Below are 72,089 nucleotides of genomic sequence, written 5' to 3'. Positions count from 1 at the left end.
CTTCCTGAAGTTTACAATGCAATGGCAAAACGGTTATACATCATCAAAGTCATTTCTCCCGCCTCCCCTAATTGGATGCTCCAATCGCATTAGTACACATTATTTATCTTGGCCAATTGCATTCTATCTCCCAGCAGAATTAGGAATTCATTGGTCTGTAGAACTCAGAAGTTCTTACCCACAGTTACTAAGCAAACATCACTTATGTAAATAAAAGCAAATTACTGTGGATGCTGGAATCTGAAACCAAAAGAGAGAACGCTGGAAAATCTCAGCAGGTCTGGCAGCATCTGTAAGGAGAGAAAAGAGCTGATGTTTCGAGTCCAGATGACCGTTTGTCAAAGCTAAAAGGCATAGAAAGTATACTGCAGGGTGAGGGAATGAAAGATGAGTCATAGCCTGAGAAACCAGGGGAAAAGACTGCTAATAGCTGTCCACAGAACGAATAAAGGGTGCGAATGGCCAAACGGCAGAGAAGCTGTAAGCTGTGACAGATCACTTGCGTAAATCTGTAAGGTTCAAAGGTTGCTTTCTCACCGTGAGCCACCGAGTTGGAAAGGTGACTTTCTCTCTCCCTTGCTCTGCCTTATTATCAGTAGAAATTGAATACTTTATATACTTTGTGAATACTTCTATTCATTTTCTAAAGTAGGAGAATTTGCACTTTCCATGACTTTCTTCTGATAACATAACTGTATTCTTATTGTTACCATAGAATGTGGCCTGTCCAGTTTAACACTCTTCCCATTATGCTCCAGGGCAGTTTGCATTTTGGCCAAGGTGCACAATGCATTCAAAAATACTTGTTTAAATCTAAAATACATGTTTAATTTCTATAACAGTAGTTATGTGTGTGTCTATGCAAGTAATACCTTTGTATAAAATAAGTATAAGGCACATTGTGGTCCTTTTTTCTAAATTTATTTCCGCTGTTTAGTAATCTTATTAGTTTTTAAATCCCAGGGTTTTCTGAACCCCTCTAACAGTGCCCTACACTGGAGGAAATAAAAGAAAAGGGAGTAACTTAAGGGAAAGTCATGGAGGGCAGCTCAGCCATGCGGAATGCTCTACTTGTGAAATGTGGGAAATCAGGGTCACTTCCACTGCAGGAAGTGTCTCCAGCTGCAGCTGCTTGAAATCAACATTTCGGAACCGGAGTTGCGACTGGAGTCTCTGTGGAGCATCCACAAGGATGAGAACTTCATGGGTAGCATGTATATGAGGTGGTCACGTTGCAGGTAAAGAGTGCACAGGCAGAAAGGGAATGGGTGACTGCTAGACACAGTAAAAACACTAGGCAGGTAGTGCAGGAGTCCCCTGGGTCCATCTACTCCTCGAACAGATTTTTTTGTTTTGGATACTGTCTGGATAGGGGGTTTCTCAGGGGAATGCAGACAGAGCCAGATCCATGCTCAGCTGCACGTGGCAGGTGGAGGGGAGGGGAGGGGAGGGGGGTGGGGGAAGAGGACACAGTCTGAGAGCAATAGTGTTAGGGAATTCTATTGTAAAGGGAATCGGATAGATGTTTTTGCGGCTGTAGACCTGACATCAGGATGGCATATTGCTCCCCTGGTGCCAGAGTCAAGGATGTTACTGAGGGGTTGCAGGACATTCTGAAGATGGGGGGTGAACAGCCAGAAGTTGTGGTCCATATTGGTGCCAGCAACGCAGGTAAGAAGAGGGATGAGGTCCTGAAATCCGAATATAAGGAACTAGGCAATACATTAAAAAGCAGAACCTCAAAGGTAGTAAAAGGATTACTCGCAATGCCATGTGCCAGTGAAAGCAGGAATAGGAGAATAGACTAGATGTATGCATGGCTGAAGAGATGATGTAGGAGGGAGAGATTTGGATTACTGAGGCATTGGGATCAATTCTGGAGAAGATGAGACTGTACAAGCTGAACAGGTTGCACTCCAACAGGACTGGGACCGACATTCTTGCAGGGGTATTCATTATTACTATTGGGGGAGGGTTTAAATTAGAGTGACAGGGGAATGGGAACCCGAGTGGGAAGACATAAGCGAGGGAAACAGAAATAAAAATGAAAGATACGAAAGTGGGAGGCAGACGAAACAAAGACTAACAGCAAATAGGACTATAGTACACAAAATGGGTAAAAATGTTAAAAAAAGAAGTGTAAAGGCACTGTATCTGAATGCAGGGAGTATTCATAATAAAGTAGATGAATAAACAGTGCAAGTAGATGTAAGCGGGTACGATATGATTGCAATTATGGAGATATGGCTGCAAGGTGACAAAGACTGGGCACTGAGTGTCCAAGATTACTTGATGCTTGGGAAGTACAGGCAAAAAAGGAAAAGGAGGTGGGATGGTGTTAGTTAAGGATGAAATCAGTTCAATAGTGAGAGAAGATATTGGATCAGAACATCTAAATGTAAGATCAATCTGGATAGAGCTAAAAAGCAATAAGAGGTGAAAATGTTTGTGGGAGTTGTCTATAGGCCTCCAAACAGTGGCAGTAATGTAGGGGATAGCATTAAAAGTTTGAGATGCATGCAGCAAGTGTGCCACAGTAACTTTGGGAGACTTTAATCTACAGACAGATTGGGCAAATAAGATTAAAAACAGTACTGTGGCAGATTAATTCTTAGTGTGTATAAGATTTGTTTTAGACCAGGATGCTGAGTAACCAACAGGAACATCCTATCCTAGATTTGATATTATGTGATAGCAAATGGTTAATTAATAATCTTGTTATACAGGGTCCTTTAGGGAAGAGTGACCATAACATGATATAATTCTTCGTTAGGATGGAAAGTGAAGAAGTCTGATCTGAAACTAAGTCTTAAATCTAATCAAAGAAAACTACAAGGTATGAGGCATGAGTTGGCTAAGACTGATTGGTCAATTTAATTAAAAGGCATGATGGTAGAAAGGCTATGGCTAATATTTAAGGAACAAATGCAACACATTGCAACAGTTATATATTCCTTTCTGGTGCAAATTCACAACAAGAAAAGTGGCCCAACAATGGCTTACAAAGAAAATAAGGAAAGTGTTAGATCCAAAGGGGAGTCATATAAAGTTGCTAGAAAATGTAGCAAGTCTGAGGATTGAGAGAAGTTGAGTATTCAGCTAAGGAGGACAAAGACATAGATTAAGAGTAGAAAAATAGAGTCGAAGAGTAAATTAGCAAGTAACATAAAACAGACTGTAAAAACTTCTATAAGTATATAAAAAGAAAAAAGATTAGTGAAGACAAATTTAGGTCCCTTACAGTCCAAAATGGGAGAGTTTATAATAGAGAACAAGGAAATGGCAGAGCAATTAAGCAATTACTTTAGTTCTGCCTTCCCAGAAATGCTAAGGAATCAAGGGACTAGTGAGAAGGAAGAATCTGAAGAAATTACTATTACTAGAAAAAATAGAGTTGAAGAAGTTAATGGGATTGAAATCTGATGAATCTCCAGGCCTGATAATGTACATCTAAAGGAGTAGCCATGGAAATAATGAATGTTGTTGGCTGTCATCTTCCAAAATTCTGTAATTTTCTATAAAATTCTGTAATCTAGATTCTGGAACAGTTCCGGCAGATTGGAGGGTGGCAAATATAACCCTGCTATTTAAAAATGGAGGAAGCCCTGATGACACTGTGGAAATCTGCATCCCGGAGATGCGGGGAGCCCGCTAAATAGTCTCGCTGATGTTTCCTCGCCCATTGCGCTGCTAGACCATGGTCGTTGAACAGGTTAGTAAGTGCTGCTTGATAAGACTGTTGACGACACACCTTCCACTTGGCTGATGATGGGAGTAGGCTGATGGATTGACCAAATTGGATTTGTCCCACTTTTTGTGGATGTCCCATATCTCCATTATTTTCCACATTGTTAGCTAGATACAGTAGCAGCAACCATGGGAAAGGATTGATGTTAGTTCCAGACAATATGGAGCACAAGTGGATGGAATCAGAAGGCTTGCAGTCTAGTTTGATCAGAATAATGCATTTTTCTAATTATATTGTCTCAATTAACATCAGGTATGAAGATACTTTGGTTCTGTGGTGTTATTTGCAATTAGGAACTAACTTCAATTGAATTATTTAACTTAGGATTTCTCTTTGAAATGAATCTAGAAATGAGAATTCAGGGGAAGAAATTCTTCCATGCTTCAGCTTAGGGCATACTTATAGCTAATTGGCCACTGATCTTTCGCTGTGGCAGTTTTTATCTTTCATCAACTCAAAAAATATTGTCAGGATATTTAATTATAAACCAAAGGCAGAAATTTACCATTCCCCACTCGCAGGTTTGTAGGTGGGGGTGGTTGTAAAATTTTTGAATGGCCTTCCCAATGGGCTCACGCCCCTGAGCTCACCATAATCCTAGGCCAGCCTACATGCCCAGTGAGGCCTTTAAGTGGCCAATAATTGACCATTCAATGGCTATTTCCTGCCCAGACTCAATTTTGAGGCTGGTGGGAGGAGTGCCAGGGGCAGGAAGGGAGAGGGACACCTCAGATCCTCCCTCCCCTCAGCCTCTCCTCCATTTGCTCACCCTGCTCTGCTGACCCCGCTGGGGCTTCCTTCGCCACCCACGCTGAGACCCTTCAAAAGATACCTGGTCCTGGACCCCTGTTACCTAGGCTATGGGGATCGCTGGTAGGCCCAGCCCTGCCCACTGCAGCTTCTGGTGTTGCAGACGATTGTCTGGCAACTCTCTTGAGGTGGGACTTCCTCCATGGTGAGGGACAGAGGCCCATCCCTAACCAACTAACAGTTGTTAAACTGTTAATGACTGCGGAGCAAACAGTATTGGCAGGGATGCGTTCTCTGTCGACTCTGAATGGTGGGAAGGGAGAACCTGTTATCCGAAAAATTCTGGCCCAGGTAAAAGTGACATTGAGAATCAATCACCTAAGAAGAGTTTGAATTACCGTTCTGTGAACTTCTGTGAAAAGAATATTAGGCAGAGTGAAAAATCAGTGATCAATTTGCTACGAGCTCACTTAGCACTGCTGCCATTGACCAATAATCATTGCCGCTCTGGACAGAATTGAATGCCCACCCTCACTGTGAGATTGATGTTGAGGGGGCTATTAATAATTTCAGAGACGACGAGTGCGGAACCCACCACATTTTCACCACTGCCCTGACTAAGTCCCACACCCCTGCAGTCAATTAAGACTCGTAAGTGGACCATTAATGCACACTTAAGGGCCTCATCCCATTACCACTGCTGTTCACTCAGTGGGAAGTGGGGAACCTGCTTTGGGGAAAACTGGAAAGCAAACCCAGTCGGAGTTGTTTGGGGGGTCTTTGGGTGGTGTGGGGGGGGGGGGGGGGGTGGAGAGAGTGGAGGGTATCCCTAGTTCAAGAAACCCCTCAAGCAAAGGGGATTGGGGCTGCTGAAAGCTACTCCTTACTTTGCTGCCCTTCTCTTCCTGCTGAACCCTATCCCTACTCCTCCCCTTTGACACCCACCTCATAACCCATCATTCATCAGTGCCCATGCCAATGGTGTACTGCTTCAGATGAGTGTAGCACAAGCAGCAGTCACCACCTCTCTGGTGCCATTGCTGATCAATGAAGCTTTGCTGGCTTATGTTTGGATGGCAGCTCGAGGCAGAAAGGATTTATTTTCCAGGGATCATTGATCCTGGGGAAGACCCAACACTGCTCAGTTAATGCAGCGGGCCTTCCCAAAAAGAAGCAACGCGGGGCTCTTGCTTGATCTCCATTTAATACTACCCAGTATTTTCTTCCAGTATTCACCCCCTGCTGTTATCACGTTATCACCATCTAGAATTTGTTTTAAAAGCCCTAGTGAGGATTTCATTAGAATTTTGTTGCTCTTTTTAGTGGAGTCAGAATAGCCACAAACATTTCAGCAGTTGATAAATTAACAAATATATCTGGCAGCTGAAATGATTTATTTGCCAAGCTTACTAGTTTTGTGAGGTTGATAACTAGGGGTGATTTGCAGCTTGAGAATGTGGTCAGTGATCTATTGGTTTACATGTCTCACGTGACCATTCAGCATACCACACATAATGACCAATAACATTCTAAAGAAAGATTTGCATTTATGTAGCACCATTTGTGATTATCCAAAGTGTTTTACAGTAATTAAAGTTCCTTTGAAGTCATTGTGTAGCAGACACGGCAGCCAATTTCTGCACAGGATACTCTCGCAAACATCAAGAAAATGTGAGAATAACTAGATGATCTCTATTTTGTAAAGTTGAATTAAGATTGGCTATTATATTATCAGCATCAATGGGCTTGATAACAAGACTAGTTGACCTTTAATTATCCGTTTAAATATGGCGGATGGACTGCCGATTTCGGTGCCTGTCTGCGCACCACCCCCCCCCCCATCCCCCATCCCCCAACTATCACAGAATCCCTACAGTGCAGAAGGAGGCCCATCGAGTCTGCACCAACCACAATCCCACCCAAAGCCCTATTCCCGGAGCCTCACATATTTACTCTGCTAATCCCCCTGACACTAGGGTCAATTTTAGCATGACCAATCAACCTAACCCACACACCTTTGGTCTGTGGGAGGAAACTGGAGCACCCGGAAGAAACCCACACGGACACGGGGAGAATGTGCAAACTCCATATAGACAGTGACCTGAGGCTGGAATTGAACCCGGGTCCCTGGCGCTGTGAGGCAGCAGTGCTAGCTACTGTGCTACGGGGGTGGGTGGGAAGGTGGTGGAATGAGCGCCCTCCCTATTTTACATGCATCCATAACACTCCCCCCATCACCCCCCCCCCTCCCTCCCCACATAACTGTGGGCAACAGGCCTGCCAGAGAGACACAAATTTAAACCCTTGGCGTGTGTTTGAGAAATTAGTGAGAAAGGAAATTATTTTCCTTTGAAATGTAATGAAATGAAAACATGAGGGAAGTTATAACCCACAACTCCATCCCCCAAAAAATGGCTGGGTTGTGTGAGATGCAAAAAGGTTAAAAATCTCATTCTTGACCCTAACCTGTCTCCAACTCCTTCATTCCCAGTTTGAATGAAGATCGGATGGGGTGGGTGGGGCAGTTCGTTGTTGATTTTGTCCTTCTACCCTTTACCCCATGATTGGAAATCTCCCCAAACCAAAATCTTCCATCAGATCAATTTGTCCCATCTCCCCTCACTCTATCCTTCCTCCTGCGATGCAGCCTCTAATCTACCCCAAACCTTCCTTGAAGGGGAGGCATTGACATAGTGGTATTATTGCTGGAATAGTAATCTAGAGAACCAGAGTCATGTTCTGGGAACCGGGGTTCAAATCCCACCATGGCAGATGGTGAAATTTAAATTCAATAAAAATTAAGAATTAAAAGTCTAATTTGGTTTGATTTATTATTAGGGCGGCATGGTGGCATAGTGGTTAGCATTGCTGCCTCGCAGCGCCAGGGACCCAGGTTCAATTCTGGCCTCAGGTGACTGTGTGTGGAGTTTGCACATTCTCCCCGTGTCTGTGTGGGTTTCCTTCGGGTGCTCCAGTTTCCTCCCACGGTCCAAAGATAAGCGGGTTAGGTTGATTGGCCATGCTAAATTGCCCCATATTAAAAACCCTATATTAGCAGGGTAAATAGGTGGGGTTATGGGAATAGGATCTGGGTGAGATTAAAAGCAGAAAATGCTGGAAAATTTCAGCAGGTTTGACAGCATCTGTGGAGTGTTGACAAAGGGTCACTCATATTCAAAATGTTGGCTCTATTCTTTCTCCACAGATGCTGTGGAGATTTTCCAGCATTTTCTGTTTCTGTTTCACAATCCAGCATCCGCAGTATTTTGCTTTTACTGGGTGGGATTGTTGTCAGTGCAGGCTTGATGGGCCGAATGGCCTCCTTCTGCGCTGTAGTGATTCTATTCTATGATTCTATTCCACTCCATCCTTCTGATCACCACCACCCACAGCCTTCACCTCACCTCCTCGACAGCTTAATTCTCCTTGCTGATCTCCGATTCCCCCCGCCCTCCCCCCTCTCTTTCCCCCCCCGCCCCCCCCCCCCCACTCCAGCTGCTTCAATTCCTCCTTCCTGGCTGCTGTCTGGTGCCAAAGATCAACCCAGTGTTTCAATCTGAATGGCAGGGCAATGGTAAATTTGGCAGGATCTGAGGAAATCCTCATTCTGGTCCCAATCCTTCCTCAGGACTCCCCCCTTCCCACCCCCCATCCCACATTCTCCTCTTCTCCAAATAAATGCTGATGTTGAACCCAATCTTTTTATAGAGCTGCATGAAATTCTACCTTGCATTCATTAATTGTTCCATGTGGGAATATTTGAATGCAAACCATCCAAAACAGAATTGGTGAAATTTAATGTAAACAGACCCGTCAGCAGGGAATCGGGTTGCAGGTTGAGAACACATTTATTCAATCAGCAAACTTTGCCCTGGATCTTCATCTCAGACACAGCAATGTCATCCTGCTTCCAGGTTTTCCCACCAGTCATAGTGGGTGGGGTGGGATGAGGCGATGGCCGAGTGGTTATCACTAAATGTTCATCCAGAAAACTCAGTTAATATTCTGGGGACGAGGATTCAAATCCCCCCACAGCATCTGATGGAATTTGAATTTAATAAAAAACATCTGGAATTAAAAATCTACTGAAGACCATGAAACCACTGTCGGAGAAACTCATCATCTGGTTCACTAATGTGCTTTAGGGAAGGAAATCTGCAGTTCTTACCTAGTCTAGCCTATATGTGACTCCAGAGCCACAGCAATGTGGTTGACCCTTAACTGCCCTCTGAAATGGGCAGTTAGGGATGGGCGATAAATGCTAGCCATCCCAGCGATGCCCATGTCCCACAAATGAATAAAACAAAAGGCATTGAGTCTGTCAAAGGAAGGATTTCTCGTAAAAGCAGCCTCAGTATGGGGGCCAGAATGGCTGAACTCTTCATTGATATAACAACCAAAGGAATGGGGTGGCAACCTGCGAAGAAGGCAAGGGCCGTGGATGTTGTCTATATGGATTTCAGTAAGGCATTTGACAAAGTCCCACATGGCAGGTTGGTTAAGAAGGTTAAGGCTCATGGGATACAAGGAGAAGTGGCTAGATGGGTGGAGAACTGGCTTGGCCATAGGAGACAGAGGGTAGTGGTCGAAGAGTCTTTTTCCGGCTGGAGGTCTGTGACCAGTGGTGTTCCGCAGGGCTCTGTACTGGGACCTCTGCTATTTGTGATATATATAAATGATTTGGAAGAAGGTGTAACTGGTGTAATCAGCAAGTTTGCGGATGACACGAAGATGGCTGGACTTGCGGATAGCGAAGAGCATTGTCGGGCAATACAGCAGGATATAAATAGGCTGGAAAATTGGGCGGAGAGGTGGCAGATGGAGTTTAATCCGGATAAATGCGAAGTGATGCATTTTGGAAGAAATAATGTAGGGAGGAGTTATATAATAAATGGCAGAGTCATCAGGAGTATAGAAACACAGAGGGACCTAGGTGTGCAAGTCCACAAATCCTTGAAGGTGGCAACACAGGTGGAGAAGGTGGTGAAGAAGGCATATGGTATGCTTGCCTTTATAGGACGGGGTATAGAGTATAAAAGCTGGAGTCTGATGATGCAGCTGTATAGAACGCTGGTTAGGCCACATTTGGAGTACTGCGTCCAGTTCTGGTCGCCGCACTACCAGAAGGACGTGGAGGCGTTAGAGAGAGTGCAGAGAAGGTTTACCAGGATGTTGCCTGGTATGGAGGGTCTTAGCTATGAGGAGAGATTGGGTAGACTGGGGTTGTTCTCCTTGGAAAGACGGAGAATGAGGGGAGATCTAATAGAGGTGTACAAGATTATGAAGGGTATAGATAGGGTGAACGGTGGGAAGCTTTTTCCCAGGTCGGAGGTGACGATCACGAGGGGTCACGGGCTCAAGCTGAGAGGGGCGAAGTATAACTCAGATATCAGAGGGACGTTTTTTACACAGAGGGTGGTGGGGGCCTGGAATGCGCTGCCAAGTAGGGTGGTGGAGGCAGGCACGCTGACACCGTTTAAGACTTACCTGGATAGTCACATGAGCAGCCTGGGAATGGAGGGATACAAACGATTGGTCTAGTTGGACCAAGGAGCGGCACAGGCTTGGAGGGCCGAAGGGCCTGTTTCCTGTGCTGTACTGTTCTTTGTTCTTTGTTCTTAACCCTCGCACCCAGGGCCTCGTGTACTGAAACACTCCCTTTCACTCTTGTCAAACTGTTTCAGTTATAATAATGATTTTGAAATTGAAACTAAACTGTATTTAGAGTTAACAATGCAAAAAAGTTACCAATGTTGTCGACTCTAACCGTGTGTTATTGTGTTAAAACGTTCTGTTGGAAAAGGTTTGATAGTTAAGTCGGTTCAGCTGGGTATACAAAACCTCCCAGAACTGAATGGTTAACCTCAGTAATTGAGGCTTTAGTGATGGTGGGTGTGGAAAGTAGAAATATCCGTACTGATGCATTTCCTTCCCTTGCATGCTGGATTCACATAAATAAGTAAATTTCTGTTTGGAATGTGTGAAATTATCTGTGTCTGAGTTTTTATGGTGAAGGTTGAGACATATATTTAAAAGCTGTGGTTGAAAATATCTTTCCAACAATACTTAAATACATTTGTTTAAATCAGGACGTTTTAACAAAAACCTCCCAGCAAGCTTAAATAATGGTGTAGTTATTCCATTTTTGTCATTATGAAACATTTTGTTTTCCTGGTTATTTTGAGTTCCAAGATTAGCATAAATAGAAGAAATATAGCTGGTATAATCACTTAGAACAAATTACTAAACGTGCAGGCTTCCCACTCACTGCTTTTCTCCTAGGCTTTTTTGTTTTCAGTTCCCTTGATGCATTTGAGGCCTCTCATTGTGGTAGGTACATTAGTAGATTGTATACATTGGTTTTGTTTCCAGATTTGTGTCTGAAAAAGTCTTTACGATTTAAAAGCAAGTATTTTACACAAACAAAACCAAATTCTGGTTATTTTCACACATCCTAATAATGGTTTACTTGGGAAGTTGGGTGATGTGGATGGGAGGGGATTGGTGCTTATTCCCAATACCTTTCTATGAATGGGGTTCTTGGTATGCATGATGACGTATTAATAACCAATTAGAAAAAAATGGATGTTGCTGGCACAAATGTCATAGAGAACCATTGCCTTCTACCTTATTGAATGTTTCTAGTGATAGATTTGGGGAGTGTTGGAACTCAAACATAAGCCTCTAACATAGGTACAAGCCTCCAATGGAAAACATTACAAAAGCATATCTAATGTTCCTGCACAGATAACTTGCATTATTTTCTTGATTATTTTTGTGTTTATTACATTAGAAACATTACTTTGCTAGTTTAGTACAGAACTAAGATAATAGACAATAAGAATTTTAATTAATACTTGCAACAATTTTCCTTCCACCTTTGTAACAAATAAATAAGTTGAAATCTTGACATTCCATAACAGTGGTGGGCAACCTGCGGCCCAGGGGCAACATGCAGCCCATCAGGGATCAGGGTCCTGAGTGCAGCTCACAAGACATTTTGTTGACTGCTGTCCATGTGCAGAATTGCCACATTCCTCTAGTTTCCATCTGCGTAGTTTTTTTCCCCACTGGTGTGACTGAAGCAATACACGCACAAAACGAAGACATGTGAAATGAGGTGCGTATTGATTGTGCACAACATTGACTGCGAGTGCTGTGCACTCCCTCTGCGTCCAATCAACCAAATTGTTTTTAACCACTTGTAGTTGGGATAATTTATTAATATGAACAATTGAGCATTTTCTATAACTCGTTATGAAATATTCAGCGTGTATTAAATGTATTAATCTTATTCAAAGGTCATAGTTAATGAGCAAGCCTGATTTCAATCTTGTGACCCACTGAGATTAAGGAGGACCACTCATGCTTCCCAATCACTAACCTAGGATGCCCATCACTGTTTCACAATCTGTTCCCTGCCTCAGCTTGTCCGCTGCTGGATCCTGATCTATGCTTTTGTTAACTTGGTTGTTCCAGTGTACTCCTTGATGATCTCTTAACTTCTACCCTCCATAAATGTGACCTCCTCTAAAGCTCTGCTGCCCATACCCTAACTCTCACCATATTCCGTTTAGCCATTACCCTTGTGTTTGCTGACCTACATTGGCTTCTGTTCCATTAACACCTCAATATTAAAACATTCATCTTCATTTACGGTAGCACAGTGGTTAGCACTGCTGCTTCACAGAGCCAGGGACCCAGGTTCGATTCCTGGCTTGTGTCACTGTCTGCGCGGAGTCTGCACGTTTTCCCCGTGTCTGTGTGGGGTTTCTCCGGGTGCTCCGATTTCTTCCCACATTCTGAAAGACATGCTGGTTAGGTGCATTGACCATGCTAAATTCTCCCTCAGTGTACCCGGCGCTGGACTGTGGCGACTAGGGGAATTTCACAGTAACTTCATTGCAGTGTTAATGTAAGCCTTACTTGTGACTATTTTTTCCACTCATTTACTTTATTTTTAAAACCTTCATTGCCTGCCCCCTCCCTATCTCTGTAATCACCTCCAGCCCTACAATCCTTTGATTTACGTGTGCTTCTCCACTTCTGGCCTCATGCGATCCCAATTTTAATTGCTCCACGATTGGCTGCCATGCCTTTAACTGCTTAAGTGCCAGGCTTCAGTGTTCTCTCCCTACATCTCTCTGCCTCTTTCCTCGTTCTAATAGTCTCCTGAAAATTTACCACTCCGATCAAGCTTTTAGTCACCTGTCTTAATGTCTCTTCGTGTGGTCTGGTGTCAACCTTCATTCAAGGCCTCGCTTTGGAGATTAAAGAGACGGAGGGGCCAGGCAATGGTGTGTTTTGAAAATGAAGATGTATATTTTAATATTGATGTGTTGACAGAAGCCAATGTGGGTCAGACAACTCACAACCTAAGATACAGAGTTCATGAACTTCAAATGTGAGGAATGTGACTATCAGTCATCTAATTAAGGACCCATAAATATAGGAGAACACAGGTGATGGCTGAACGGACATGTTTTAAGTTAGGATATGGAATGTTTTACTTTGTAAATAAAATTGTTGTCATTGTTTTACTGTTCCCATATATTTTTGGGTCCTTAATTAGATGATTGACGGTCACACTTCTCACTTTTGCTCTGTATCTTAGGTTGTGAGTTGTCTGTTTTTTTTAATTCATGAAATAATCAAACCAAGCATATCATAGGTTTGCGTGGGTTTTACAATGTGAGATATGATGTGCAATGGACAAATTGATTCAGCGATTAAATTATTTATACTTAAAAAAAACCAAGCCACCAAACTATATAGCAAAGTATAATTTAAAATGGGGACTGCATTAGTTAGTGTTCCTAACTGGCATTCACTGACTTGCAAAAAGAATTGAATTAGAAATCTAAATCTGCAGATGAACAAAAAATGATGTGCTGATTCTTTAGATAAAAAATAAGTTGGTGTTCTATGCACTTGACTAGATTGAAAATAATTTCAAACACTTTGTTTTCAGTAATTCATAATTGATGTTTATTTATGCGTCAAATTGAGGTTACATAGTCTGAGTGTATTCTGCCGCATATAATTCAAAAGAACTATTTTTTCCACACAGTAATCCAGAGGCTTCTATGAAATCCCAGGTTCGTTCATCTTCTTGTTAAACAGCTGCCAAGCCTTGCCCCCAAGAACAGTATTTCCAGGAATCCCCTTATCAGTACAGAAGGGATTCCTGGGAAAACTGGACCCTGAGGAGAAGGTCAGTGGAAGATCGGAAGCGATGGAATGTGGAGAGACAAAACGTTCTCAAGAGAAACATTCTGCTGCTTTATTTATACATTACTTACAGAATAGAAAATCTGACAGCATTCCCTCTGACAATTTATTTCGGAAATATGTAAACAAAACCATCAAAATGGATAAAGATCTGAACATTTAGTCACTTGATAGTCCAGAACTTGAGTATTTCTGTAAAAAGATAATATACATTTTGTCTCGCGCTCACCAGGACAGTTTGCAAGAATACTAATTGTAACGGGAACAACAATTTATATTGCACGAGAAGAGAGCACTGATTAGGTGGCGAGTGGACTCTAATTGATAGAGGCATTGCCATGGAGGATGCAACAAGAAACAGTTAACTGCCAAGTTTTTGTTCAAAATCAATCCAGGCAGGTTAACTCTGGTCAAGGCATTGCCTCGAGGAATAAACCTGGGAATGGCTGTCCTCAAGTTTTTGCTTAATTGATGAATCTTTTGTTTCTTTTTTTTCAAGATCTGAGTACTCCAATCAGGTAAAAACCATGCTGTATCTTTTGTGCAGAATATATCAGCAACTGTACGATTATTATTAAGAAAGCATTTATTTACAAATGGAAACACCCAAGATCTAATCAGAAATACACTCTGCAATGAAATCTCTACACTGATACACAGGGGAAGTTTTCTGAGGCTTCACTCCTAACAAATTTTCATTTGACGGAAATGTGGATCAGGGAATCCCTGGTGAAGGTGACTCCCTTCCTAAAATTGATACAGGCAGATTGGAATGTAGTGAATTATACATGTTGACCTTCATAGTCAGTTTCCTGTTGAATGAATCTCCTCCCAGGGAACGTTGCTTCACAAAACTTATCTTTATATCCCTAAAATAGATTGCAGAAATTGCAGAATAAGGCAAGTCAATCAACATTTTAAAGAGAAAGAGATGTACATGTTCTAGATTCTTATCAGTAGTTTCACCTAAAGATATTAACCAGTATTTCTCTTTCAGATGTTGACTAAGTTGCTTCACGCTTTCAACAATCTCTACCCTTATTCCAGATTTCCTGCATTTTTGCTTTTAATATCCTGGTTTAATTGTCAGCTTTGTAAAGATAAAAAAAATATATATATTTGATCCAAATAGTAACTTTGAAATTAAGTTTGTTTTGTAAAATCTGTTGTCATATATAATAAATTTGAGTTTCTTATTTTCCTTGGCACAAGTAGCAAAAACAATTACAAGATTTTTTAAAAAAAATCTTGTATGGTGGCGATTGAGTTTTAAGAGGAGTAAAGTAATTAATGTTTGTCATTATCAGACTTCAATTTTGTTACAGTCAAAGTGGCAATACTTCCAAGTTGTTCTAAAGCAGAATTTGTTTTTTTACAGTAGCGCACGGACAGTACTGCAAATATTCTTTTTCAGTGAGGGTGCTTTGGAATTGCACTGAGATTACTTTGAATTTTCAGTTTCCAGTTTGATTTATGGAATGCATGGAATAAGGCTAGGAAATGGATTGGGAATTGCCTCATTAGAAAGGTAACCCTTTCTACATGAGGACGTGATCCAAGTAACTCCACCTATCAGCTTCTTGACATCCCTCTTGTGATGCTTCTGATTGATTAAGAATCCTGTCACAATTCTCAAATTCTAAGGTATTGCAGCTGTGATGCCATTAATTAAAGTGGTGAAAGATGGACAATACAATGATACTGCGGGAAGAATAACATTCAGGATTGATTGCTACAGACTGCTCGTCTCCCATGACAATAGTGAATGACATCCTTTTCAAGTTGAGCAGACTGGCTGAATACAATCAGGGTGGCACAGTGGTCAGCACTGCTGCCTCACAGCACCAGAGACCCAGGTTTGATCTTGGTCTTGGATGACTGTGTGGAGTTTGCATGTTCTCCCTGTGTCTGCCTGGGTTTCCTCCAGATGCTCCAGTTTTCTCCCACAGTTGGTTAGGTGCTTTGGCCATGCTAAATTCTCCCTCAGTGTACTCAAACAGGTGCCGGAGTGTGGCGACTAGGGGATTTTCACAGTAACTTCATTGCAGTGTTAATGTAAGCCTACTTGTGACAGTAATAAATAAATAATAATCTCTCATAGAGGATAGCATTCACCTTTTTTCTACATTAACTACTGTGCCAGTAAAATATAGAGTGTATCCTTGTTCATGCAAATTTCTTCCTGCAGCAAATATTTTCTCTGGTTCTGAGCAGAAGCTCAATTATGGACAGGAAAAGAGATTGAGCAATGAGACGATGAGTCCCTGATAAGGAATACTTTTCCTCTTCCCATGGGTTTGTACTAATGAAGTCTGACTGTTTTAATGAGTTTGTACATGACAAAAAAGCCTCTTCCTGAGCATAAATAACACTTAAAATCTCTATCAGTGGACTTTTAGAAGCTTACAATAAAAAGAATACAATGCTCATTATCACCAAACAGTTTTTCTTTTTAAATACAATTTTCAAGTTATGCATGATGAAGCTGTTTGTTTTTAATTAAATGAAATTCGTTAGAAAATTCTTTCATGGGGTCGTAGCTTTATTTGGCTATTGAATAATAAATACATCATTAGTGACGCTTGTGTCAAAATCTTTGGCAAAAATGAAAAACCTGCCAACTATACCAAGCAAACTTTATAAATGCAGAAGTCTACACATTACCTTCATTCTATGTGGTGTTGTCCTGCTTTACGTTCCTGGCCATTGCTGCAGTGTTCATCCTCCAGAGCTACAGTGCTTCATCTCAGACTCACAACTGACCAGAGATGCAGCACTGCACCTCTGGCTGATTCACGTGTGAGGCCTCGTGCTCCATTGTTCATTCTAGAGGCTTACAATGGGGAAATTTAGTTCTTTAATCATTGAGTAAGATCACAATTGAATAAGGCTCAGATGACGGGAGGGGAATTATAAACAAAAATAAGCTGCTGTCAAAATGTGTGAGTAACATGTAACACTAGATATTATAAGCATAAACCAGTCTGCAAGTATCAAGAACTTGCACTATTGTTGAATAATTCTCATTTTGACATGCAAGTTTAATGGTTACAAACTTATCCCATTAAACATAAAGAAAGGGTGATTTAAATTTTGTAGCAGATCCAAGAACAAGAGGGTTATTTTTGTTCTGCCTGGAAACCAGGCAAGTGGACAGTTAAAATTGCCCAGTTCACTTACCAACTTTAGAGCTGGCAGGTCCTTTTTCAAATATGCATGATGATGCCGTCAGGGCCTGATTGTAAATTTTAACTAAGGGCTATGAGTAGGGGGCTACTTTGAAGAGGCCACAAAAAACTACATTTAAAAAAAAACTTTGCCTGTGGAAACATGAGAAGCAGGAGTGTTATTCCTCTGGGCCCCACGGGCTTCCACTGCCATGATTATTCAGGAAAATACAACTGCAAAACAGAGGGAAAATTCATCTTCAGATGTCGTCCATTCAGAACACATCTCTTTTTTGCTTATTTCTGGCACCAAATAATTTTATAGTTAAATGGGTGACTTATCGAAATACCAAAACACAGAATAACAACAGATATTAGCAAGTAAATTTCTGTACAATAAAGATTTGCTGAATGAGATGAACTAATTTGTTAATTTAAAGCACTGTCTGCACCAATCAGCTGAAATAGAATGACTTCTTTTTCAGTTGACATTAAAAGTGCTGGAGTACATTTTTTCATTTCTTCAGCACTGTGAATATTTGAAATGACGGCTGCATTTTGCCATTTGATAGTTAAAATCAGTACCTGTGAAGCTCAGTGTTTGATTAACTTACAGTGCAAATCTGCTATGTTATATCGTTTTTAAAAATCTGCTTCCTGTTCAAAAATAAACCGGAGCTTAGGGCTAAGGAGGTTGAAGGCAAATCATGGAAACATGAATGAGGTTAGCATCTAGTTGAATCCTTTTTTCCCAGAGTTTGAAAATTGATGACCTTTTGACCTGGTGATGTGCGTTGGCTGCCCTCTCAGTTAGTCCTGGCTCCTTGCCCATTAATGCAACAATCGTGGGTGGTCACACCTTCAAAAAATAAAGGGGGAAAAGGTTAAATTTCCACTCCGAATGAAAAAAGTTTACATTTGATTAGGGTTGTGCAAGGAAAATAATTAAGTTTGCTGTGCTTGGATTTAGCTTATTGAGCTGAACCCTCGTGCCAATACCGAGGTCGAATGTGCTACTTAAAACATCTGGGACTGAGTCCCGGAAAGTCAGTATTAAAGCCCATTATTACATTTTGTCCATGCGTTTGAAACAATGATACATAAAATTAAAGTGAGATTAAATACTGATTGCGGAAGAATTAAGCACAATTCTTTATTCAAACAATAGTACGGCAATATCAAATAGTTTGCATCTCAGATCAAACCAATATCCCAGACTAATCACTTCTATTTCTCAATTATTAACTGGTGTTCATGTATACAGAATCAAGTCAGGCAGTGTCAGTTACGCAATCCAGTTATGTACTCATTTTCAGTTACATATTTATCCCTTTCAATGACTACATAAATTCCAAGTCCTCTCCACTTACTGTCTTTTCCCTTCCATTCCCACACTCCTGTGGCAGTGTTTTTTAACTCACGGGGGCATGACATCAGTTTTCCCATGTGTGGGATTCAATATTTCTCCCAGGAGTTGCTAGCTTATGACCAGCTCTGAAGATAATTTAAGTTCTGTTGTTAACCCTTCAAAGCCAATGTTTTCCACATCCCCAGTTGAATAGAAATTAGAGTATTCTCATGACTGCTAGCTACAGAGCAGAAGCACATGTTTAATAGTTTAAGTTAGGTTTGGTTATTTGATTCCTGATTTGAAAATTGGTCCTGACCCAGATAATCTACGTCAATTGGTCTAGAGATAATATCCGGTCAGAGACGAATGCATACAATAAATATCATTAACTGGAAAGAGTGGTTTGATAGTTCACAGAAGAAGGCCATTCGGCCCAACGTATCTTTAAAAGAGCTACCCAGTTAATCCCAATCCTCTGCTCTATCCACATGGTAGTCATGATGTGGAGATGCCGGCGTTGGACTGGGGTAAACACAGTAAGAAGTTTAACAACACCAGGTTAAAGTCCAACAGGTTTATTTGGTAGCAAAAGCTTATAGATAGAATCATATAATCTACAGTGCAGAAGGAGGCCATTTGGCCCATCGAGCCCGCACTGACAATCCCACCCAGGTCCCATCCCCGTAACCCCACATGTTTGCCCTCCTAATCCCCTAAGGGGCAATTTTTCACGGCCAATCAACATAACCCACACATCTTTGGTTACCTTAATTCTGTGGGAATCTTTTAGAAGAAACAAGATACAGAATTGTCAAGTTTAATGTGTAAGAATTCAATGATTAGATTTTGCATTTAAATTCAGTATAAGGTACTATAGTGGAATTTGGAGAAGAGTATTGCTTATACACGTCGAGCATCATGTAAACTTGCGCAAAATTAACATTGGGCGCATGCCCTGATGTCATTGCGCACAATATTGAAGTTGGTGGGAGTCAGCGCAATGCCCACTGACAACAGAGGGCCAATTAAGGCCACTAAAAAGCCCATTGACTGAGATTTTACATTGCCCATGCGATTTTGCACTAATCGCATGGGCAAATAGTATGGGATAAAAGGCACAAGCACATTCATATTATTTGTGAATTTGCTGCTGAGTTTTGTCAGATTTCCTTTTGATTGCACTAACTTTCTAAACTGGTCCACCTACAAATCTGTGCCAAACTTCTCACAAAATAGGTCAGTCTGTACAAACCATGGGGAAAATCGACATTTACACAAGATATTGACCTTGAAAATCCATGGCTATTTGGCATATTGATGTGGAGATGCCGGCGTTGGACTGGGGTAAACACAGTAAGAAGTTTAACAACACCAGGTTAAAGTCCAACAGGTTTATTTGGTAGCAAAAGCCACAAGCTTTCGGAGCCTTAAGCCCCTTCTTCAGGTGAGTGGGAATTCTGTTCACAAACAGCCCTGTTTGTGAACAGAATTCCCACTCACCTGAAGAAGGGGCTTAAAGCTCCGAAAGCTTGTGGCTTTTGCTACCAAATAAACCTGTTGGACTTTAACCTGGTGTTGTTAAACTTCTTACTGTATTTGGCATATTGCCATTGTACCAGGGTGGGGGTTGAGCTGAGGGTAGGGACTCTTTGAACATCAGACTCCCAATGATCCAGGCCTTCATTATAACCCAGCATACGGATACTGTAGATTTGTTATTTGGGTTGGGGGGCGGGGGGGCGCAGCTGACCCAACAGTAGATGTATAAACATGACCAGATCCCTGCATAAATAAAACAAAGATTTCCCGACAAAAGAGAACAACCGTGCTTTGGTTGCATCCTCTTCCTCACTTCACCCCCCACCATGGCCACTAGCCTTAGCTACACCATCCCAGCCCTGGACAGTCCAGAGCTGCTGCAATATCAGGTAGACCAGATGCATCCTTGATGGCATGGGTGCCTACCATGTCGGAACATTCTACTCTCTGGAGTTCAGTAGGATTCAAGTCCCACTCCAGAGAGTTGAGCATGTGGCCTTACAGTCCCAACGCAGTCCTGAGAGAGCACTGCACTGTCTCCGGTGCCAGTGTCCAGTTGAGATGTTAATCTGAGATCATGTCTACCCTCTCTGATTGATGTAAAGGATCCAACATTGCTGTCTATGAGAGCTTGCTGTGAGCAAATTGGCTGACTGGCACATTCTTCACATTATAGCAATGACTGCACTTCAAAAAGCAGTGATGCATTCTGGGAGAACCTGAAGTCATGAAAGTTGCTGAAGGAATCCTTATTCATTATTTTTTTTTCTTCCTTCACTGATGTAAGTAAATGTTTAGATTCATTACTGAGCTACGTTGCCTAAAATTTTCATTTAAAACAGATCTTCAAATTTTATACGGCCCTGGTACTTATTTATTCAATACATTTTTAAAGTAAAGTAACCAAAATTAAGCTATTCACAATCATATAAAATATTGTTTCCATCCTTCTCTCAATAATCTTCTTATTTAAAAGCTTTCACCATTTACAAAAATGTGCAGAAGTATTTAAATGGTTGCAGCTGTTCCATTAGCAACATAAATATTTATAACCTTTAAAAGGTTTCTTATATCACAGTAAAGTTGACCATCCTTACAGATATATTTCAAAATAATTGCATGCTAAACAGTTCGTGTGTGGGCATATGGGACATCTTTACACACAAATCTTGACTGGCTAAATACCAAAGCATCTAAAATAACTTATTAAAAACAGAAGAGACTGGAAACACTCAGGATGTCTGTTAGCATCTGTGGAGAGAGAAACAGAGTTAACAGCTCAGGTCTTTCATCAGTTAACTGTTGATCATAGTATCCCTACAGTGCGGAAGGAGGCCATTCGGCCCATCGAGTTTGCACCGACTCTCCGACAGTGCATCTTACCCAGGCCTTCCCCCCACCGTATCCCTGTAACCCTGCAGATTGATCATGGCCAATCCACTGACTCTACACATCTTGGGACACTAAAGAGACAATTTAACAATACCACCTAACCTGTACATTTGTGGAGTGTGGGAGGAAAGGGGAGCACCCTGAGGAAACCCATGCGGACATGGGGCGAACGTGCAAACTCCACACAGTCAGCCAAAGCCAGAATCAAGTCCAGGTCCCTGGCACTGTGAGGCAGTAGTGCTGCCACCATGTCATTGTTTCTCTAATAAAAAAATTAGTACTTGGGGTAGAATCTTAACGAACCACAGAGAAGTGGCTCGAGGCAGGACCAGGAGGTTGGGCTATTGAGTCCACAGGCTGCCATTTCCCACTTGGGGGCTGATCTTGCAGGTGGCGTATAAGCAGTGGTGATTGGTCTATTAGCACCAATTAATTGGTCACTTGCAGCCCGATTGGGGAGGCTGCAACAGGTCCTATGCTGCGGGCAAAGCCTCCTTTATTTACTACACTCCACCCTGAAGCCACTTCTGTCACAGGGTGACAGCTGAGCTGCCTGCCATCCTGTGAGGTGACCATCCCCCCCCCCCACCTCCACAGTAATGGCCTGATCGCAATTAATTTTAACCATTTCATATATCTTCTGAGAGTCAGTCTCCTGCCTGCCTCATCAGCAGTGTCCACCGCTCCAGGACAATGCTGTAATCCCTCCCTTTGGCCAGTACATGCCAATCCTACCTACCACTCTTAATTGGATGGTGATCCCAGAGGTGGCCTCTTAATTGGCCCCCTCCAGTAAGATCTCACAGGTGGATGGCCAAGCATCACCAGCGGGGTTAGGGTCTGCTTTTGATCTTATTATCAGTAAATCTTCAAAGACTGTAAGATTGCACCCTCAGTGATCTAGGATTGCTCTCATGTACCAAGTGCGGGAAGTAGAAATAATTACCTTAAGTGGACGTAAAACTGGTGGTATGGTACCGATAGGCCAAAAAATGGCTTAAATATTTAGTTTACCCAAATATATCAATTACCGGAATATTGGATCAAATGGCAAAAGAATTATTGTTTTTTAATCAATGGGACAAAATAGAGAAATTAAACTGAGAATTAATGTTGATTAGAACCATTGTGAATGTGTGGAGGTTAGATTTGTTTTTGAATGTTTTTCCCAATATTCCCTAGACCAATAGCCACCAGAATCCCTATCCACAAACATGTGGCTTAGAAACAGCAATTTGCTTAATGACGTCCACCACTCGAATCGATGTTGACAGAACAATTATTCATGCTCATTTAAACAATTCAAGATCAGAGGACAGCTGAAAAAATGATTTTTCACGACAGCTCTTGATCAATTGGTTCTAAGAGGAAAGATAAACAAAACTTTGCAGCATTCTTAGTTCAGGAAATAGAAGATTTGACAATTCTGATGTTGGTGGTCGAAACTTATTTGAGATACCCGATTATTTTTCTATCCCCATTACAAAGCTGAGAGACTGTGAGAAACTGCAAGGAGACACACAAGCTAAAGTCAGATCCCTGGTTCTAACTCAACACAAATATATCACCCAGAAATAAGTTCACACCAATAACATCATGGCTCCAAGTATGTGATAACCAACATAAAGTAGAAATCAGAACCAAATTGTCCCTGACAACTCCTTGGCTTTTACTTGAGTAATAATTAGGTATTTGGTTCTCATGTGACAATATGTTACTTTTTCATCTGCATGTTCTCCTCAGACTGTTTACCCCTAATTAACAAACTAGCACCAATGAGAATTCTGCTTATCATTTGACTTTGTCTGTACATCATTATCTCATTCCTGCATGCTATCACTGCTGCACGCTGTCACAATGGTTTCAACAATTGCAGATCCAATTAGTTAATTGGGGAAAATGCATCTCGGGAGAAAAGGATTGTACAAATGTTGAACCACCAAGCAATGCACAAGACCATCTAGTAAACAATGTCAGAAAACTTGAGTATAAAAGTTGCCATCTCTGTGACTTTGTATGAAGTCTTATTAATGTAAGCAAGTTCTGAATGTTACATCTTCTACTTGCTGAGTGTTAGGAAGCTGCAGGGAAAATAGATAAGACATAAAGCATGAAGAAAGCAATACGCTGTGGCTGAAATAAAAACACTGTAAAGCAAATAATTGGAAAAATTCAAATGAAAGCAATAGTAGATTTAAAATTTTAAACAGGATAATGAATGAATTAAAAACAGGTGTATGAAACACAGAAGAAACAAGAAAGTTTGTAAGGAAAATGAATTTAAAGGAGAAGATTGAAATAAGGGCGATAAAGATAAAAAGAGGAAAAGCTCCAATAAAAGTGATCTGTTATATATTTTCTCAGAGATACTGGGCCAAACTTTGCTGTTCTGCTGAGTGGTAAACCTATGGCTGGCATGGAGGAGAACAGGAGAGGAACTGGAATTCTGAAATTGCCTCCCGATTTCCACCAGCCGCCACTTTGACTGACGTGGGAAATGTGACAGGGTGTGACACACATGCATGAAGACAGAACTTTGTGTCTTCCGTGTTTCTATATTTTCTGGAGTTTGAAATTTTGAGTGAGGTGGGTGGGTTCCTGAAACTTGTGGGAGCTATGTCTGACTGGTCAGAGGATTTGTAAACCATGGGGGTGCCTGTTCTGAATTCAGGAACGTTTTGACTGGCCAAATTAAAAGTTCTTGGCAGCATCACTTCTCATCGTTAGATGTTGTGTGATAATTTAAGTATGTTTTCAATGCACTGATTGATGACAGGACTTTGGTCTTACAAGATAAGTGACCACTCAGTTGATGGTGACATTTACAGATGCATTGGAGCACTTTATCCATTTTGTGAATTCAACAGTATTGAGATTCAGATCACATGGGGAGCAACCTTTTGGCTCTACAGGCTGGCGGGATGTTCTAGTCTCGCTGACGGCGCACCCCACTGTGTGTTTTCCAGTAGTGGGACCGATCAGAAATCCCACTGACAGTGGCGGGACCAGAAGATCCCTCTGCTGGCCAAAACACTGATAACCATTACATAATAAAGGAATCAGTATGTCTCATGAAGTATAGTAAAATCACAGTCATGTTGTTTTATGTATACTGTGCCACCTCCCACGACCGAGAAAAGGGAGGTCAGAAAATCCCAGCAAATGTGTCATTTAAACCCTGTGCTTTAACCTTTACATTGATTCTCATTCCAGTCATCTATTCAGCCTTTGAAACAGCTGATCGATATCCATCTGCTCAGGCTGTTTCAAAAGACTTTAATTCAGCCCATCTGTATAACAGGTGATAATCAGTTCCACTACTTAAGCAGGCTTTGAAGTATTCAGCTCTGCAAGCTTTGTTGATTCAGTTGTGCATTGGAATCCTATCATGAATGCTTGGCTGAGTTCCAAATTTCACTGCAGTTGAGCAAGGATGGTTGGCAAGCTGAAAAGGGGACTTTGAACTTTATTTTGATGGACAGTTTCATGAGCAACTTGGAAGAGTAATTTTTTTGAAGAGGTTATTGAATGACTCTTCATTTAATTTGACAGTATCATTTGCATCTCATGACTTCCCAATGTTACGAGAAGGCTGCAGAGTTATGTCTATAGTGCAGCCTGAGTGAATGAACCTGGAGGAGATGGCGAGGTATGGGGAATATGAATGGACATGGTATGGAAGAGAATGGAGGGGGCATGAGGTTGGCAGGTGGGAATGAGACCTGTGGGTAGGTAATGTCCCAGAAAATGGAGGTGGACTTTCAAACCTGCCCGCCTCATTGTCCGCCCAACTTTCTTTCCACCTCAGACCTACTGTGGGAAGCCGTAGCCTCGCTGACCTGTTTCTGCCACCCTGCCATGAAGATAGTGTGGTCAGGCCCGGCCACAGATGTCAGGAAATGTCCTGACTCTTGATTTCTAACTCAGAAGAGAAAAATTAAACCCATGTTTCAGATCAGTGACTTGCCATCAGAAATGGGAAAAAAGTTGGAGATGTGTAGCTTTTTAAGAAATATCAAGGCAAGAGATGGGGTGGGAGGAGGCAAGAAAAAAGGGGCAGGTTTGCGATGGGGAGGAAAACAGGGAAGGTTTAATGACAAAAAGGGCGAGGGACAGGAGCCCCACCTGCAGCCCATTAACACACCTTGAAGCATGAAATTGCTGCAGGGCCGACAGTGTCAGTGAGGATGAGTTCACCCCTGACTCTTCAGATGATGGGACAAGAAGCCCCGCCATCCTAAAAATCCTGGCCCCGAGATCGCAGCTAATTGTCAGTGGACAATATATACAAACAATTTAAAGGAGCTACAAAATAATTAACTTTGTTTAGAATGACAGCAAAACAGGACTCTGTATTAAACTATCCATAGCTTTGAACTTGCTCGTTTTGTACGCATTAAAGTTACAATTACTCAAAGGTTATATCTTGCACTTATTGAGAAGTTCAGTTGATTTACCCAGACTGTAGCTCTATAAAGTAAAACAGGCACATACTTGGGAGCAGAAAGAAACCATTTGAACCAACAAGCCCAGTTTTGATTAATCTGAAGCCCAACTACCAATTTATAACCAAATCCCTCAATTGTATGTGTCTCTCTCTCTCTCTCTCCAGGAACACATCTAGTTGTCTCTTGAAGACCTCTATTAATTCATTTTGAAATCCCATTAATTTATTTTCTTTTTCCTAACTTTATTTTTAATTTGCGTCTCTTGATATTTGAACCTTTAACTTTTAAAAGTTGGTCACACTGCTGGAAAAGCGACAATATGCTGTTGTATAAAATGCTCCATAAAATTCCAGATATACAAATCATTTTGCCATTATTAACCAATCAGGATGGTTAAGAGGCGAGAGGGTAATTGTTTTGTTACTAACAGCATTGTAAATTTATTTATTGAGGATAATTATTCTTCAAACCCATCGCTGTGAGAGCTGGTCACTATTATACCCTTTAACAACAGAATCTGATGTTACCAACTTCTTTAAGCCATTTCCTCTTCAATATTATAAATGATCTAATTTATTACCACAACTTCTCTATGTTAGATATTCTATTCTATGCCGAACAATTTTAACCTTTTATTTTATCTCCTTTTTTTAAAAACCACCTTTTTGCTTATGGCTGAATTGAAAAGCAATGTTCTTGATTCTTGAGATTCTTTTAATCTAGGATTTATATAATTTCCTGCTTTGGTTCTGTGAGATAGCATTTTACAGGAATAAAATAGTTGCCTATCTCACATAATCTCCCTGCTTAGATAAAATTGGGAATTTATCCGGCGTGCAATTCTGATGGCTTACCCAGGGTCAGACGTTAAATTTATGCCCACTTGAAAGTATCAGCAAGTGAAGCAAACGACCAGAATGAGGACATGATGGATGTCGTGTTTTTGTAAACAACTGTCAGGATGTTGTGGCAAATCAGACCTTTATATCACATGTCTGGTAAACGAACAACTTGATTATTCATCCCTGCGCTTTTCACATGCTATTACTTAATTGGCCTCTAAATGTCAATGTTCATTGTATAAACATATGATAAAAGACAACCATTATCATAAACTGTGTGTCTTGAAACTAGTTGTCTGGAATGACACAAATTACACTGTTTTATTGTATTGATGCATTGGTAATAGCATCGTAGTCATTTATTTTATTAATTCACCTAATCACCGGGTTCGATTCCTGGCTTGGGTCACTGTCTGTGTGGAGTTTGCATGTTCTGCCCGTGTCTGTGTGGGTTTCCTCCGGGTGCTTCCGTTTCCTCCCACATTCTGAAAGACGTGCTGGTTAGGTGCATTGACCCGAACAGGCACCAGACTGTGGCGACTAGGGGAATTTCACAGTAACTTCATTGCTGTGTTAATGTAAGCCTTACTTGTGACTAATAAATAAACTTTACTTTACTTACTTTTAATCAATGCCTCAAGTCTTATCATTCAGTTGCTTTGATGTTATGGCTAAAAAAATGTTCTGGAACATCTGATTAAAAGATTTAAAAATTTTCTTGTGCTTAAGGGTACCCAGCTGTCTTTTATTCAGACACAATTGAGACTGATTTTAGCTTCAATGAAAAGGTGGGATGCATAACAGGCGGTTAGTTCCCTATGATAGGGACAGTTAAAATTTTCCAAATAAATTTGTACACTTTTTAATCGTTTGCAAAAAGATTGGAGTTATGCACCCGAATTCTACCGCCTCGCCCACCACTGAATCGGAGTGGGAGAAGGGTGGATAATGGAAATGTCCGTTGACTTCGGGTGGGAAGTTCCGGTCTCGCTTGACCGAGGCCGTAAAATCAATTGTTGTCATAATGCGATAATGCAATGTTTCGTTAAGGTATACATAAAACAATATGAGAGTAATTTTACTACATTACTTCACAAGACACACTGATTCCTTTATTATGCAATGGTTATCAGTGTTTTCTGACTGAACAATACTGTGCAAATCGAGGAAATGACCTGATCTAATGTACTTTTAATTCCATTGGCTGAATGCACCACTTCAATATGTCACTTCACAAAAATGTCATTAAGTGTCATATTGCTTCTATTGAAATAAGTCATAACCTATTTGTAGTTAAGTAATGGTAACTATTACTAGAACCTCAGGATCTGAACCCCATCACTAAGTTTGTGGTTTACTGGGTAGCTATGATCTCTGCACTCCTACATGCTTCAGAGATTTGGACAACCTACAGCAGGAAACTCAAAACACTGGAGATATACAACCAGCAGGGCCCTCACAAGACCCTTGTCAATGGCCAATGGCAGTGTCCTCTCCCAAGACAAGCTTCCCAGCATCATGGTGCAAATCGCTCAAAACTAGTTCTGATAGGTGGGACATGTAGCTTATATGGCTGATACCAGATACCCCAAGCAACTGCTCTCCTCAGAAGCAGGAGACTCCCGGGTAGACAGTTGAAATGCTCAAACGTATTTGAAGAGGTCAAACATCCCCGCTGACTCATGGGAGTCTCTAGGTTGTGACTGACCAAAATGGCGAAGGTTCATTCAGGAAGGCAAACAAAGTGTCAAAAGACTTAATCGGGAATGTGCAGAAGTGAAGTCAATCCATTAACCCAAGTACCTGCCCTGCATGTGGCAGAATCTATAGGTCATGCATTGGACATTTCTGAACTCTGCAAACCGAAGTAGTTGCAAGTCATCATTAATCCTGAGGGATTGCCTAAGAAGATTACTTGAATACATTGGGGGGATCTTGAGTCCACGCTCATAGTCCATGCAAATGCCGGCATGGGCTTAAGTTCCGAAAGTCGAAGATCTCGCCGATGAGATTGTAATGTCAGATCTTCCCCACCTCTCGCAGGCAATGTAATCAGCTTCATGTCCATAAATTTGAATCTCATTAACCAGCCCCCTTTGCTGTATGTTGACACCAAGCTGACATGATGTCGATGCAGTTCGCAACTGGTTCACCTAGGAGTGAACTTGTCGCGGGGGTCTGCCCGGGCATAAAAGTAAGTATAACCTACGGGGTTACTGACCAGGCATGACCTTGCACTGCCCCTTGGGCCTGGTGCCAACCTGGCAGTGCCACTCCGTGCCAAAGGGCGGGCCCCAGTAGGAGTCTCATAGGGGAGGGGTGAGGATTAATTTGTATGTGGTGGTCGCTGGGAGCAGAAGAAGGAGCTGGAGATGATGAGCGGGGGAGGGGGGGTGCAATGATCAGGTGTGGGGAGTTTGCGGGGAGGGGTGGGAGGGGCCAATGATCAGGGTGGCAATGGAGAAATGCTGACTCCGCTCAGGAGTGGGGGGAAGGGGAGCCCCTGAGACCTCTGTGATGGACTGGGTGGGAGGATCATTCGAGTTCTGATTGGGGTGTCCTTTAAACCTGGCACCCAACCGCCGTCCTCCCCCTGCATGACAGCATGAAACACACACAGCCTTGATTTTTTTTTAGGCAGAGTGTCCTAAGATCTGGAGGGAAAACCGACTTGTTTCCCTTGCCAGAAACAACACACTACCATTTTTTGAAAAGATTCTCCCCATCGTTGAAGAGCTGCACCCAACGAACATTAGACAGAACAATTCTCTTTCTCCTAATAAATAAGACAAAAACAATTCATATTCAAAAATAATAGTACATCAGTGTGTTATTGTAAATGGCTAATGCTTACATAGGTACATAGAAATATTCAGATAGAGCATTTAAAAGAAAGCTGTTGACCGTTTCTTCAAATCCCATTTGATCGTACGTGGAAAGCAAACAAAGGCAGGCTGCAGATTCTATTTATGTTGAACTTTTGGGAGATATGCACTGTCTTTATTGAGGACATTTGTTCAGACTCATGAAACTGAGGATTTATAAAGCCCGTGCAGTGAGAGGAAACAGCAGCTGTCAGTGAAGCCCAACCTTTGTCATATACAAAACCAGACGTAGTAAATCTCAGCACCAAGAAAGGAAATGCTTTACTCTTCGACTGCCCAGGAGTTCATGTTATTCTTAATTCCAGTCCCCCATTCCAGACCTCTTCGCTGCTTTCCCACAGTTCACATGTGTATACTGTTTGTGAAATGGGGGCTGGGATATGTCTTTGTCGTGGCAATAATACTGTGTGAATAGACGCGACAGAAAGATTTTTCTGCCTGAACTATTGTGCACAATATTTTAAAATGATCTCAGTAAACCTATTCCCATTAAATAAATACATTTCTCTAGAAAAGATTTGATTACTTATGGAAAGCATGAAAAAGTAACACACTTTGATCAGTTTTATTACAAAATTTAAATTAGTTCAGCTAGTTGAGAGCCACTAAATGGAACAGCTGAAAGTCTATAAGAACACAAAAATCTAATTTACAATTAAAATATTTAAGCTCATGAGGAGACACTGTATGTTTTGGTAGATTTACCTTGATTCATTATGAAGATGAGAGAAAAAAAACACTTAGCTCATTAGTCTCTTATCAAATCAGTTCCGCCTCTGATACAAGTATCATTGGAAAAATGAATCTTTATTCTATTTATGGCGTAATGTCATCTTCAATCTACAAAGTACATTGGAAGTATTTGTATATTTAATAATCTTGTAACTAGAAGTTAATGATAAATGTTCATGTTCCTTAGAAAGATCTTAATTATAAATGAAATACTTTCAAGTATAAATGTTCTACTTTTCAGATCACAGTATTATTATTCGGCCAGTACATGGAAGGATTGATCAGTGATAGCAGATTCCACATTTTTTTGCAAGAACTGGCTATTGTTTGAAGGTACAACTTTAAGCCTGATAAACTATTATATAATCGTCTGTCAGTTACTGTGAAAGTCTCATTCTCATTAAATGCAATTACCTTCGATAATTAGGAATGACATTCCCTGTTTCTCAAAGGAAACCATTCCGAGCTTTCGAGCACAGTCACTGCAAACAGATTGGACACACTTAACTGGCCAACTATACATCAACCATAGCCAAACTGGATATAGATTCATTGTAAACTTAATGTTTTGATGAGTATTGTTAATTGCTTTAGTTACTCTGCATAATCTTAGAGTCACTGTCTGTTATTAAAGTTTACTATTTATTAGTGTCACAAGTAAGCTTACATTAACACTGCAATGAAGTTATTGTGAAAATCCTCTAGTCGCCACACTAGACGACTAGTGCCTGTTCGGGTACACTGAGGGAGAATTTATCTTGGCCAATGCACCTAACCAGCATGTCTTTCGGACTGTGGGAGGAAACTGGAGCACCAGGGGGAACCCATGCAGACACGGGGAGAATATGCAGATTCCACACAGTGACCCAAGCTGGGAATCGAACCCGGGTCGCTGGTGCTTTGAGGCAGCATGCTAACCACTGTGCCATGTGCATTATCTGAGATATAAATAGCAACATGTCAATATCTAACAAACCTCTTGCAATAACCTCAATTTAATGATACTCAAGTTTGCTCTTTTTAAAATTAATACTTACCAGAAGCCGAGTCCATTCAGTGTGTGATAAAGCATATGAATGATACTATAATAAATGAGCAATGAAGTGGAAAGATCTTTCAAGCTAACGATACCAAACAAAATCCATACTTTTCCAATCAATCCAACTTAAAGAAAATAAAAAGAGAGTGTTTACTATTCATTTAAATGTTAATTATATTCGCAGGATAGATGAATGTTTTATTGGTATTAGATAATTTGTTGAACAGCAGAATGATGGTTTAAAGATATGTAGATCGTTAAAAAAGTATTTCACAAGCAACCAACAGCCCTAATGTTGAAAATGAACAATAATTTCATATAGTTATATAGTAACATGAAAATAAGGAGAAGGAATTTTTGGATGTGGGGGGAACCACAGTTAGAGAAGACATCTTCACTGCTTTTGAAATCGCCAAAACTTCCTATGACTTCATCATAGTTCAATTAGAATAGAGAACATGTTTCATGTGAAAACTTTTTGATCATGAGACTCATAAACTACATCACTGTGTTGTACTTAAATCACTTTTTAATGTGTTATTCTGCTCTGCCAATATCAATTATATCTAGAGCTCTTAATCCCAGTAGAGACAGCACAAAAATGTTGAGCTGGTAAATGGCCAATGTTCATTTTTGTTGCAAACAACTTTAAACCTTCATTAACAATTGAGATAAAACATTTCTTAAAGCTCTAGGTACCTTTTTCACAACCAGCTGCACAGATGGAAGATAATCCTTCCCCATATATTTCCTTCCTCATTAACTCAACATAAATGAGGCTATGGATCAAGGAATCTCCAGTCTACCTGCAATTTCTAATGAATGTATTTGTCATCCCTCAAATCTGTTGGCATGTTTTTTTTTCCCAACTGAGATTTAGAATATTTCCAACACCACTCTCAAGTTAGGCAAAGAACATTGCTGAATTTTTGCAACAATGGAAAAGACCTCCAGCATATCCCAAATGGCACTGAATGCCCAATTCCAGAAATCCCACCCTGAACCAGGCACCTGCATTTTCACCAGGGATGTGGAGTTGTTGGGAGGGCGGGGACGGCTGGTGCTTTTGTACATCCATGGTTCATGGAGGCAGCTGCACATGTTAAAGTAGGGGAGGGGGTGGGAGCATGAGGTTGTATGGGTTGGATAGTGCATGGTACCTATGTGGGGGGTGAGGGGAGGTGAGGGCTTTTTTTTCCGGATTGTTTTGCAGCTGGGACAAAGTGCTGGTTCACTTAATCCCAGCCTTTTGCCCTACCTGCCTCAACACTGAGTGGAGTGTTTCTGAGGACAGCGGGCATGACCACCTTGAACACCTGCCTCCCCCCACATCCCCAACCTCCCCTCTCAACGGAATGAAAATTAGGCCACTTTCTTCTGAGTTAGCTTTGTGAGGGAGTTTTCCCAACTCTGCTCCTGGGTAAAATATCAGCCCCATATGTGTGCACTTCTATATCTGAGATTGTCAAGTAAAGAAAACGCACAGCCTAGAGGATTCATTCAGTTGTCATGAAACACATTCCCTCGTATAACTTACAGGATGACATAGGATGTTAAAATTCAGATAACCGGACTGTGAAGAATAGGAAAATGGGACTAAGCTCTTATTTACAGAAACACAAGTTAAATACCATGCATCTCCAAACACACTTTCAGCCTGCTACTAATCGTATGAGCACTGGTGATACCCTAGTTAATTCTGAATGCAATTATACGAATTGAGGTACAATAAATGTAGGAGGCTAAACCTCTAAGAATTACATGACAAATGAGCTACAGCAATACATTTCTATTGCCACATTGCAAATTTACTGTTCTAATTTACTAGATTATCTTTAATTTCTTAGAGCAGGGTTGGGAATTATTGGAAGGTCTGACAAGTGAATTTAAGAGATGAGGTTGGAGGAGCAGGGACCTTAAGTCTTGCAACCCTTAGGCAGGGAATGCACATGCAAAGAAAATGACAGTGCGGTGGTAAATGATAAATGCTTGGTTTTATCTCTGCCCATGGTAAATCAGCACAGTCAGTGTTAAATAACTAACATTGTTACTGTTACTTGGGTGGATCATGTGGCAATCTAGTTTTTCTTTTCTCTGGAGGGACAAGGGAGTTTCAATGCTTTGCACCTTCTAATTTAGATCTACCAAGAAAAGTGAAAGGCTCATAACTCATATGCTATATCACATGTGATTTCTAACTCTGTTGGAAATTTAGAGGAACACCAACAACTTACCATTCCAGAGGAAGTTTATTCTTTCCTATTTGTGGCTGGTCATCTTTGGATGAAATTTAAGCAACTCTTTAAAGAAGTTCTGAAATATCGCATATTGTTACCAACAGGTAAGCAAAATCTTGTTAGATGATTTTAAAAAAAATAATTACAAAGACAATCAAAGCAATGTTCACAGCCACACATGCTGTTAATGTGACTCACTCTGCATCCATGTAACATGCATGTGTAACAAAACTGAGGATTTTGTCTGTGACATTTCAGCTGCACAAGAAAACAAATCTTTGGTCATTCGTTTGACCGATGACCGGATCAAATTGGCGATCACCAAGGGAGTTAGGTGAAGTGCCAGGCTGGAAATGAGATCCTGGCAGGAGGAGAGAACTAGCGTAAAACAGAATTACTGGAACTGAACATCTAAGTTTTACCTCAGACTGAATGCATCTTAAGACAGCACTCTAGCTATCATATTGGTCCAAATTTCAAATGACTTTTGTTCATATGGTAGCTTAAAAAAGTCATGAAAAATGTTATACCACCAGATTTGGGGCACATCTGGATATATACCTTTGACTATAAAAAGCAGAACATTGAGTGCTATCTCACTGTTTAAAACTGATGAATGTCATATGACAATAAAGTTCTTACAGAAAGTTCATCTTATCAACAAATTGAGCTTCTTTGATTATGACAGACAGGCCCAAGGCAAAAGTTTCTTATAATAAATATGGAATAATAGTTTGGAGCAATACTTTGGCTTTGTGCTGATTTTCCATCTCTAAGTCAGAAAGTAAGAGGTTAAACCCCACTCCGGAAAAGCCTGAGTAAAGGCTAGAATCTCATCTCTAAATATTGAGTTTATTTCCAGGTTCAGCTGGAGTAACTAACTCAATGGGGGTATTCCCATCTTGGTATACAGCCCCCATTCCAGACAGAATTGACAAGTGGACACTGGAGTGCTGGCTGTCCGGGGCGAGTACATGATGCCTGTGGGTGCAGGTGGTCACCCCATGTAAAGGGCAGCTCTTTGGCTTTGGTTGTGGCTTGCACTGGGGAGGTTACTGCAAAGATAATCCCTGATAAGTGGCTCAAGACTCTCATATCTGAGGTTTGAGTTAGCATCGGCCCTGGGACAGAACACAAGGCATGGTCAAAATAACAAATTATTGTAAGAAGATTCAGCTGTATGATGTCTAAATATAAACATTTGGTATTCATTGAAAGTAGGCTGCAATAATGTTTAGTCAAATGTGTGAATTTTAAGGTGAACCATGGATATAATCCTCACTTACAGATCTGAGAAATATCATTTTTCAAATATTTGATCTGAGATTTCCCATTAGGTATTCTTTCCTGAAGCATTTTATATGATCAAGTTATGCAAACTGATTTAAAATATTACAATCTGGCCTCAATTACATCAAGAAGGACTAACATCTAGTTATGTTTGTTTCTTCCCGAGGCATCCATTTTGATGTAAATACCAGAGTTTGTTCTCCATGGAGAATTGTATTGCTTTAACAGTGGATGTTTTTCTACACGAGTTTAAACCTTGTGCTTCGTCTGTTGGTCTGCTAATGAGACTTTCTGTCAGATTTTGCACAGTAAATACTAACTACTTTGTGGTAAAGTAAAAGCATAAATATGTAGATTGACACTTTTATAAGTTGTCCCAATCTAATAATTCACAAAAACAGTTGGTAATAAAGACTAAATAATGTATTCTAGTATTTACTAACACATTTTCCTGAATGTTTTCAGTGTCAGCTATGCAACCTAGGGTCGAAGCTTTCATTTAACAAAAGTAATTGTGATACATTCTGAGAATTGTCTGAAATTGGAGGAAAAAGTCAAGCCCTGAAGTAGCAAACCCATATTCCAACAAAGACACTTGAGTGGCTGTATATCATAACTATTAGGATATGGTTCTGTCTGTGCATTACATAATTTAAACTGTACTTCATGAAGGCAAAATTTTCCCACTGGCCAGTGTCCTCATAGTAACTAGTCAGACACTAAACACTCTTTATGCAACTACAAATTCAAAATTGCATCCTATGCCTACACACAAAAATGATTAGTAGCAAGGCAGAGTGCTCGGAATGTTAAATTCCCTGTGCAGCTTGGAGTGTGTTTTTGATCACGTAACATCTGCAAGATGTTTTATTTTGAAAATAATTCCAGCGCTGAAAACTGTAAAGTCAAATTTTAAGCCAAATAATTTACGTTCAAAGATCTTCATTTGTGTTCCTTACTGAATTCATTTATCAATTTCCCAATCAGAGTCAATCTGTCAACTTGAAATGTACTAGCTGGAAATTTGCATTGAAATTTCTCCTGCATAACTGCAATTACTTGTTTTGCATACAGTTAATACATCCAAATACACTTTATCAAGTTTTGATCCTCGATAAACAAATTCCTTTTCATTTACTTATTGTTTCCAAGCCCCAGTTTCCCTTCCTTAAATAGTAATTATAACAGTAACTATTTTTTAAACACACAATCTGCTTATAAATAACATTTTTGGCTCACAAGGCTGCGGAGTGCATGCCTAAATAAGTAACAAATTATTATTTAATTCCCTTTTATGTTCATTAGATCCAGATCAAATCATTCACTGTTCTAGTTTATAAGGCATAGAAAGAGAGCAAATTATTTTGCAACAAAATGGATAGATTATACAAAATGCAATAAAAAGTCTGGTTCTGATATTAAGGCTGAATATTGATGATCTCATACAAAGTTTAATGTTAACTTAAAATACCATTACTTTTTTTTCCATTCTCCGAAAGAAAATCAGTTCCATATATGGTAAAAGCCAGTTTCCAGTAACTGTGATTCAGAGTGCCTTAATCATGTTATTGGAAACATGCCAAAAGATCTGAGGAATTTGTGGTTTTTGCTGGGATAAATTAGAATACCACGACTTGTAAAGGGTATAACATGTTAAACTTAAAAAGCTCAGTCTAACTTTGAAACGTTTCTCTGCAAGGGGTCAAAATGATACCTTTGCTTTGGGCATTTTTTCCCCCTCATTTAAGCCGTAACCGTTTCCTGAGAGGTGGTAGGACTGGATTCATTCAAAAACTGCTCTGCATCCAGGCAGTTTGGCCAAAATGCATTTAGCACTTGGAACTGCAAAATGGACAATAAAAAAAAACTAAGCTCCTTTGCCCATTCTGGGACTGCAGTAGAAATGTCCACGGATATAATGCAGGCACAGTTTGAATGTTTGTTTCTGATGACTTACATGGCAACTTTTTTTTTTCTGTTTGATTAAGTGGGAATTAGCGACCACCAAAAGAACTTGTGAAACCCTGTGCTTCATGAGAACACAATTTTGTAAGGGAACAAGAAAACACTGAAGTAAATCTTGATTTCAAGCATGTCATGTAAAAGGGCAGATATCAGCACACTTTACAGTACTCCCGAGTTTTAAAAACCGGGGACGATGTAAAACAGGCTTCTGACTTAATAAAACATGATTAACACAATTGCACAAAATTGACCTACCCCACAAAGTCAAATACAAACATATCTGTCATAATGATGCTTTAATAATAAGGCGTAACTAATAGAACGTTTAACTGATCTAAACGTTGAAAAGCTTGTTAATAAAACTGTGGGGTGTGGAAAATTAATTGAAAATTGCCCAGTTTAAAAAGGCCGGTTTACCAATCAGTCACTGGGCATGCTGTTTGGCTGAGGTTGAATAGTGCTCAGTGAAACAAAGAAGCCAAGTAATTTGCCTCAGAAAAAGTCATCAAAGGCCCAGTGACTGGAGAACCTTGTGGGAGGTCCAGCAGGAATTCCATGTTTTCTTTCAAGAAAGCAAGGCAACATAGGATACAACTGGAATAAAAAAAATTATACTGATCTAGAGAGATGTTACAAGGATGCAATAAGATAGTCAACATTAAAGTGTCAATGATATGCAAATACATCACGCATATTATGATAGTAGGTAAATAGGGATTTCCATCAGCCAGATCACTCTTCTGTAGTTTAAAAGACCAACAGGCAGCAGCTGCTGTGCTCTCTATCCAATAATGAATGCATTACCTTTGATGAAAGAATAGCTGACTTATTTCAGAAAGAAAGTCTAGACAACATTGGAATAGTGGTGATTAGAGGTGCGAAGAACTACTGGCACGCACCATATTAATCATTCTATGCTTCTGAAGTTGTATGTTATTTTAACCTTTGGGGCATAGTGGTTATGTAACTGGACTAGTGATCCAGAGATTTGGACTAATGATCCAGTGACATGAATTGAAATCCCACTACAGCAGCTGGGGAATTTTCAATTCAATTAATTAAAAATAAATCTGGAAGAAAAAGTTGGTGTCAATAATGGTTACCATGAAACTGCTGAATTGTTTCAAAAACCAATCTCTTTCACTACTGTCCTTTCGGAAAGAAAATCTGTTGTCCTTACACAGACTCGGAGCAATGTGGTTGACTCTCAACTATCCTCTGAAATGGCCTAACAAGCACTCAGTTGTGGAGGGATAAGCAATAAATAAGCATTACCAGCAACACTGGAATCCTATGAATCAATAAAGAAGACCTATTTGTCCTAGTTATAACAAGCCCACATCCATCAGGGTACTGTAAAATATATTCTTATAATTCAATCGCTCTCGACAAAGCAAATATATTCACTGGTCCATAATGTACATCTGAAGACAAGACAATTAGCCATCATATAATACTGGTGTTAAACGTAGGCCCTGTCAGAGGTCCAGAGAAGCCTGGGCCACTTCCAGATTTTGAAACCCCTAGCCATAATAAAAAAATGAAGATACATGAAAAAAAGATACCAGAATAAAAGAGACACAATTTGATTTTTAAAATTTAATAAATGCTGTTCTAGCCCTTTTTCTGTGCAAAGACACGAATTATTGAGGAAAGAAATCTAGCTTTTGTGCAATGTCACAGTTGATATTAAGCCTGGCGAGACTGTTCAAATGATCTTGTCCCATAGTTGAGTGGTGGTAGTTGTTTATCTGCTTCCATGCATTAAAAGTGCATTTACCTAAGCCGCTGATACAGGCAAACTGATAATAAAAAAAATACGCGCTGCGTCCAAGTTTCGAGTATTTCTTGAAGCAATTCCTTCAGCATGTGATCCAGAGAAGAGTGTTTTCATTCTTAGGATTAACTATCCAGAATAGTATGACAGCTGTGTCCTAGCTCTGCTATCTTAATGTATGCACGTACTTACACCCTCCTTCACACGCCAGTAGGATAGGCTGTGCAGTCGCTGCCTGATGTACAATATGGAACAGCAAAACTTATTTTCTTTTCCTAAATTATTTCCTTATGCGTATAAAAACAGGTTACGAAAGTTATCAAATGCCAAAAATTAACAAGTGTCTAAATTTGAGGCCCCCTCTAAGCTTGAGGTCCAGGCCAAATGACTCTCCATGCTCCCTTCCCCCCCAATCCCTCCCTCGCCCTGTTTTAATGTACTATAGACAAAAAAGTTAATGAGGTTGAAGAGGAAGCATAATGTAAGGTACAAATCACTGTTGCTAATGGGTGAGCAGTGGTGGAAGCTGCGTGGTACAGGGTGGAATTCGAACATGCTGATTACCATTCCTGAGCTATACAAGGACATTTATATGCCTGGTTTCTAAGGAGACTGATGCAGCATAACATGGTGACAAGTAATACTTACATGGAGAATTGTGTGTTAGGCTTCCAAGAGCTAAAAGTAGTGTACATTTTGAGGAGATGTGGAGAATCACAGGAGATCTCATGTCATTGTCATCATGGAAACCTCCAGCCATCATCTAGAGCACTTCAGCAAAGGAAACATCTGGCATTGATGTAACTCAATTAGGATTAGACACATAAACAGGGGAGGCAGTGGCATTGTCATTGGATTAGTAACCCAGAGACCCAGAGCAAGATCTGGGTACCTGGGTTCAAATCCCACCATGGCGTATGCTAAGATTTGAATTTAATAAAAATTTGGAATTAAAAGTCTAATGATGATCATAAAACCATTGTCAATTGTCGTTAAAAACCCATCTGGTTCACTAATTCCTATTCGGGAAGGAAATCTACTGTCCTTACCTGGTCTGGCATACATGTGACTCCAGATCTACAGCAATGTAGTTGACTCTCAAATGCCCTCTGAAATGGAGGGCAGTTAGGGATAGGCAACAAATGCTGGCCCAGTCAGTGACACCCACATTATAAATTAATAATTTTTTAAAAATCCCATACACCCTACAACTTGGCTATGGAATGAATTCTATTCCACCAGTTTACGATCCTAGTTGTAGTACGTGTACTACAATGTGAAGATCAAGGAGTATATAAGGGAAAGCCTACCAGGAAAATGCATTAAAGGCACCCTAAATAATTATGAAATCTATCTTTTGGGTTAATCTTGCATTGTAAAGATAATGACATTTCAGATGTCCAAAGTATCTGACTCTGCAACGTTCCTTGTGGAAGTTTGACAAGTATCTGCGGTATATAGGTTGATGATAATGGTGATTTTCATTGCCACTCGTAGAGTTTGATAGGTGGTGGGGTGTGATTTCAGATCTCATTGCCCAGGCATAACTTCCTCGGTGAGCCTGTGGCCCCAATCCTCACCACTCTACTGGGATAGTTTCTGGGATGAGTTGTGCATCTTTTCTCTATCTTCTTGGCTGCCCTTTCTCCTCTTCCTCCTCCTTCATGGCAATATAAGAGGTAATGGCATATATATATCCATTTTTTGGATAAAGGCTCCAGTCACTGCCATGATATTTAAAAATATTTCCATCCTTAATCCGATGGAATATTTCATCGCTTATTATTTACTGTACTTATTCCATTTGTAAAACTGTTGGCTTATACTTCGCTAATCACTTTTATTTGAGTAGCAAGAAGAATAAATATTCAGAAAACATGTCACTAAAGGAATCTTGTAGGAAATCCATTGATACTAGTTAATCAGATGTGCTGAGCTTCCACTTGGACATGTGGGCCTTGGACGAGTGTGGATGGGGGGAGAGGGAATCCCATGGTGGGGTTGAATGGTGGGGTATTAGATGGAAGTGGTTAGTCAGGAGACAGGGGAGAGGGAGGGTCAGTGGTATGAGGGGATTGCCGTGATGGGTTGGTCTGGGTCTTTATGATAATTACCCAAAAGTTAAGAGGTTTTAATTCTGCTAACGTTTCCTGAATAACTATTGGTGTAACCCTATTGGGACCACCCAAAGTAGTTTGTGATTTAAATCGCATTTTTGGATGGTTCCCACCACAGGACAATTGCCCAGAGGATGTTTGCACTTCTGGCTATGCAAACCCTTATTTATGAAGTTCCGAGAGGGATTCCTCAGTGCATCTTTGGGTTACCCCTCCCTACCCCACCACTTTCCACTTGCCCCCTCTATCCCCTCCTCCCCAAATCCGATGCTGGTGAGCTGGAAGTTATGGCGCAAGTATAACCCAGGATGAAACTAGGAAATTATTCTCACAGAAAAAAGATTATATGAGCAAATAGGAAAGAAATGAAAGTGACAATTAATAAGAAATAATGATTGTTTATTTAAGAAGATATTATTGAAAAGTTTGTGCTGAGCAACAGAAAGGCATGATAGTATCCCAGAATTGGAGCGAAGATTTGTATCATAGCCAATAGTTTCTGTGTCATAGGTTCAACATTAAAATATTTTTTCTAGCCACAGATAAACTCTATGGCCAATTATAAGGGAGAATTAAATGAAAAAGTGCCACAAGCCAGATGGTTTTAATCTTTCTAAGCTAAATTGCTTTGATGAACTTGAATGTCAACTATCTGGAATGTAGCTGTTCATTCTCGGCTAAGTTGGAAAACAGAGCAGTATGTTTTTCTGCTGAGCATGGTTTAAGATCATGCAATTCTTTCTGTCATCTGAAAAGATATTTAACTTCGATTTGAAAAATTATGTTTGGAAAGATAATTGCAAAATCACAGGCTTACAAGCATTGCTATTCACAAGTATTATCACTGACAGCAATGTTGTTTTGTATATTTAGGAAATATTCAATGTTTTTCATTAAAAAAAAACAAAGCTTCCCAGAACAAAATTCTAAAGTGACATAATGACTCTGTTGATCAGTGTGTTGCCAGAAGAAATTCAAAATAATGGGTCTTATAGTTCCAACAGGAATCTTTTTTTTTAAAGAAATGATCTGGCAAATACTGTTGTAAATTGCTAATATTCTCCACACCAGTTGATTTCTTAGTAAGGTCTGATGATTGTGATCTTGAATAGTGTCTCAGTTTCAGTCTAGTAATTCCAGCTATGAACAGTTACTTGAACTCAAAGTCTGATCTGTAACATAAGACAGGATCTACATAAAGTAATTGGATTTGCAGCTGAAAAATAGTTCACCAGTGATAAAGTGACAAATGTAGGGTGGCATTCCTTTGCGGTGTAAGATATTGAGATTTTTTTAATGGAACTGTTCAAATTAATGAACATTGTATTTCATCCTTTTCATGCAGTGTAAAATATATTTGTAGAATGATTTGTAAAATTATTACTTCTTTGACGAAATCAAAGAATGCAGCAAATGTTGAACATATAGATTTCAGAAAACTCATAATAAAGTTCCATATATTAAACTTGCTACAAAGGTTAAAGCACTTGGTACTAACGAGACTGTAGCTCCATATCTTGAGACAGAAACCTAGGGTAAGTGATTTTTTTGGTTAGTTTTAAGTAGGTCGTGTTGTGACTGGTATGTTATTTTATTTTCCATTTATGCAAATTATTTGGATGTAGGTACAAGAGAAATCATATTGAAATTTGCATGGAGATGCTTAACTAAGGAGCACGACCAACTGTAAAATTGAAAGCATTGTAATTATATAATACCTTTCATGACCATAGGTTGTTTCAAAGCACTTCAGAGCCAATTCAGTTCTTCTGAAGTGTTCTTCACTGTTGCAATGTAGACAACACTGCAGCCAATTTGTGCAGAACATACTCCCACAAAGAGCAATATGATAATAACCAGATTATCTGCTCTTCGATAAATATTGGCCAGGACATCAGAGCCAACTTCCCAGCTCTTCTTTGAAATAGTGCTTTGGAATCTTTTACATCCAGCTCAGGAAACAGATGGGACCTTTCTTTAACATCTCATCCAAAAGATAGCACCTCCAGCATCTAACTGGACCATTAGCCTTGGAACTTGTGCTCATGGCCTGGAATGGGGCTTGAACCCATGACCAACTGACTCAGAGGCAAGATTGCTGCCAACTGAGATATGGCAGACTGTCAGGAGATAGACATAAGCAGGTTTGCAGGATGGGCAAAGAGGTGGCAGATGCAGTTCCATACAGACAATTGTGAAGCAGTGCAGTGCAAGGAAATGCATAAGGATTTTGAATAGAGTGGAGTTAGGGGTGCAAACACACAAAAAACAGAAATGCAGGTAGACAAGATCATAAAATGGCAAGGGGGTTTATGTGTAGAGTCACCAAATAGAAAGACGAGGATCTAATACAGAATTTGTACACTTGGAGTGTTATATATGATTCTTCACACCCCATCAGATGAAAGATATTAGAGATGTGAAAAGATAATGGAAAAAATTACTGGAATGATAGTTTGAATAAGATAATGTTTCTGATGAAATACTTGAATGACAGACTTTTAAAAAATAGGTTAGTGAGGACCTATTAGAGGTCTTGAAAATCTTGAAAGTTTTTGTGAAGGTAAACAGTGAAAGATTGTTTCTATTGGTCGAAGCATCAAAAATAAGAGGCCTTAATAATAGTTGGCATTCTAAAAATAATGAAAGGGAAAGTTAAACTTTTTCGTTCAAAATGCTATTGGAAAATTGAATATCCTCTCACCAATGGTATTTGAAGTCAAGAATACAATATAATTTAAAAGGGAACTGGATAAGCATTGGAAAAGGAAATACTATATATGAGAAAGGGCAGGGAAATATGAGTACACTCGATGGTTCCAACACAAGAGCTTTCTCAGGAACAGCAATCTGTTTAAGCTCCTGTTCTGCACGTTCCAGTTTTCCGCCAAATGTGTCTAATATGCACAACAGATATTTTATGAATTTGAACATGCATTTTCATGCATCAACATCAGAGCAGAAAGATAATTAACTTCACATATGTTACTTGAATAGATAGAGAGTTGGAACATTTTTTTCAAAGCATTTTGTTAAGCACGTTTTAAAGTGCACAATTTTTGCCCAACAGAACTCAGTTGTAAGAATGATTCTGTAAAATAAGACCTAAAAGGAAATCAGTGATCCTCTAATAATGTATAGAAATCTAAAATATATAAAGGTACAACATTTTTTGTTTAAGTTTACAAATTAATGCATGTCTGACATTTTTGTCTTCAAAAAATAAATTGATGATATCATACATGGCTTACCAAAACAGAACAGATTAATTTTCATCGCCAACTAACCACAAATAGCTGTAATTACACTGAGGGTGAATCAACAAACCATGTCTGAGACTCAGACAGCCTGAAAAGTCACTTTAATCTTTTGGTGCACACATCTAGAGTAATTATTAAACATCCGAACCACTGTGAGAGCCTTTTCCCCAAATGTATCCCAAAATTTTCTAAAGGGCTGGATTTAATGGGGCTCATCGCTGTTAGAAACATGGCGGCTGGGCCCACTTAATCATGGGAAACACCCGGGTCAGCCCCACGGTGGCAGCATAACCACCCCCAATTAAGTTAGAGGGTGGAAAGGGATACACGGAATTCCCAGCTGCCACGTGGTAGGATGTCAATTAAGGTCATTAATGAGCCAATTGATACCCATTATCCCTAAGACCTCTTCATTTTGGTGGTGGCTCAGGGATTAAATGGGGTAACATAGCTTTTCCGTGCCTTCAGAAGACCACTCAGCAAACGCTGCTGGGTTTTCCAGCAGTCTCTTGGAGGTGACCTCTTGCTATCAAGCACTCTGTGCCCAATTGATTGGCTGGCAGCTCTCGACAGACAGGCTATCTGCCACCACGGGGACCTCAAATACAAGGACGGCTCAACAGCTGCCACAAATGCATTGTAATGACTCAGGAAGTCTGACTGGAAAGGAACATAGTTTTTTTAGGGAATACAAAGTAAAACAACTACCGCAGTGTATACACACACTCTAGTCCCTGCCCGGGATGCCATTCAGCAAGCCCAGTCCTGGGCCTGCCTTATAAAAGGCTTAGGTAATGAGTTCCAGCTGGGCCAACCACTGCCTCCTACCAGGGGAACTCTCACTCAATGAGCCCCACAGGGCGATCAATCAGTGATTCTCCATGGACCTCATGGGAGTTATCACATACATGAAAGCCATTTGATTCTGTGCGACCCCACCCCCATCCCCATCCCCATCCCCATCCCCACCCCCATCCCCACCCCCATCCCCACCCCCATCCCCACCCCCATCCCCACCCCCATCCCCACCCCCATCCCCACCCCCATCCCCACCCCCATCCCCATCTCCCCCCCACTATCCACAGAACTGATGGGAATTTACTGTTGGTCCTTTGACCAGTGGGCGACACTGCCATTGGCCTGATTACATCTCAAAGAGTTTCTTGTCGATTGAATATTTAATAGAGATAATTTTAATTTCCTCCATATGATGTAAATGAAACAGCAGCTTATACTCCATTTGCTGCCTTTTGGAGAGAGTCTATGGTTCAAAGGTTAGAGTGCCTGCCTGTTTTAAGGCAGGAAGTACGAATTAGGGTCCTATGATTGAATGTCAAACCAGATTGTAATTGAGGGCAATCAGGTGGGACTTGTACTCTCCACCCATTTGTACCAGTGGATAAATAGTCTGCTAGAGACCATACACAAAACAGCCAGGTGCTGTTAGCCCCTTAAGCACACCCCATCCCAGGTCCGCCTCCGCCCACAAGCTCCAATTGTTGACCAGCTCAGCATGGGAGTCGGCCATTTCTCTGTTCTCCCAGAGCATGTTAATGAGTCTCAGAATGGCTTGGGCTGTAAAGCAGCACGAACAGGCAAGCAGAGGGCACATTCCATCTGGCTGCCTGTCCATTCTCTGCTTCTAGTTAACATCAGCCTTAATGAACAAAATTCTTGATCATTAAAAATATCACACTGGAAGTATCAGTTTGAAACTAGCACTGCTGAAAGTAAGCCTTAACACAAATTGCTGAAAACACTGTGCAGGTGCAGACAAGTAAAGATTTCAGGTATGGTACACTCCTTCACCTGATGAAAGTCTGTATCTTAAATGTTAATTTGTCTGTTCTCTGCACATGCTGACTGACTTATTAAGTGCTTCCAGTGCATAGAGATTTTTGCTTTTTATTTGATTTGTTGAATGGAGTCAACAGAAATGCTTTATACTAATGGCTTTATGCCCATTCTGGCTGTAGGTGGAACAGATTAGTTGATACTTGTGTGCACAAGTATCAACATGTTGGCTACATTTTCATAGTAACCAGGAGTCAACAAAATAGCACTTTACTAATGTGATCAGATTAAAAGTTAAGTTTCAAAAGTGAGTTTCATACCATTTACCCAAGTGTAACCTGAGTGATTTTTCTTCTGATTTATAATGCATTGAAGAGAAGCTAAAATAAAAACTCTGCATCTATTATATAACTGGCCTATATCCATTTGTTGCCTCAAATTTCCACAGGAACTGATCCTAAATGTTAAACTAGACTGGAGGGGGAGCTAAAAGATTTGTTTTTTTAATTGGTTTATAAATGCAAGCTGTAGACATGCTTTATATAATTTTGTTACGGAGAAAACACAGTATTGCTATGGAGATTTTGCTAAACCAGTGTACACTAAGTACTGATTGCTGTTCCTTTAAAACAAAAGCATTAAGACCAAAGGATGCATTTCCCTTCAGGAAGCCCCATGCTACAGAACATGTTGTAACATTTTATGTGAAGGAATTTTACTACAGTTTAAGGTTAATTGTCCCTTTGCATGCAACTTTGCGGTAAAGAACAAAAAGGAAGTCTGCATGGAGAGAACTTAATAGAGTACAGAGTTCCTGACTGGTACTGCATTTTCAAATTAGGTGGAATAAAATTGTGCTTGGACAATGTCAGTAGGTTAAGGTTGGACAATAACAGTACAGGTTACAGCTGATATTGTCGTGATTTATGTTGTGAAATAATTATGTTCCAGGCCAGGTGCATGTACCCTTACAATAAAACATTCATCTTAATATTAACCATGAAATATTCTCAAGTATTCAACAACCTGAAATGTAGAGCTCTAGTTACAGGTTTTCTTTCATCACCCTTGAGCTTTTTGTGTCAAAAGCTGTGTATTTTTTCATCACAGATGTTACGACTATAATCATAAGAGAAATGTAATTATTTCACAGGAATAACCTTGTTCTTTGGTGTTGTAGAGGGTGTACATCTTCAGGTTATTTATGGAATTTGATGTTTTTATAAAATAAAAGATCAGGATATAATTCTGACAGTCTCTTGTACAGATCATGTGTTAGATTTATCCAGATGTTGTATGTTGACCCATAGTAGTGTAAGAAAATAGTTAAAATATCAGAAAACTAAGGAAATAACCCAACACCTGGAATAAATAAATGACCCTGGTAATTTAATCCGTAATAAAGCCCGATGTGAAAATCAATTAAGATGAATAATGTTTGTTTTAAAACGAATATATTTTAAAAAAATTTGTATAAGAGAACCTACTTTAAAACCATTCGTAAAATAAATGTGTTCTATATTTTGCTACAATTGAATCAATACAAGATGGATTTTACCAAAAGAAGTTTAGTTGGTTATTATTTGTTTTAAATTCAATGTTTAAATTTGTTGAAGAGGACATTATGGTGAAAATGGTTCAGACTCGTTGCTTATACTTGGTGCTGGTAGAGGATAATGCTGGGTCACCAAATTCCTCCTTCTGGATTGCCCAGAGTGTTATAGATAATTATGAATGTCTGTCTGTATTTGTTTTGAAGGCATTTTAATCTAGTCTTTTCAGTAAGCTAAATTGATGTTGGCTCTCCTGTATTCATTAGTAACAATTCACATTCTAGGATAAGGCCAATTGAAGATCGTGAAAACTCAATATGTGATTGATAAGACTTTCAATTTTCAGTGGAGTCTGATAGAGACCCTCACACATCATAGGTGACCTCACTATTGTGTTCTTCCCTCTGCCAACTTGTCATTCCTACCTTCTTGCTCCTTCCCCATTTATCCCCACTGCCACCAAAGCCCAGAATAGAAAAATCTATTTTTTTCATTTGTGTAATTATTCCTTGTTCAAACAAAATAGTCCCAAATCCCAAGTACAGAACACGTTTAACCTAATTTCGCTGATTAACTTAAAATTTTAATGGAGATAATAAAAGAGAAACTTGGTAACATTGGTTATTAAGCATTCCGCATGTTAAATTTCCAAATATAGCTATTTCTCCGATCATACAATATTATTATCTTTCAAGATACGAATACTGCTCATTTTCAATGTACAACAAACTATTTTTCTAGCAATGTGTTACTTTAAAGGATTATTGTGCTGTCTTTCCCAATTGTCATCTTTGATATTGGTAAGATCAAGGAAAACTAAATTCTTTATTGAAATGCATGCAGAAAATGGCAACAACTTGGATTAGCAATTATTAATTATGGTTGACTGAGAAATACACATACATCGATACACAAACCTAAATGATCAAACCTACAGACTCAAATAAAAGCCAAACTACTGCGTAAATCTAGCCATTCATTGCCTTTTAAGGTATAACTTGTCATCTGATCTGTGGCATTCATCTAGACAGGAATCAGCTTAAATCTGGAGGAGGCCACTTCAGTCTCCCAGCACATTTCCTGCTTTCACAACACAGTATTCTCTGGAATTTAGCTCATTTTTCACTAAAGTTGCAAGTTGAGGATGAAATAAGTCTGCAGTTTTCTAAGTTATCTTAAACTCATCTCTTTTCTGCACAAGCATATGTAGTACTGCACTTGAAAACTTTCACAAACACCATCTGGCTCTAAGGACTAAATAAAATGTTTCCTGATGGAAAAGCATCAGGAGGTAAAGATCAGGGGCCCCGTTGTTTAATCTCCTTTGAATATGACTTACAAAATTGCAAATTTTTTTGGCGATGCAGATTAGCAGTTTAATAAAATATTTTGGGATTGGTGCGACATACGTGCACAGGATGGAAGTGTGCTCCCTCCTGAAGTTTCACAAATATTATTTTATATATCTTCAGCTGTCATAACAAGACCAAATATTTCATTAATGGTATGTGTGGCATTTCCATTCTGGCACCACTGTTAAAAATGGTGCCTTCAAGATTGTGGTAAAAGTCATTTTGATTTGCTTATTTAAAATGTGCTGGTGCAAAAACCATCTGAGCAACAAACTGTGCGAGTGGGGATTTTCACAGAGCTAAAGCCAACATTGTAGCCACCTCCAAAATGTTAGTGTAGGAAGCTGAGGAAAATAATCCAAGTAAAAGTCAGTACTTATAGTGAGTGATATTATATAGAAGTTAAATAAGCCCAACACAATGATGAAAAGCACACATTTTATTTTGAAACCTCCATAATTCGGTTTTAATTTTTAAAGTTGAATTTGGCTTTCCCAGTGGCTCTGCAGTCTACCCAGTGAGTAGCAGGACCATGCAGGCCAGGCCAAATCCCATTTTCACCCCCTCTCCTTACTGAGTTAGCTGCATAGAAGCACCTAAGATTGGCCCATGCCCCCATGGAAACGTTCTTTAACAAGGAGTTGAATCCTTTTGGGAGGAGAGCAAAAGTGAAACAGTTGGCATGAAAAATAAAAGTTGAAATTAATTAGGATTGATTCAACCAAAATATGCCTGCCAGGATTTGCAAGTAGATATGATTACAGTGGCCTTTAGGGACACTTGAGTAAAGTAAATGTATGGACATCAAACTCAAATGAACTGCACTCTGCAATAGTATAATCATATTATTGGTGGAAGTTTATTTTACTTAGCATTTGAAGTGTAAAGCACAATTAAAGCAGATACAATTCATTTGATCCATCCGTGAGTTACAAAGAAATAATTTAAAATCATATTGACACCAAGTATGTAGCAGTACCTACATCTGGTAACAAGTTCATCTATTAGAATGAAGTTGGAAAGTGAAAGATTTTACAATACAACAAAGAATAATCTTTCTTCTTTCTTTCTCCATGATTCTTAAACTGTCAATCTTCCTGTTATGATGCACCTCTTATATGAAAAGAGAAGTGAACAAGGGGCGCATATGTGCATCAATGGTTTTCCATTCTGAACAGCAAGATGAGTAGTTCCAATTTGTTCTTCCCACCAGATCTGCTGTTGCGATAAGTTCCACCTAATGTTCCATTGGTAAGTGAATGAAACTAGGCACAGGTGTAAGACTAAAGCCAGATGAGTTTGATTTAAGAGCCTAGCTTCTGGCTGGGGAGAGTCATGGTCTCAGGATAAGGGACCAGGCATTTCAAACTGTGATGAGAAATTGTTTCAGTGAATGAGTTGGGGATTTTTGGGATTCTCCAGCCCAGAGAGATGTGGATGCTTAGTTGTTGAGTATGCTCAAGACAGAGATCGATAGACTTTTGGATACCAAGGGCATTAAGAGATATGGGAATAGTGCAGTAAAATGTCATTTGGATTGAAGGTCAGCCATGATCACATTGAATGGCAGAACAGGCTGAAAGGCCTAATGACCTAAACTTGCTCCTATTTCTGATGCTCTTATTCCCATGCTGCTTGACTTTCATTCTTCACCTTTAGGAGTTTGTTTTGCATCCGGCTGCACTGATTAATTTATGGAAACATTTCCATGATGAAATTAGAATATTTTTCTATTGCCATCCAGTAGCAGCACTGAGAACTACTAAGTCAGCAATGCCAGATAGCCAACAATCTACCTTAACAATGCAGCCTTAATTACAATCAGATCTTAACCTCCACAATCTTGTTAATGTTTCCACTCTCTATTTGTCCTATCCCAGCACCTTTGAGGCAAGGATGCGAAAACAGAGGCAGCAGAAGAATGCATGACTTAGTGATTAGAGAACAGTACTTTATTTTTGAAGAGTTTTACTGCTTAACTTGAGTGATAAATTTGTCTTAAATTCACAACAATGTAATAATGAGAATTCTTCAGACTAAAACTAATTTGTGGTCCAGCACAAATTCTTGGTTCTCTTTGGTCTGGAATGCATATTAAATATAAGCCAGAATCTGGACCTCTTTGAGAGAGCGATTTGCAGATATTTAATTAACATTAAGCATCCACAAGCATGTAGCAATTCAGCTATTTTGTGTAATTGGAGGAGACATTTAACAACAGTTCTTAACTAGGTTGCTGTGTTGTTTCCTTTATTCTGGTAGCATTTTAAGATATGTCACCATTGGCAATAAATGCCAAAGTAATAAACATGCATACATTTAACAGATCACCAAATTTGTTCTGACCCTATTGCATGTATTAATTATGAAGCAATAAATAAGCAATATATTTTTGCCAAAATGAGAAAAAAACACCCTGTGCCTTGGCCGGAAGTCAAAATTATTTATGCAGACAGCTGGAACCATCTGGAATTAGTATTCTGTTCCAGAGACAACCACTGCTGTGAATTACATTCTATGTTAACAGAACAGTTTGCATATACTCTGGAGTCCAAGCATTCTGTATGTTTAAACTAAGAACTTACTTATCGAAATTTTGCAGACACGTTTAACCTATTCATTTAGACAAAACTTTACATGGCTTTAAATCTAATCTTGGATAATGTAAAGCTATGCATTAACATGTACAATAGTCTGCCTAGTTTATTCTGAAAAGCACTTTTACATTTTGCAAATGATGCATGAAACAGATGGAAGTCATCAGAGAATATTTTTGAAGCTATTAAATACGAAAGCAAAGGAAAATTTGACTCCACTTTGGTGAGAAACCAAAGCTATAATAAGAGCTTGTGAATGCATGTCTGAAAAGGGCTAAATTGTTCATCGCCATAGGCGTATTGTACGATTGCATCATCCTGTAGAAGCAATAAAAAAACTCTATCTTCTTTACTGTTCATGATTAAAACTTGATTTAAAATTCTTAACACAATTTATATAAGCTCCGGTACTTAAAGTTTAAATTTAAGTGTAAACAATGTTCGGATTTATTTAGGCATTGTAACTTTCAGTTCTGTAGTTACGGGGATTAACAGTACGTACCTCTATTGTCACTGCTTGGCTGTTGAGTCACACCTGTTGGGAATGGACAGAGCCTCAATTTTTTCTTCCTGAATATAAATACTGTCGCTGAGGATCAGAGCTACAACTCAGGAATTTTAGAAATTATGTGGGCCTTTTGAATACTTTTGTGCTGCTTCCTTTGGAAAACCCTTTTCTTTTACCTTATATGAACTGAAAAAGAGGCAATGCAGTTGCATGCCACAACTGACAGACCCCTGAATGAATCCTATTGGCCACATTAAGTCATATGAACCCTGCTGTGACCTGTGGCAGTTGAGCACAGAACTTGCTTTACCCACTAAGGAAGCCGTATTTGGCAATTTTCATATTTCTTCTAAATTTGGAGTTCTTCAACGATATTGTAGGCTTGGCTTGAGACTCTCCTCATCCATGTGGAAATCATTAAAATTGAGAGGCTCAGTGACCAGTGCCAGCTTTGTGCCTGGGAACGTGAGTGAACTGCCTCAGAGGTTGTTTATAACAATTAACTTCCTCCTTCTCCCTATGGACAATCTCTGGATCTGGAGATTATAGCCACAAAAAGAGAAAGCAAACTAACAAGCTTTAAATTGCCCAAGTGCGTGGAATTTCTATCTGCGTCGGAGTCTTACACAGCCTAAATAATTCTTTTCTGCTACAGTTAAGACTCATTCTGTGTGGTGAATTTCCTTAGCAGAACACAAGGAACAGATCACAGTTTTTGAAACTGACATCATAAAGAAACAAAATGAAGTTAAGCCAGAAACTCCAAGTTCTGTTACATGTGTCAGTTGATACAGGAATGCTGTGTTAGGATCCAAAGAATAATGCATATTATATATAAATGAAAAAAAAACTTTGATGGGATCAGCATTCAAACAACACTTTAAATGGCAATGTTATTGTAATTTGTCTCCTGCCTGAGAAAATAGCTGAGAAATGAGTAATTCTGGCTTGCTTTGTGCCTTTACATTTGTAAATTATGAATCTGCAGTCTTAGTTACGCGATAAATTTTGTACAGAATTTAGATTCTGGAAAACGATTGAACTATTTAATTCCTATTGCCTTCTTCATATATCTATACTGATTTATGATTGGTAAGAGTTGGGACTTTTCTAAACCTGAAATTAACTAAAGCAGGCTGCAGACAAAAGTTATACGATTAATGACATATAAATTTATATAAAATATATTTATATCAACTACATATATTTAGAATATGAAATATCTCATTGTGTCCTACCGAAAATATAATGAACAAACTTTAATGAGTAATATGGATCTAATATTAACCAAACAAAAAAAGCTCAGAATGATGAATTTATCTGAGCTTAACTTTCCTTAAACTCATTCGCAAGCTTTTTCTAAAAGTCACATACAGAGGTGTTTAATTCCAGCAATTTATTTTGTGCATATGTCAATTTCTGTTGATTTCTTAGACTGTGGTTCTTAAGTGATGATTGATGATTATGTTATTGAATGAACTGTTAACAAATGTGGGCAACTGGGACTAGCTTAAGGGATTTAAAAAAAAATAGGCAGCATGGACAAGTTGGACCAAGCTGTAAACCTCTATGACTCTAAGCTTGCAAGTGTGGAATTTTAAATATCAGTGAATATCATAATAGGACCTCAACTAATCATCCAAAATTGTTAATTAGACATCAGTGTATTTAAACCATTTGAAAGAGATGATTTTGCGCTGATTGGGAGAGGTACTGGGTGCAAAGGGGGCTGGTGTGAATCTCCTACAAAAAAAAGTAGGAAGAGTTTTACCAGCTTGGTTTTGAGATGGGGGATTGAGCAAAATTGTAGAAAAAATACTTTGTGCTCATTTCCGAGCATTTTCCCATCTCCTCTTACTTTTCTCTGAGGTAGCTATTAAGTGTGACAACAACCCAACAAGGGCAGATCGTGCCTTACGAGCCTGGTGGAGTTCTTCGAAAATGTGACTAAACACATTGACGAAGGGAAGGTGGTAGATGTGGTTTATATGGATTTTAGCAAGGTGTTCGATAAGGTCCCCCATGCAAGGCTTCTAGAAAAGGTGAGAAGGCATGGGATCCAAGGGGCTGCTGCCCGGTGGATCCAGAACTGGCTTGCCCAAAGGAGGTAGAGAGTGGGTATAGATGGGTCTTTTTCTAAATGGAGGTCGGTCACCAGTGGTGTGCCCCAGGGATCTGTTCTGGGACCCTTGCTGTTTGTCATTTTCATAAATGACCTGGATGAGGAAGCGGAGGGATGGGTTGGTATGTTTGCCGACGACACGAAGGTTGGTGGGGTTGTGGACAGTCTGGAGGGATGTCAGAAGTTACAGAGGGACATAGATAGGATGCAAGACTGGGCGGACAAGTGGCAGATGGACTTCAACCTAGATAAATGCGTCGTGGTCCATTTTGGTAGGTCAAATGGGATGAAGGAGTACAATATAAAGGGAAAGACTCTTTGTACTGTAGAGGATCAGAAGGACCTTGGGGTCCGGGTCCATAGGACTCTAAAATCGGCCCCGCAGGTGGAGGAGGTGGTTAAGAAGGCGTATGGTGTGTTGGCCTTTATCAATCGAGGGATTGAGTTTAGGAGTCTGGGGCTAATGTTGCAGCTATATAAGACCCTCGTCAGACCCCACTTGGAGTACTGTGCTCAGTTCTGGTCACCTCACTATAGGAAAGATGTGGAAAAGATTGAAAGGGTGCAGAGGAGATTTACAAGGATGTTGCCTGGATTGAGTGGCATGCCTTGTGAGGATAGGCTGAGGGAGCTCGGTCTTTTCTCCTTGGAGAGACGAAGGATGAGAGGAGACCTAATAGAGGTGTATAAGATGTTGAGAGGCATAGATCGGGTGGACTCTCGGAGGCTTTTTCCCAGGGTGGAAATGTCTGCTATGAGAGGACACAGGTTTAGGGTGCTGGGGGGTAGGTACAGGGGAGATGTTAAGGGTAAGTTTTTCACAGAGGGTGGTGGGCGAGTGGAATCGGCTGCCGTCAGTGGTGGTGGAGGCGAATTCAATAGGGTCTTTTAAGAGACTCCTGGATGAGTACATGGAGCTTAATAGGATGGAGGGTTATAGGTAGGTGTAGAAGGTAGGGATGTGTTCGGCACAACTTGTGGGCCGAAGGGCCTGTTTGTGCTGTAGTTTTGCTATGTTTCTAACCCGTTGGGCAATGGTGGGAAGCCAAATAAGCATGTTATATTTTTTTAAAATTCATTCAAGGGATGTGGGCTTCGCTGGCTAATCCAGCATTTATTGCCCATCACTAACTGCCCTTGAGAAGGTGGTGGTGACCTGCCTTCTTGAACCACTGCAGTCCATGTGGTATAGGTACACCCACAGTACTGTTCTTCTTTGAAGGAGTGCTCTCCCTCATATGCTTGAAAATAGTGATTGTAACCTGTTCTGAGTCTCCTGTGGTTAGTTTGTAGGAAATCAGGTATAACAGGAGGGAGCTGCAAGATTTTGACTCAGCAACAGTGAAGGAATGGCCAATATATTTCCAAGTCAGGATGGTGAGTGACTTAGAGCGTAACGTCTTTCTAGAGCTTCAAGTCCTTCTAAATGGTAGTGGTCGTGGGATTGGAAGGTACCACCTAAGAAGCCTTAGTGAGTTCCTGCAGTGCATCTTGTAGATGGTAAACACAGCTACTACTGTGCATCAGTGATGGAGGGAGTGAATGTTCATGCATGGTGTACCAATCAAGTGAGTTGCTTCATCCTGGATGGTTTCAAGCTTCTTCAGTGTTGTTGGAGCTGCACTTTTGATTTGATTTATTATTGTCACATGTATTAGTATACAGTGAATAGCATTGTTTCTTGCGTACTTTACAGACAAAGCATACCATTCAAAGAAAAAGGAACGAGAGAGTGCAGAATGTAGTGTTATAGTCATAGCTAAGATGTAGAGAAAGATCAACTTAATGCGAGGTAGGTCCATTCAAAAGTCAGACAGCAGCAGGGAAAAAACTATTCTTAAGTTGGTTGGTACGTGACCTCAGACTTTTGTATTTTTTGCTCAACGGAAGAAGGTGGAAGAGAGAATGTCCGGGGTGCATGGGGTCCTTAATTATGCTGGCTGCTTTACCGAGGCAGCAGGAAGTGTAGACAGAATTAATGGATGAGAGGCTGATTTACGTGAAGGATTGGGCTATGTTCATGACCTTTTGTCGTTTCTTGCGGTCTTGGGCAGAGCAGAAGCCATGCCAAACTGTGATACAACCAGAAAGAATGTTTTCTATGGTTATCCAAGCAAGTGGAGAATATTCCATTACACTCCTAATTTGTGCCTTATAGATGGTGGACAAGTTTTGGGAAGTCAGAAGGTGAGTTACCCACTCTTGTAGCCACAGTATTTATATGGCTAGCCCAGTTAAGTTTCTGATCAATGGTAACCCCCCCCCCCCCCCAACCCCCCCCCCCCCCCCCAGTGGGGAATTCAGTGATGGTAAATGCCATTGAATGTCAAAGAGTGATGGTTAGAATCTTTCTTGGTGGAGATGGTCATTTCTTGGCACTTTTGTGGCTTGAATGTTAATTACCACTTGTCAGCCCAAGCCTGGATATTGTCCAGGGCTTGCTGCATTTGGGCATGGACTGTTTCAGGATCTGGGGAGTGGCAAATGGTGTTGAACATTGTGCAATCATCGATGACATCCTCATTTCTGACCTTCAGGAAGGTTATTTCTGAAGCAGCTGGAATTGATTGGGCCTAGGACACTACTTTGAGGGACTCCTGCAGCAATGTCCTGGAGCTGAAATGAATAGCCTCTACCAAACACAACAATCTTCCTTTATGCTAGGTATGACTCCAACCTGTGGAGGGTTTTCCTCCTGATTTCCAATGATTCCAGTTTTGCTAAGGCTCCTTGATACCACACTCAGTCAAATGTGGTCTTGATGTCTCTCACCTCGCCTCTGGAGTTCAGCTCTTTTGCCCATGTTTCAACCAAGACTGTAATGAGGTCAGGAACTGAGTGTCCTCAGTGAGCAGGTTATTGCTAAGCAGGTGCTGCTTGATAGCACTGTTGATGATCCTTTCTATCACTTTACTGATGATCGAGAGTAAACTGAGAGATTGGCAATTAGCTGCCATTTCCCAAGGGCGATGTAATTTTGATAGGGTCAGACACACCGCATGCTATGTCAGAATCTTGACTATTCAGAGGAGACGGTGACACAGCGGGGTGAGGAGAGCATGAAAATAAGATGTTATCTGATGACTAAAAGGTGCAATTGGCAGGCCTGAGGACATCTGTAGGCAGAGGCTGGCCATTGCAAGAGCAACTCCTGGAGACCGCTGTCAGAGATGATGCTTGATGTTCAGAGATAGTTGCCAGTCCCTTTAGCTTTTTGTCACAGTTAAAATAAGCTTTTGTGCTATGCATGGATGCCATGAGAATGATGTCAATTCCAGCAAGGTAATCACTGCCTGCTTAAACCATTACACATGCATTGTTCAATGGTTGCATGATTCCAAAAGCCTCAGGAAAAGGTTAGCTTTAACATCCATCAAAAGGTGTGAATGGTGATACGGCGGATCCATGACATTGGATTTAACTTTAACAGGCTGAACTTTCAAGATAAGGAATATTGTTTGTCTGTTGGGACCATTTACAATTCATAGATGAGCCACAGAGCAGTGTATCTTCCCAATCAATTTTTCAGAAGGTGACCAATAGGTGCCTCCAGGTTCACCATCCAATTAGGAATGGTAGGCAAGTTGAAGAACATGGAGGGCCAATCATCATGGGGGCAGCCCTCACCGCCTTCCTTTTGAGGTTTTTTTTTTCCTCAGCAACACAGTGTCAGTAATGTCCCTGTCAGCACATTGATACTCCCGGCACTTTGCTGGCGGTTGGTTTATGGACCTGTACGTGGTTCCAACGGTCGAAAATATTCCGCAATATGTCCACAGAACTCAACCTGTTAATCTAAGACCAATCTCATGAGTTGACTGTACAACGATTCACACCTTTTAAGGACTGCAAAGAGCTGACCATCTTCTGGGCCTTTTGGAATAAATAAATACGGCTTTGTGCAGGTTACCAGGGAACAATTGAACAATGTGCGTGTGATGATTTGAACAGGCAGCGAATATCTTGCTGCTAATTGTCACCATTCATGAAGTAAAGTTTATTTGGCCTCTCTGAAAGCAGTATGGCGGTTTTTTCCCTCTGTTTTTTTCTTTCCTGTCTTCCTCTCCTATCTCTTTTATTACTTTTCTCTCTCTGTATTCTTGACTTTTCTCTTTCTGTGTCACTTTTAACTGAGCTGCTTGACTTCATAGCACTTTCATTTCAGACTAAGTCATCATCTTTCCCTTCCTCATCGGTGGGCAACAACAAACTATGGAACTGGGCATTACTCAGCACGCATTGTGCAACTTGAAAAATTGTGTTTACAGAGCATTTTCAATTGTACCATGAATGTTAGGAAAGTAACTCCTCCCTAGTATTGTTCGTCTTTCTCTTGTTTAATAGCTAAAGGATGAGAAATAACATTTAAAATTAAATAACCTAAATCAGTTGGGATATTTTAGAAGTAAAATTCACACCATGTCACTCAATTCCTTCTCTCTTGGGAAACGAGTCTCACTGGGCCCGATTTTGCCATCAAGTTGCGCCTGAAAATGGACGCGAACACTTGTTAAAGTTGGGCGTGAGGCGAGTAGAGTGACCCGTGCCCGCCTCCGCACCTGTTCCCCTTTTACCAAGGGCCTAAGATGGCCATGATCGGGACCGCGTCCAAAACGGGCCGACAGCAATTTAAATGTATTTGAATGCATTTAAATTGAATTAATGGGCTGGACGCCCAACTTTACCAGCACTTTCCCCTTTACCACCAAATTGGCGCGAATCAGATATGCTCCATAAAAGTCCGATTTGGGCACTCCATCGGTGAGGGTTCGTGAGGAGGTAAGTGCATAGCGTCCAATGACTCTCTGCTACTTGTATGTCCTGTTGTTGCGGCCATTTTCTGTCTCGGGTCGGTGGCAGCTCTGCGAGTGTGTGGGGGGTGGGAGGCTGTTGCTCTGCAGGGTCTCCGATGTCCAACTTGCAGCACAGACCCGGGTCTCAGCACTGACATAGAAATCATAGAAACCCTACAGTGCAGAAGGAGGCCATTCGGCCCATCGAGTCTGCACCGACCACAATCCCACCCAGGCCCTACCCCCACATATTTACCCGCTAATCCCTCTAATCTACGCATCTCAGGACTCTAAGGGGCAATTTTTAACCTGGCCAATCAACCTAACCCGCACATCTTTGGACTGTGGGAGGAAACCGGAGCACCCGGAGGAAACCCACGCAGACACGAGGAGAATGTGCAAACTCCACACAGACAGTGACCCGAGCCGGGAATCGAACCCGGGACCCTGGAGCTGTGAAGCAGCAGTGCTAACCACTGTACTACCATGCCGCCCCGGGTTTTTTTTTGACCTCGGGTCTTGCAGTGTTGCTGGGTCATAGTGCACTCAGCTCACTTCCAGCTGAAGGAAGTGCACAAAGCCCTTGCAAATAGCACTGCTGCAGCCTCTCAGCTTTGCGAGGAGCTATCATTGTGGGGAGCATGTGGCTGGGGGAATTGGGGGGGGGGCTGTGATTGTGGAGAGCATGTGGCTGGGGGAATTGGGGGGGGCTGTGATTGTGGGGAGCATGTTGCTGGGGGAATTGGGGGGGGGCTGTGATTGTGGGGATCATGTGGCTGGGGGAATTTAGGGGCTGTGATTGTGGGGAGCATGCGGCTGGGGGAATTTAGGGGCTGTGATTGTGGGGAGCATGTGGCTGGGGTAATTGGGGGTGTTTGGACCGTGACTGTTGACGTGCTAGGGGCAAGCAGCGTTCCATAACCTCTACATGTGTTTCTTTCCATCTCTCCCCACCCCCACTTCAGAGTTACAACATGGCCTTTTCTATGCAACCAATAGATCTTGCTGTTCTTTTGTTTGCTGCTGGAGCTGAGGAGGAGGAGCAGGAGTAAGAATTGCGGGCACAGGAGGCCCAGGCCTTGCCACTTCCAGGACCAGAGGGAGATGACCACCAGAGGGAGGTGGCCACCATTTATCCGGGGGGGGGGGGGGGGGGGTGTGCAGGAGAAGGAGGGAGCAGAGATCCCGGCAGTTCTGTACACGAGTGCCCTTCGAACAGATGTCGGACACCATGTGTCGCCGATGTCTCCAACTCTGAAAGGAGGCCGTGCAACAACTGTGCAACCTGTTTCAAGACCTGGCACTTAGAGGTGGCGGGGGGGGGGCACCCACTCTCAGTGACTGGGGGGGGCGGTGGGGGTGGGCACCCACTCTCAGTGACTGTCAAATTGACAGCCACTCTAAGCTTCTACGGGACTGGTTTTTTCCAGACCCCTAGCGGAGATGTCTGTGGCATCTCCCAATCTGCCATGCACACCTGTATGAGGCAGGTCACTGAAGCCCTGTATGCCCGGGCTGCCAGTTCATCAACTTCAACCTGGACCAGGCACAGCAGGGAACCTGGGATGCAGGATCTGCAGCCATTGCAGGGATGCCTAACGTGCAGGGGACGATCAACTGGACACACATTGCCCTCAAGGCCCCCCTACAGAATCCACAAAGATTTGTTAATAGGAAGGGATTCCACTCCCTGAATGGTCAGCTAGTGTGCAACCATAATATGACCATCATTCAAGTCTGCGCCAGACATCCAGGCAGCATACATGACTGCTTCATTGTCAGCAGCTCGGACATGCCAGAGGCATTCGAGTAGGAGCCCACGCTGCGGAGATGGCTCCTGGGTGATATGGGTTACCCATTTCAGACATGGCTGATGACACCTGTGTGGAGGCCTGTGTCTGAGGCGGAGACCCCGCTATAATGAACCCATGTAGCCACCCGCATGATAGTGGAGAGGAGCATTGGGCTCCTCAAGATGCGATTCCGGTGCCCGGACCGATCTGGCGGGGCTCTCCAATACAGCCCTGTGATCTCTTCCCGCATAGTGGTCGTGTGCTGTGCCTTACACAATCTGGCTCTGCAGCGAGGTGACCTCTTGGAGGAGGATGTGGAAGCTGACCAGCCAGCCATCGTGGGGGAGGATGACCAGCAGGAGGAGGAGGAAGAGCATGCCGGGGAATGCCAACAAGACGCTCGAGAGCTGGCAGCCCAAATGAGGCATGCAAGGGTGGCAAGGGAGGCCCTGATCACCAGGCGGTTCACTCACTAGGGGTTTGTGTCTGTGGGTTCCGTCCGCCCATGTTCCCCCCCCCCCCCCCCCAAAATTCTTTCTATATACTGCACATTGTCACACCAGAGTGGGGGCCTGGGTACTCTGTGTTAGTGAATTTTTTTGGCAGGCAGGAGGGTGATTACGATTCGCTAAACACCATTATGATGATGGCCTGGTGCAAACTAGTTTGACTCCTACCCGAGCTCCGCATGCACGCTGGTACCTGGGACCATGTCTGTTTAGAGGGTAAGGGATCTGAAACCCTCTACAGAGCCGTGGGGCAGGTGGTGTGGGGGAGGGGAGGGAATCGCTCATTGGGTCTGGAGAAACAATGGCTTCCTTTTCTCAGTGACACAGCATTGAGGGGCCTCCCCAACTAACATCAACATGAAGCATCCCTCAGGTGATCGTCAATGGAAGAGGATTCATAATTGAGACAAATTAGTCACAGGTGGGTGGTGAAAAAGCATTTATTTATAATAAAGGTATTTAAATAAGACATTCTAACATAAAAACTTGTGAACAGAAAACATTAAGGTGCTTAAATATCTTTCTAACTAGTGCAGCCCTTCACCTGTGCCATCTCAGTGCAACTACAACTGACCTACCACTACGTCTCAATGACTCCCCAGACTGTACGTCAGAGGTAGAGGGGGCCAGCTGCCTACCTCACCCCATGGCCTGTTGTGCGTAGTCAGAAGGTGTAGCAACAGTCTCCTGGCTGGAGGGCCCTGACATGGGCTCGGGCCCTTCCTCCTCCCTTGGGGTTCCTATGGGCCCTTGGGTCACTCCATGGGACAGCGGTGCTTCTGCAGTGAGCTCCAGAAGCTCCGGCATCACCTGGCACTGCCAGTCCTGGAGGACCACCTGCTTTTTTCCCATGGTGGTCGAGCCCTCTGCGATGGCCACTTGAGTCAGGGGCCATCTCTCAATGGCTGCAGCGTGCCCTCTGAGACTGGGCCACGCTCTGCCAGCCTTCAGCCGTGGGCCTCTGAGACTGGGCCATATTCTCGAGGGCTGCTGCCGTAGCCCGCTGTATCTCAGTGCTGTCCTGGTGGGTCTCCTGCAAGCTCTCGAGCCTCTCAGCCATGGGCCGCAGAATCTCAAGAAGCCTGAGCAGTCCCTCAACTCTGGCCCGCTCTGACTCGGCCATCGCTTGGAGCCTGCCACTTATGGTGAGGATCCCCAGCCCCATGCTTTCCACTGAAGACGCCACCCTTACAATGTTGGCCTGGGAAGCACGCAAGACAGGCAATAGCTGGTCCACCAGAAAGCTTTGGGACTCCTCCCAACAGTCTCGCTGTTGGTCCAGTATGGCCATCAGCCCCTCCTGCATTCCCTGGCTCTGTTGCTGCATCTCCAGTCGCTGAGGGAGAAGTGATCTCAGAGGCCCAGCATGTAGCCTGGAGCCAGCTGAGTCCTCGCCTCCGGCAGGCCCCCGCATGCCAGAGGCCTCGGACGTTCCCTCCTCCACCCGATGTACATTATCAAATGTGGCGTGCTCACCAGAGAATGACCCAGAAGCCTCAACACCGACGTGTCAGTATCTGGGATGGTGAGTTGTGAGGTGACAGCTGGCGCCAAAACGGTGCCACCCTCAGAGGTCCCTTCACCCACATCCTCAGAGGACTCATCCGAGCTGTCGTGATCAGGATGGATGGGAGCTGTAGCCAGGGTCTGTAGTCCAGAAGGCCCCGGGGCATCCAGATGTGTCCCTGCAACACAGGACACAAGGTTAAGTGCAAGGGAAGGAGAGGAATCCAGGACTCCAAACACATGATTCACATGTCTCCATTGAACATAGAACAACGAGCAAAGACAATTGCATCACAGGAAAAGGCCCTTCGGCCCTCCAAGCCAGTAGCGACCAGACTACCCATATGATTTGTAATCCCCTACCCTTCTGGGGACCATATGCCTCTATTCCCATCCCATTTACAGAGATGTAGAGATGCCCCTTAAAGGTCACTAACGTATCTGCATCCACAATCTCCCCTGGCAGTGAGTTCCAGATGCCCACTACCCTCTGTGCAAATAAACGTGCCTCGTACATCTCCTTTAAATCTTGCCCCTTGCACCTGAAACTCGTGCCCCCAAGAAGTTGCCTCAAACTGATTGAAGGAATGACAGGTGCTCACGTTTTGACAGCAGCCCGACCATGCTGTCGCTGACATCCCGCATCTCCCCTTCTCCAGAGAGCTCCAGCTCCTGCTTCTCAAAGGGAGTGAGGACCCGGAGGTCTGGCTCACCACCCCCTGTCTTCGTCCTCTCATGGGTGTTGTGCTCGGTCTTCTCCTGTGGAGATAGGAGTCATGAAGGAAATGGTGGCATGATTCCTGCGGAGTATCAGGTGGTGGCCCGTAGAGGGCAAGCACAGTGGGGCTCATTGGGGGGAAAGGAAGGAGCTGCTGGGGGTCGGGAGCTGAAAGTATGCAGGGTGCTGGGGATGGCAGAATCTGGAAGATGCTAAATGGGGTTTAACACTCACCCTTGCTGCATGGATGAGGTCATTGACTTTTTTGCAGCACTGTTTCCTGGTTCGGGGGGGGGGGCGTGCCCTGGCACTGACCAAGGTGGCAACTTCCTCCCAGGCCGTATTCCCAGCCCCCCTTGGTCTGTGTCCTCCTGGGGGGTGTCCCGCCTGGCATGTGCTGCATCCAGCAGCCTCCCCAGGTCGCCTTCAGCGAATCAGGGGGCTGGTCGTGTACACATTTTGTGCAGGAATGCCTGCCTGCCTGTCCATTCTTGAGTTTTTTATGGAGCTGCCCCTCGTTAGGGCAGATCAGCTGCAGGCGGTTTGGCAGAGCATCCCAGCAAGTTCCATGCAGTTTGCTTGTTAGCATTAAGGGGAAGGCAAGTGAACATTTACAGGTGTGCTGATTGGGTTGGGTGGGGGGGTGGTGGATGAGTGCCTCAATGACTGGGGACAGGGGAGAGAGAGGGAGGTGCCATACAGCCATCGGAGTCTGTAGGAGGTGGGGAGGGAGATAGGGTCTGGGGTGGGGGTGAGGGGGATCACCCTGCCTGTTATCTGTAGGGTTGAGGGGGGAGGGTGGATCTCTCTGCCTGAGATGAGTGAGGGGGAAGGGGGGTGCGCTGCCATTCTGCCTGAGATCGTTGTGGGGGAGGGGGCCACGATCGGTCTGGGTGGCGGGCGGGGCTAAGGGAGTCAGTAATGTTGTGGGGATGGGGCAATGTCTGTGGGGGGCCAGGGGGAGGCATTAATCAGGCCGGGCACAATGCGGTCGGGGAGCAGCATTTTATCATATTTTTTTGTGAGCATGTGCAGTTGGAGGTGCCGATTGGAGCTGCAGGATTTCGGGCAGAGTAAGTCCCACCCACCGACTTGTGCAGCACGATTCGGAATCGCTGATATTTTTGCAGGCAGAGTGCGTATGGGGGCACCTGAGAATGGGTCTAAAAGTCAGATCTGAAGCACTCCTAGATTCAAGTCCGCCCAGCACTTAGAATCAAAATGGAAAAATCGGGCCTGCTATCTCTGAAACTTAATGACGTTTCAGCCCCAAGACCTTAGTCCGTCATCCTTTAAGTAATAAAAGTTTCTCTTGATTTGCCTTCTTGTTTGAGTTTCTTGCTTTTGAGCTTGTTAAAGAAGTCCAACTTCTTTAAACTTGTCTCCAACTGCTACTTGGAAACATCTTTATTTCTCATTTCTACAGCCACTTGAGCACAATGAAAATGATTGATGATTAGGTGATGAGGATAAGACACTACCTCCACTCTACCTACCTGTTCAATGCTTTACAGCAGTAGAAAAGCAGGACTAGAAATGTGCTGATGTGACTATTATTGGCATGCAAACCTTGGGAATGAATTATTTGCAGACTGTCTAACTATGAAGGGCATCATGGTCAAGCCTGGTTACGTCTTCACTCATGGTTCCCACCAGCACGCATCAAGCTGGGATTGCTGGATGAAAACCATGACAAGAACCCAATGTCCTTCACCCTTTTCCAGAGTACTTGGGTCAGTTGTTGTGCACCTTCCCCTGCCTTAACTGAGATCAGTTAACAGTGCAGTCTCAGACCCAAACCTGGTCGTGTGGCTGAGTTACCCATTGAATAATCATATCGAGTGATCTAGGAATGTATATAATCATATTTTGTAGGAGATTAATGATAATATGGTTTGGATTTCAGACTTTGCAATGCCAGAATTTTGAACTTACCAAATGACAGTTAGTACAGTACAAATAAATTAAACAAAAGTAAATGTCAGAGTATTCCTGGCATGAAATTACACAAATATTGTGAATTAAACTTGGTGAAGACTAATGATATATTTTATAAACAGGTTAAGGACAAGCACTGCCAAGATTTTTTAAAGCACTGCATAACAGACTGAGGGCCAGATATTTTTTTCTATCGATGCGGGTAGCTCATGTCAGGAAATTTTCTAACTCGGCAGACCAGACTCAATATGAAGGGGCCCACTAGACCCAATTTTCACTCCAGGGTGTTGGGTCCATCAGCCAAGGAAGCAGATCCTCAGCAATCATAGGGTCTAACAACTATCGATGTGGGATAGTTAGAAGGCCTGCCTTGGTTCTCTGGGATGTCACCTTGTTGTTTTTGAAGCTGATGCACCCACTAGCCTTCATCCCCCATACCTCCTCACCCACCCAAACATAACCTCAATGCCCCCCTCATCATGCCAATTCTATTTCCATAGCCACTCACTCAGTATCCACAAAGGGCAGAGCTCAGGAGCCATGTGGAAATGAAAAGAAAACCCAACAATCTAATATAGCCCTCATTCATACACACTTGATAGTGAAAAACATCTTCCATTAATGGGACTCATTCAAAGATTTAAAGTCTCCTCAATTGGCTAATCTCTTCTAAAAATAAATTTCTATTTTGATCCCACATCAAAGACAACTAATCCTTTAAGTGTCTCTTTAAACTGTGAACTCATCAATGTGCTGAGATAACTCTAGCTGTTGAAACTTAGCCAAGCATTCATAATAACAGCCTTTGGGAAATGTCAACAAGGACCTATATACAGATGGCACAAATAGACGGTCTGTTAATCAAAGCAGTCCAGGAAATAGTGTTTTTTCAAACTCTCACTGTCAATGTAAACCTAGATTTATCATGTCTGAAGAGCCAGAGTTTTTTTAAAATTTAAAATCATAATAGTTATGCGGATCTTATCTACCTTTTAAGAACTTTTACATCTATTCCATAAAGCCGTGACACACACCCACTGTGGGTAAGGGCCTTGGAGCAGTTAAAACGAGGTATGTTTGAACTCAGCACTAAGTTCCAATTATCCTGCTAAGTATGGATTTCCTTCCTGTGTGAATCCTGCCTTGCTGCCTTCCCTCACCAGCAAAAATGGTATCAGTCAGAAATGGCGGCAGAGTTTCTGCATCCGGGTCACTCCTGCCATTTTTAATGGTCCGTGGAATCCTCCTGACTCCACGGAAATCTGGCCTCCAGTCTTGGGGAATTTATTTGGGTGGTTTTACACTTTTACCGTTGAATGAAAAGTTACTGCTTGAAGTTTGTTATTGACAGTTTTAAAATACTTCTCAGAAAATTACAACATTCAGAATCGGTACATATAATTTAATAGTGTTTACATAATCGGAAAATAATTACAAAACTGGATGGTGCTAGCAATTTAAACATTCTCTTTTCACCTCTGGGATGCATATTTGTACGTAGCCCATGGGATGGGATGAAAGGCCAAGGGGGTGATTCTCCCAGCCAGCTGCACTGCTAGAGCAGTGCAGCGGGCTGGGAGACTTAAGCGGAGGCCATTTAGTGGGCTTCCTGCTGGGTGCCACAGCCTCCACGTGTCTCTGGCCTCTGGATTTCCGGGACTTAAGTCTCTGGGCCTTTTAATGTCACTCCCCCTTCCTGCCCACAAGGAGTGTTTTGCTCCAGTGGGGTTTACGACAGCTCCTCACTAACTGGGAGCTAGCAGCCGGATGCTGCTGGAGTGGAGGGAGGCCATGCCCCTACTGGGCATTGGGCAGTGCCAGGGGTGGGGCTTATGGGGATGGGATTGGTGGGGTTGGGGGGCTCCCGCTGCCATTCCACTCTGTATTTGGGATCATAGGCAGAGGGAAGGAGGCCAGTGATCGGGGCTGGCCATTGGTGGGGGGCGGGAGGGGTGGGGGTTGAGTCAGCCTGCTTGGGGGGGGGGGGGGGCAGTTGGTACTGCAAGGGGGGGGGTCGTGGCTGTCAGTGGGTAGGGTGGGGGGTCGGGAGATCAGTGCGGGAGGAGGGGTCAAGGCTGGCCCGGTGGGGTCACACGGCCAGCAATGCGGGGTCATGGGGCTGGTCAGCAATCGAGCTGGCCATCGATTGGGAGGCCGGCTACTGTGCATGTCCTGATCTTGGCACTGATAGATCGGGGCATGCGCAGTGACCCGCTCAGTGTTATGATGCCAGCCTCTCCAGCGGGAATAGGCCCTGCCTGCTAATGTTTTGTGTGATTCACGCTAGGGCACTCTGTGATGCACAGAGTTGGAAGATTCATTTTGAAAATCCCGTAGGAAAAACCACTGGATTTACTCCAGTTTTTACACAAATTTGGTACTTAGAATTTTTTGGAAGATTCCCACCTCATGTTTTCTATTGCATAAGAACTTGAAAGAAAATATGTTAGGAAAGTTTAGGCTCAGTATACTGACAAGCACACCTCCTCTCATTGGGAATTTAGTGCATATTTATTCCCAATCACCTGAACTAGAAACTTCAAGGGTAACTTACAAGGACATGATTTTGGGACCAGGTTTTAGCACCAACCACTTCTATGCCAAATATGATGCGTATTTCTCCAATGCACTACTGATGCGCGACAATCGAGCACGAGGCACAAGGCTTCAGTAATTGAAGGCTTTTATTGACAAACAATGGAACTATTTAAACACGAGTACACCATTCCAGACTGGAGGGGTCCCGCCCGAGCAGAGGGTCTTATACCTCTCCCAGGAGGCGGGGCCCGACTGGGATGTGCCATAACAGCATCCACCACAGGTATATTAATCCCACAGTGTAAACACCCTAGCCCAACAACAACATTATAACAACCCCACAGTGTCAACACCCTAACCCAACAGCAACATTAGAATAACCCCACAGTGGTAACCAACGATGGTTCACCACATTCACCCCTCCTTTGAAAACAAAGGCCGGCGGGGTGCGAAAACAGACTACATATATACAAAAAAATCTACAAGTCCAGACGGTCTGGAGGACCGCACCGTCGTTGTGACCTCCTCAATACCGGTTGTGACACCGGAGCAGGTGCTTGCGGTGGCGTTCTCTCCAAAACAGCGTCCGGCTGTCCCCTCGAGGACTCACGGGCCGGTTGACCCTGGTGAAGCGGTGGTGCAGGCGATCCCGGTACCTTCTGCGGTGGCGCCGATCTCCGAGTCTCAGGCAAGCTATACATGGGAGTATAACTGTTATGCACTGGTCCCGGTGCTGACCGCGCCACGTCCGGGGAAGAAATAAGCGATAGAGGATTCGTGACAGGGGGTATGGGAGCGACAGGAGTTGCTACGTCCCCTGCGGGCGCCAGGTCTCGGATCGAGACTGTGTCCTCTCGCCCGTCAGGATATGCCACATAGACATACTGAGGGTTGGCGTGGAGGAGGTGGACCGGTTCGACCGAAGGGTCGGACTTGCGGGCCCTTACATGTCGCCGCAGAAGGACGGGTCCTGGGTACGTCAACCAGGCTGGTAAAGATATCCCCGAGGACGACTTCCGAGGGAATGAGAACATCCTCTCGTGGGGAGTAGCATTGGTTGCCGTGCACAGGAGGGAGCGAATGGAGTGAAGCGCATTTGGAAGGACCTCCTGCCAATGGGAGACTGGAGGCCTTTGGACTTCAGCGCCAATAGGACAGCCTTCCAGACTGTAGCATTCTCTCTCTCCACCTGTCCGTTGCCCCTAGGGTTGTAACTCGTGGTTCTACTAGAGGCAATGCCGTATGAGAGCAGGAATTGCCTCAAGTCATTACTCATGAACGATGAGCCCCTGTCGCTATGTATATAGCAGGGGTACCCGAACAGGGTAAAAAGATCATGGAATGTCTTGATCACCGTGGCAGTCGACGTGTCCGCACAGGGGACAACAAACGGGAACCGGGAGTACTCGTCTATGATGTTAAGAAAGTACACGTTCCGGTCTGTTGAGGGAAGGGGGCCCTTAAAATCCACACTCAGCCTCTCGAAGGGGCGAGTGGCCTTGACCAATTGTGCCCGGTCAGGTCGGTAAAAGTGCGGTTTGCATTCTGCGCAAATCCGACAGCTTCTTGTTACTGACCTGACATCCTCCACCGAGTAGGGCAGGTTGCGGGCTTTGATGAAGTGGTAGAGCCGAGTGACCCCAGGATGGCACAGATCATTATGGAGGGCGTTCAAGCGGTCCTCCTGCATGGTAGCGCATGTTCCGCGCGAGAGGGCATCCGAGGGCTCATTGAGTTTCCCTGGACGATACATAATATCGTAATTATAGGTGGAGAGCTCAATTCTCCACCGTAAGATCTTGTCATTCTTGATCTTGCCCCTCTGCGTATTATTGAACATAAACGCCACGGATCGCTGGTCCGTGATCAGGGTGAACCGCTTCCCCGCCAGGTAATGGCGCCAGTGTCTGACGGCCTCCACAATAGCCTGGGCCCCCTTCTCCACCACTGAATGCCGAATTTCGGGACCTTGAAGGGTGCGGGAAAAAAACGCGACGGGCCTGCCTGGTTTAGTGTGGCGGCCAGGGCGAAATCAGATGCATCACTTTCCAGCTGAAAAGGGATGGATTCATCCACCGCGTGCATCGTGGCTTTCGCAATGTCACTTTTCAATGCCTTGAAGGCCAATTGGGCCTCTGGCGTGAGTGGAAAAGTCGTGGACTTGATGAGCGGACGGGCTTTGTCCGCGTAGTTGGGGACCCACTGCGCATAATAAGAGAAGAAGCCGAGGCATCTCCTCAGTGCTTTTGCGCTAGCGGGCAAGGGAAGTTCAGTAAGGGGGCGCATACGGTCTGGATCAGGGCCAATGACCCCGTTTTCCACCACGTATCCCAGGATAGCTAACCTGCGCGTACGGAATACACACTTCTCCCTGTTGTAGGTCAGATTCAGGCGAGACGCAGTGCGCAAAAAGTTCTGGAGGTTTGTGTCATGGTCCTGCTGGTCATGGCCGCAGATGGTGACATTATCCAGGTACGGGAAGGTAGCCCGCAACCCGTTCTGGTCCACCATTCGGTCCATAGCACGCTGGAAGACCGAGACCCCATTGGTGACACCAAATGGAACCCTAAGAAACTGATACAGACGACCATCCGCCTCAAAAGCCGTGTATTGTCGGTCCTCTGGGCGGATGGGGAGTTGGTGGTAGGCGGACTTAAGGTCTATGGTGGAGAACACCCGGTACTGCGCAATCTGATTGACCATATCAGATATGCGCGGGAGAGGATACGCATCCAGCTGCGTATATCGATTAATGGTCTGACTGTAGTCGATGACCATCCGGGGTTTGTTCCCGCTCTTAACCACCACGACCTGTGCTCTCCACGGACTAACGCTGGACTGTATGATCCCTTCTTTGAGGAGCCGCTGAACCTCAGATCTGATGAAGATCCGGTCTTCAGCGCTGTAACGCCTACTTTTAGTAGCGATGGGCTTGCAGCCTGGTACCAGATTCTTAAATAAAGAGGGTGTGGTGATCTTTAGTGTGGAAAGATTGCATGCGGGGTGCTTTGGACGATTTGGAGGCTGCGGCTGATTCCCTACTGCCAGCGAAGGGAGTGGCCCACCGTACTGTAGGATCACACTCTTCATGTGGACCATAAAGTTTAGTCCGAGGAGAATTGGCGCGCAAAGATGCGGCAACACAAGGAGCCTGTATCGCTCGTAAATTGTGCCCTGCACTTCCAGAGTTACCACACAACGTCCTTGGATCGGTACAGACCGGGACCGTGATGCCATAGAAATTGTCTGTTTGGCAGGTAGAACCCGGAGTCCACACCTCTTTGCAGTGTCAGGGTGAATAAAACTCTCAGTGCTCCCGCTGTCAAACAGACAATACACAGTACGACCATTTACCTTAATGTTCATCATTGAACAGTCAAGCCTGTGATGCTTAGCCTGGTCCAGGGTGATCGACGCCACCGTTGGCCCTTGGACGTCACTGCAGGCAGCCGAGGTTGATGCTGAGGACCCCTGCTGGTCGCTCCTGGTCGTCATCGACCAAGATGGCCGCCCCCATGAATCGCACATGGGTGAGGGCGCCAAGCGTAGCGACTCCTGGTGGTCATCCTCCTCCTCCGCCAGCCACAATGGCGTCGTCCTGGGCTCGCACGTGGTCGGACCTCGTGGGTACTGCGACGCCGATGGAGATGATCTCCGTTCTGGAGGGTCACAGGCTGCACTGCCGTTCTTGGGCTTCGATCTGCAGACTTTCGCGTAGTGCCCCTTTTTACCGCATTGATTGCAGATCACCGTTTTAGCAGGACACTGTTGCCGTGGATGCTTGGCTCCTCCGCAAAAATAGCACCGCGGGCCGCCTGGGGCTGCCGCCGTCGTCGGGTCGATATGGGAGCGCGAGCCCGTGGGGCGAGGAGGGATTTGTGACTGCTCCTGCCACGTTGTCTCCACGTGGTCCTCTGGATACAGGGCCAAGCTTTTCGACGCCGCCTCCAGCATTTCAGCCATCTCCATCGCTTGGGTCAGGTTGAGATTCCCTTTCTCCAACAGCTTGAGCCGGATGTACGAAGACCCTACCCCTGCCACAAACGCATCTCGGGCGAGGTCGTACATGTACTGCTCAGCCGACACAGCTTTGCAGTCGCAGCCCCTGGCAAGCTGCAAGAGCTCATTGGCGTAGTCCTCCATGGTTTCGCCCGACTGCCGACATCGTGTAGCGAGGAGGTAACGAGCGTGGATCTCGTTGGGAGGTCTCGTGTATCGCTTTTTCAAGAGCTCGAGGGCCCTCGGGTAAGTGGTGGCCGCACGAATCGCGAGGTAGACAGTGTGGCTTACCCTCGCATGGAGGACCTGGAGTCTGTCGTTATCCGTAGTAACTGCTGCAGAGGCTGCCAGGTAGTCCTCGAAACACTTCAGCCAGTGGTCGAAGGTGTTAGAGGCGCCGACCGCACGTGGATCCAGCGTCAGACGCTCTGGTTTTAGCATTTGTTCCATACTCTCCTTCCTGTCGAGAGTTTCGTGTTTGTCAATAAAATTGATGCGCGACAATCGAGCACGAGGCACAAGGCTTCAGTAATTGAAGGCTTTTATTGACAAACAATGGAACTATTTAAACACGAGTACACCATTCCAGACTGGAGGGG

Source organism: Mustelus asterias, chromosome 16 (genome assembly GCF_964213995.1).
Source record: "Mustelus asterias chromosome 16, sMusAst1.hap1.1, whole genome shotgun sequence".
Classification (NCBI taxonomy): domain Eukaryota; kingdom Metazoa; phylum Chordata; class Chondrichthyes; order Carcharhiniformes; family Triakidae; genus Mustelus; species Mustelus asterias.
The sequence above is the reverse complement of the archived record's forward strand: the minus strand, read 5'-3'. Positions refer to the sequence as shown.